Here is a 72,089-nt window from a genome sequence, read left to right on the forward strand (position 1 = left end):
GCATCTTCTCCATACAGAAATATCTGGGGCGGCAGCGTCGCCTAGTGGTTAGAGCATTGGACTAGTAACCGGAGGGTTGCAAGTTCAAACCCCCGAGCTGACAAGGTACAAATCTGTCGTTCTGCCCCTGAAAAGCAGTTAACCCACTGTTCCTAGGCCGTCATTGAAAATAAGAACTGACTTGCCTAGTTAAATAAAGGTAAAGTAAAAAATCTCCTGAAATTGGGAGTCCAAACTTGTCTCACAATCTGATACATCTTCTTATAACTCTGTGTCACTTTCTCTATCAATCTCGTCAATAATATCATGTAGATCTGTATACCTGGACTTTGCCTTTGATTTTCCAGATTTACTCGCTATAATTCTTTCAATAAAATAGCAGAAAATGATCTTGACTCAATACTGCTTCGCGCAAACAAAGTGTCTCCTTCGGGTAGAAATTTCGGGTAGTTTCTTTGCGATATGCTATTTCACTGGATGTTAGCCTATGCGGGACGCTAACATAGCCTAGAGAGGTTAAATAAACCTCTTGTAAAAAGAGAACATGGAAGAAGACACAGGAAAGGTACTGAAACACCCCTTTCTTCCCCATATCCCTTAATCCCCTTACATTGACTGTTACTACTGTAAAAAGGGCCATACAAAGGAAGGAACTAAACAAGATCACCCAGGGTCTCAATGTAGTCTCTCTCAGACAGGAGCCACCCCCATCCCAAAGCCATTCACCCCTTCCAGGTAACTGTTCGGCAGGGCTGGAAAAGGAGTCCACACAGGTTGGTACCTGTCCACAGACCTAGGATGCTTGCACAAGACTGGAAGAGCGGTCTCCCCCGGACAGTACCTGTGCACAGTCCATTGAAGCCTCTTCAGGATTGGTGTCCATCTCCGAGGTGCCTGTCCCAGGAAGCACAGGAACCAAACAGGACCCCTGGACCTGATCCCCAGACCCCCCCCATCGAGGCTTCAGAGACCGCCAGCGCAATAACCTTCAAAACAACTGGATCCTGGGTCTCAGCCCCCACATCTGACCGTTCATCCCCGGTATGAGGGTTCAGCACTGTAAACCGGTTGGAGATGGTCACCGATGGCCTCCTGTGCTTTCCACCGCCACCCGGTCAGTGACCCTCTTCTTCCTTTTCCCCTTGTACACTATCCCGGACTCTCTATTGTCCTAAGATACCTATCCAGTTGACCCGCTAGCCGAAGCCGACCTCATCTTTCACGAAATGATTCAGGTAGCCGAGTCGTCTGACCAGTCAGCAGCTCCATCTACTCAAGTCCCCTTCGGACCTCCTTTACTGCAGCTTCCCCTGGGGCTTTCGCCACCTCCGCTGCTGCCACTCAAATTTCATTAAGAACTCCTCTATTGGCCGGAGAGGAGAGCCCGCAGCACCTTCCTCGCGGCCATCACCGGCTGCCTCCGCATAGGTCCATTGTCTATTTGGGCAGTCTTTAAACAAGTGGCCCTGCTTCCCACAACCATTGCTGACTTGCGCCTTGACCTGGTTTCCCACAGTTTCTGCACTTCAGCAGGTTGCACCCCATGGCCAAATGACCAAAGCTACGGCAGTGTCTGAATTAAACAGGTAACCCCGGTCCGCTGCAATGGAGAAATAGGCTGGTGGGTGAACCAACTTATGGACTCCTTCCGGATCCCTGTTCAGTCCGACACGGAACTGTCTCCTCCCTGACCAGATCCCGTAGGTACCGTACCCCAGGACTTACTTTCCCAAACAGGCATAGGAAAGCCCCGAATCTGTCATCTCCCACATAGGGATTGTAAATGTGCACGGTGATGATCTTTAAATCCAACCGGCACAAGGGAAAAACCTGAATGTTTGAGAATGGCACACAGGCTGCCTTCTCTTTGCAGGTGAAATGGCTGGAAACGGGGGTCCCCATGAAGGGCGCTCCGCCCTTCTTTCAGTTTGAATGTTTCTTATTTTCTTCTCTCTTCCCTTCTTCTGCTAGCTTTTCACATAGCTTTGTGTATTTTTTCCCTTGACAATGGGAGAAAGGTGTTGCACCGTTCCCGGAGGTACTGCAATACCGGGTCGATGCGTGGAGCGGACGGAGCAAGCCCCATTCCGACTCCCTGTTCGAAAAATCCATTTAATATGTAGTCCCCCGATGGGGGACGTATCAGATATTAAACTGATAAGAACAGATTTTTTTTTATTTTTTAGAAAAAATAATGTATTACTCACAATGCCATTCATTTATACAACTCAAAATCATACTTTTACTTTTCTCAAATTATAGCATTTTTAATTAACAAATAACCCACAAACCAAAACAAAACCTCAGGGGAGCATCGTCCCTCCCCATCATACCTAACCAATACCTTTACCTATCTCCCCTTCCCTGATCTATCCCCTTACAACACTCAATCTAACACTCCCATCCCTAAACCCCCCTTCCACCTCTCCCGTGCCGCATGCTGCCCCCACTTCCTCTCCTCCCTCTTCATCCTCCCTCTTAAATCTCCTTCCACCCGCCTCACTATCCCTTCCACCCCCCAATCTCTCCCTCTCTTTACCAAATTCTGCCTGGCTTCTCACAGCCCCCGTTTAAAGAGACTCATGAGAAGCCAGAGCAGAAACCTATCCCTATCTGTTCCCCTCGCTCTCCCTACACCTCTCTCTAACCTAGCCCACGTCACCACAAAATCACCCCTTACCAAAACTATCAACACCTGTGCCCTAGCCCATACCACTCCGGCAAAGGCACAGTCCCAAAAGGCATGGCGCACAGTCTCCTCCCTGCCACAAGCAGATCTTGGACAGGTGGGGGATCGCGCCAAGCTATGCCGGTACATGATGGAACGTACCGGCAAGCACTTGTGGAGGCTCAACCAATTCAGGTCCTTGAGCCTGTTGTCCAGACCCCGCACCTGCACTCCCTCCCAGACCACCGCCGAGATGCCCGCTACAGGCGCCGGACTCCCTGCCTGTCTGACCTCCTCGTACAGGTGCCTGTGGTCTAAACCTACTCGGGCAAGCAGCCACGGCAGCTGTTCCGCCCGAGGACCCGTGTTAGACCACACCATTACGCTTCTCGCCTGATACGAGAAGAACACCCGCAGGAGGTAACCGGACGGGTGTTTCACTGGATGAGCAAGCTCCGTCAACAGAAAGGAAATGAAAATTGCGTCCAGCTTGAGGGGGAGATGTGGTACCCCCCTACCTCCCTCCCCGATGGGACAGAGCATGCGCGCCCTGGCGACCCACTCGTACCTGCCACCCCATATCAACTGAAACACAAGCCTCACTAGAGGCCTCCTCAGACAAGCCGGCAATGGGTAGATGTATGCCAAATACAAAAGAGATGGCAATACATCCACCTTTAGGACCAGGACCTTGCCTATAAAGGACAACGACCTAGCCTTCCACATTGCTAGCTTCTTCTGTACCACTGCGATACCCATGTTCCAGTTAAGCGTCGCTGAGCCAGAGGTCTCAAAATGGACCCCAAGAATCCTCAGGGCCCCCTCACAGAGAGACAACCCTCCGTGCACACCCGTCCTACCGCGCCATCTTCCGAAAAACTTAACGGAAGACTTTGCATGATTCAGAACTGCCCCCGACGCTCGGGTGAAATCCCCAATGATGGCAAGGGACCTTGTCAGGCACGAGTCCTTGCATAGCAGCAAGGAAGTGTCGTCAGCGTACTGCGTCATCTTAACACGCAGCCCACCGCTCCCAGGTATCAACAAGCCCTCCACCCCTGTGTCTGCCCTAATGGCAGCCCCCAGAGGCTCCATGTACAGAACGAAGAGGAGAGCCGAGAGTGGGCATCCCTGCCTGACCCCAGACGAGAGGTCAAAAACGTCACCTAAGTGACTATTTACACTAACTCGGCACCCCTCTCCGACATATAATGTACGGATCCATCCTATGAACTTCTCCCCAAATCCTAATCTACCTAACACCCTGAATAGAAAGGATCTATTCACGTGATCAAAGGCTTTCGCCTGATCTAGCGCTGCTACCATTAAAGGCAGCCCTCTATCTTCAACCCAGGCGATGGAGTCCCTGATCAACTGTAGGTTCCATCTAATAGAGCGGCCCTCTACCCCGCACGTCTGATCCTCATGGACGACGTAGGAAAGGGCTGTGCGCAACCGGTCTGCTAAAACCTTTGCAAGAATCTTGTAATCTACACACAGCATGGTCAACGGCCGCCAGTTGCCAATGTCAGTTGCTTCCCCCTTCTTATAAAGAAGTGACAGCACACCAACAGCCATTGATCCCCCCGGGACCCCCGTCTCAAGGATGGCCTTCAAGACTTCGAGGACCACTGGTCCAAGTATACCCCAAAACTTCAGATAAAATTCAGCCGGCAGCCCATCCATCCCAGGCACCTTCCCTTTCCCCATCCTCCTAAGAGCACTCTCAACCTCTCCTAGTGAGATCTGGGAATCCATCGCGTCTCTAATGTCCTCCGGCAGCCGCCTGGACAAGTGTTCTAAAAACACGTTTCCCTGCTCTACATTTATTTCCCTTTCCTTAAATAAACCTCGGAAATGATCAGTTGTCACCCTGACCATCTCCTCTGGTTTACTTACTACACTACCATCTTCTTCTCTAACGCTATGCATTACCTTCCTACTCTGCCTGGCCCTAACCGACTTAAAGAACATAGCGGAACAAGTCTCATTATGTTCTAAAAAGCCACTATGTGCACGCTCCAGGAAAGCTCGAGCCTTCTGCTCCTGCAGCTCCTGAGCTGCGCCTTCAGGGCTGTGGATCTCTCCCAGTCAATCGACCCGCCGAGGTTGCCTGCCTCGTACTCGAGTTCGAGCAACCTTTGGATATGATCCACCTCCCTCCTTTCCTCCCTTTTTTTCCTCTTACCATATCCTATAATAAAGGCCCTAATCCTTACCTTTACTAAATCCCACCAATCTAACATCCCCTCACACATGGTCCGGAGGCCTTCAAGCCCCTGAAACACTCCTGTAACGGCATTAACAAAAACTTGCTCATCCAGTAAATCCCGATCTAATTTCCAGTACCCCCTACCGAAGAGGCAGACTGGCGACCCCACCTGCAGTAGCACCCCGTCATGATCTGAAAAGAACACAGGCAACAGCCGCCCAGACAACTGACCCAAAGACCTGGATACAAAAATGTAGTCGAGCCTCCGCGCAACCCCCCTGGAGTTGCGCCATGTAGGACCGACCATTGCCGGAGCAGTGTGCAGGCCACCATCAACCAGACCATGGCAAGCCATTAGCCCGGTGATGGCGCCTGCACTACTATCCCCTCCTACCCCTAAATCTATGTTGAAATCACCCCCTATCACCAAGTGCCTGTTTGTAACACACAGGGGCACCAGACAGTCCACCATCTCCCTCCTGTCTGCCGCCACCTGTGGCCCATACACCCCAAATAACCTATATCTAATCTCCCTATACTTGACATCAATCCCAAAAACTCTACCCTGCATTACCACAAAAGTGCCCTCTAATTTAACCTCCTTATTCCCGAACAAAATCCCTACCCCCGTTGAGTGCACCCTCCTATGCCCCACAATGAATCACCCTTTACCCACTCCCTCCTAAACCTTTCAACATCCCCTCCATCCCTCAGGTGAACCTCCTGTAAGAAACAAAACTCAAAACCTACCCCCTCTAAAAAACTAAACACCGCCCTCCATTTAACATAGTCCCTTAACCCCCTAACATTTATACTAAGAAAAGAAACAGAAATATTAATTTTAAATTAAACCAATACAAAACCCCTTAATCCCAAAAACACCCAAATAAAGAGGAGGCTCACCCGATGATGCTCCATCTCCTCCAGCAGGGACGTCTTCCCCTCTTGTGACGCCCCCCTGTCTTCCTCCATCACCCCAATCCAGGATGCAGGAATGGTGTTAGCCACCCTGGTGCCCTGCATCCTGCCTTGGCCACCCAACTCCTCCATTTCTCCTGCCCCCCCGCTTGCTGGGCAGTAAAAAGGGGACTTTGTGTCCACAAAAATGGACTGCGATCCCCCAGGTTCCCACTCCAGCACCCCACTTGGGGGATCCAGTTCCCCTGGCGCCCCAGAATCCAAAGAGGCCAACAAGGTCCCGGAAGTTTCCCCCGCCTTAACCCCCTTTTCCCCCATCGGTCTCTTGGCCTCCCCCTCCCCTTTCTTGCCTTCCATATTGGGCGCCCTCTTCTTCCCCTTCCTCTTCGGTGTAGGCGGCAAAGGAGAGACACCGCACCTCCCCCCCGCCAGTTCCTCGACCATCCCCTCATCTCCTCCACCAGGGCACTCGACATGTCACTTTCCCCCCATTCCCTTACTACTTTTCCCTGTTCCACCTCTCCCTCTGTTCCTGTTGCCGCGCTGTCCTCCTCCTCGTCTCTCTCCTCTGTCGCCTTCTCCTGCCTCTCCACTCCATTTTCCCCTCCGCCTTCTGCCCCTCCTCTCCTTCTGTTCCATCCTTCTCGCTCCTTTTCCCTTCTTCTCTCCATGCTTCTTTCACACCCCCCTCCTTCCTTGTGGTCTTTTCTTCTGGGCCTGATCCTGTTTCTGGGCCCCCTCCTCCTCTTCTTCCCCCATCCCCCGCCCCTGCTCCCCCTCCAGCTGCAGACGCGTATGACCTTTGACGAGCCGGGCACTCCCGCCACAGGTGTGCTGACGAGCCACACCCGTGGCACGCCTTGGGCTCGTCACAGTCCTTCGCCTCGTGCTCAGCAGATCCACCAAATCTACACTTCCTTGTGCTGCACGAGGTGAGGACATGGCCGTAGGCCATACAGCGCCTGCAGAACGGGGGCTGACGTGCATAGTACAAAGTCCCCTGTCAGCCCCCAGGGAGAACATGGCCGGAGGATGAAGGTATCCACCCAGACCCCCCGGGTCTTCCCTGAGAAGGGCCTGGAATCCTCTCCTCCCATTCCAGAACCCCAGGGAGTCCCTGAGGAGCCTAGGGGAGGAGACCCTGTCCATAAATCTCCCCAAAAAGCCCTTACATCCTCGTCCTTTACGTGCGGGTTATATATATTGACTGTCACCAGCCTAAAATTGTTCTTTGCTAAACTTGTGACCTCATAAAAACTCAAAGGCCTCTTCCCTCCCACAGCTCTCGCCTTCTTCATGATCACATCATGCATCTCCTCCGTGTAAAAAGTCACGTCATAGGCCTTCTCCATCGGGTTACCCTGCAGACATAACACGTCCTTAACCTCCAGTTTCAGAATTCCGATCAGGATCGTCCTCCCAAACGTCTCTCTCCCGACTGGCTCCATCTCCTTATTGCTCCACGCAAACCTCACGGTATTCGCTAACCCGATCCCCGGGACTGATCTTTTAGGAATATTTTCTGCCATTTTTCACAAAAAAAGCTCTCTCAAAAAAGAAGCCTCTATTATAGGAAAAGGAAAATCCAAAACCTAAAAGGGCTGTGCGCAACCGATCCGCTAGGACCTTTGCAAGCAACTTGTCGTCTACACACAGCATGGTCAATGGCCGCCAGTTGCCAAGGTCAGTGGTGTCCCCCTTCTTGTAAAGAAGTGACAGAACACCGACGGCCATTGATCCCCCCGGGACCCCCGTCTCAAGGATGGCCTTCAAGGCTTCGAGGACCACCGGCCCGAGTTTCCCCCAAAACTTGAGGTAAAACTCGGCCGGCAGCCCATCCATCCTAGGTACCTTCCCTTTTCCCATCCTCCTGAGGGCGCTCTCAACCTCTTCAAGGGAGATCTGAGCCTCCATCGCTTCTCTAATGTCCTCCGGCAATCGCCGGGACAAGTGTTCTAAAAACACACTTCCCTGCTCTACATCTACATCCCTCTCCTTAAAGAAACCTCGGAAATGGTCAGTAGTCACTCTGACCATCTCCTCCGGCTCTTTAGCTACACTACCATTTTCTTCCCTAACGCCATTCATTACCTTCCTACTCTGTCTGGCCCTAACCGACTTAAAGAACATAGCGGAACAAGTCTCATTATGTTCTAGAAAGCCATTATGCGCACGCTCCAGGAAAGTTTGAGCATTCCGCTCCTGCAGCTCCCTGAGCTGCGCCTTCAGGGCTGAGAATCTCTCCCAGTCAATAGACCCGCCGAAGTTGCCTGCCTCGTACTCAAGTTCAATTCACCTTTGGATACGATCCACCTCCCTCCTTTCCTCCCTTTTTTTCCTCTTACAATATCCTATTATAAAGGCCCTAATCCTTACCTTAACTAAATCCCACCACTCTAACACCCCCTCGCACATGGACCGGAGGCCCTCAAGCTTCCGAAAGAAACCAAAAAAGGCGTCAACGAAAGCCTGCTCCTCCAGCACATCCCGATCTAATCTCCAGTACCCCCTACCGAAGAGGCAGACTGGCAACCCCACCTGCAGGAACACCCCGTCGTGGTCCGAAAAGAAAGCAGGCAACAGCCGTCCAGACAACTGGCCCAAAGACCTGGATACAAAAATATAGTCGCGCCTCCGCGCAACCCCCCTGGAGTTGCGCCATGTAGGACCGGCCATTGTCGGAGTAGTGTGCAGGCCACCATCAACCAGACCATGGCAAGCCATTAGCCCGGTGATAGCGCCTGCACTGCTATCCCCCATATCCCTAAATCTATGTTAAAATCACCTATCACCAAGTGCCTATTTGTAACACACAGGGGCGTCAGACAGTCCACCATCTCCCTCCTGTCTGCCGCCACCTGTGGTCCATACACCACCACTAACCTATACCTACTATCCCTAAAAGTGACATCTACCCCCAAAACCCTCCCCTGCATTACTACAAAAGTGCCCTCTACTTTCATCTCCCTATTACCAAACAAAATACCCACTCCCGTTGAATGAACCCCACCTATACCCCAAACTGATTCCCCCTTATCCCACTCCCTCTTAAACCTCACAATATCCCCTCCATCCCTCAGGTGAACCTCCTGTAAAAAACAAACATCAAAACCCACTCCTTCCAAAAAACTAAAAATCGCCCTCCTTTTAACAAAATCCCTTAATCCCCTTACATTTAAACTAAACAATTTAACAGAAATATTAATTATTAATTAAATATAACCCGTCTAAATAACTTAAAACCGCCCTTCTTTTAACCCTATCTCTCAACTCCCTTACATTTACACTAACAAAGGTAAATTTATCCATAATGAAAACATCAAAATACAACTACTAATAACAAAAAACAAAACAGGAGGCTCACCCGATGCTCCCCTGCTCCATCTCGTCCGACAGGGATGCAAAATTGCTCCCCTCGTCTGAAGAATACAGGTCCTCTACAGATGAGGCCCCCTGCTCGCACCCCACCAGAGACATCCTGTTTCCCCCCTCCTCTATGACACCCATTTCATCTATCCATGATCCTGGGAAAGGGTTAGGGTTGGGGGCGGAGGTTTCCGGCTCCCCTGAAACACCCTGCGACCCTCCATCCTCCGTAGGCAGAGATAGAGTGGAGGTCGTCATGTCCATCTCCACAAAGGGTAAAGGGAGAGATGCGTCCTGCGAGGACTGGGGGGTCACAGCAGCAGCGCTGTCCCCAGCCCCCATCACACGCTTGCCCGCCCCCTCCCCTACGTCCCCCACCTCACTCTTCCGCTTCTTCTTTTTCCCCACATAGGGACCCTGTTCAGGTTCCTGTGTCGCCCCCCCGACTGACGGTTCCTTCACACCGGAGTGTGAGGCCCACTCCCCTGCCCTTGACCCCAACACTGGAAGGTTTCCCACCATTTCAACAAGGGCCCCTAGCCCCTCCACTCCATCCAGTGATGATCCCATCTCCTCCATTCCACCCCCCGCCTTTTCCTCTGCCGGCTTCTGCATCGCTGGCGTCTCTAAAGGCACCTCCTTCCCGGCCCTGCCACCTGGACTGGGCGTTGGTGAGGTTGGTCTCTCCTGCTCCGTCCTCTCTGGGTCCTTCCTCTCCAGTTGCTCCCCCACAGAATCTCCTCCTTGCTTCCTTCCTGCCGCTGCCTCGGCATAAGACTGCCGACGGGACGGGCAGTCGCGGAACAGGTGCAGCCTACTTCCACACCCATGGCACTTCTTCGGCTCCCTACAGTCCTTTGCCTCATGCTCCCCCGATTTTCAGAAACGACATTTGCCCTTACTGCAGGCAGCCGTGACGTGCCCATACTCCCTACACTTCTTGCAAAAGGGGGGTTGACGGGTGTAGAACAGCATCCCCCTGTCTGAGCCCAGTGAAAAGACCGCCGGGGGATGGAGGAAGCCTTCGAACCCTTCTTTATCCGGCCTCAGCAGTACCTGGAACTGGCGGCGTCCATTCCAGAACCACAACGAGTCCTTCACGTACCTTGCCCCCGACGTCACATCGCAATACCGGCGCAGGAACGCTCCTATCGCACTGTCCGCCACATGCGGATTGTACATATGTACATTTATCGTCCTAAAGTTGGTCTTTGCCAGGCACGTTATTTCAGAAAATGACAAAGGCCTCTCCCCAGCCGCCGCTTTTGCTCTGTCCATCACCACATCGCACATTCCTTCTGTGTGAAGAGTCACGTCGTAAGCCTCTTCCATAGTGTTGCCTTGGAGACACATCACCTCTGGGATCTTCAGTTTCAGGGCCCCCATCAGCACAGTTCTCCCAAAAGTATCTCTTGGCATTTTTACTTCCTCGTCCTTCTTCCATGCAAACCGAATGGCGTTCTTCAGTCCGGCCCTCGGAACCGACCCTGTGCTCCCACTACCAGCCATATCTGTATGGCTGTAGTTTAATTTGTTTTAAGAAATTTTTAGCAAAATTCCACAAAAAATTCTTAGCGCCCACCGGCCTTCGACCTTCTGACTCAGCGGGCTTTGGGGCACCTCGGTACCAAGCTTGATCTGAGCCAAAAGGCCGAGAAGCGATAACCCACAAATGGAACCCTGCAACCGCCGGGCCCCCGGGGGTCTCGACAGAACTTAGCGGGTTGGCAAAAGCCGGCTCCTCCCTCCCCACCCACCGTTTCCCCGGCGACAGACAGGCAGGTGTTTTTTGGGAAAAATCACTATCCTGGCCCACCTCTGTCAATTTCTCTTGAAACAAGATAGCGGGCTCTGCAAGAAGCAAAGCCCCTCCAAAAATACGTTGAACTCGTAAGTGTTCCTCTCCACGGAAGTCTTTAGTAAAAGGCGAAAGGCTTGTGCGTAATGAAGAGAAAACAGAGTCTTATGCAAGTCAGAGGTCGGGGCCCGAGACACACTCTGTGCACTCTACGCCAGGTTCCCGCGGGTGCTCCCGGAACGCACTCTTCCAAGTTTTCGAGGGCTGTGGATAAAAAGGTCACAGACACAGAGACACAGCGACAGAGAGAGAGAGAGGGAGACAAACACACACACACACAATCCTGCCCCAATTTTTTTTTTAAATTTAATTTTTTTTTTTTTTTAAGTTAAATGGCGGGAAACGGGGGACCCCATTGAAGAGCGCTTCGCCTTTCTTTCAGTTTGAATGTTTCTTTCCTTCTCTTCTTCTGCTAGCTAGCTGTTTACATAGCTTTGTGAATGACTATTTTTCCTCGTCAACGGGAGAAAAGTGTTGCACCGTTCCCGGAGGTACTGCAATACCGGGTCGATGCGTGGAGCGGACGGAGCAAGCCCCATTTCCGACTCCCTGTTCGAAAAATCCATTTAATATGTAGTCCCCCGATGGGGGACGTATCAAATATTAAACTGATAAGAACAGATGATTCAAAGCTTTTATTCTAACTTTTCATACATTTACACGGTGAACATTTCACACTTCTTTTACCATGCCCATATCCAAACAAAACTTGTAACAAAAAACAACCCATCGTTTTTTTTAAAAACACTGAAAACCCTTTCTCTCTGGTAAGAGATAGGCAACCAATGCCCGCCCCCAAACTTTTCCAGGGGGCTGCTGCAAACCAACAAAAATCACAAGCCATCAATAAACATAAGCATTCCAAATCCCACAAAACCTACCATCCTACCTTCTAAACCCTACCTACCTGACAAGCCCCAACCCCCCTTTCCACCGCTCTAATGTGGCCCCACTTCCTCTCCTTATCCTCCCCCTCAAATCTCCCTCCACTCTCCTCACTATTCCCTCCACCCCAATGTCTGCCCCTGACTTAACCAGCCCCTGCCTGGCATCCCAGAGCCCTTTCTTAAAAAGACTGATAAGCAACCACAACAGAAAACGGTCCCTACCTACCCCCCTGCTCTCCCTACCCCTCTCTCCACCCTCGCCCATGTTAAAACAAAACCTCCCTTCACTCTCCCTAGCAAACCCTGAGCCCTGGCCCACACTACTCCTGCGAAAGGACAGTCCCAGTACATGTGGCGTATCGTCTCCTCCCCACCACAAGCTGGTCTCGGGCACTGGGGGGACCGTGCCAAGCTATGCCGGTACATGATGGATCGTACCGGCAGGCACTTGTGGAGACTTAACCAATATAGATCCCTAAGACGATTGTCTAGGCCCTGCGCCTGTATGGTCTCCCAGACCACAGCAGGGGTACCCACCACAGGGGGCGCACAAACGGTCCGTCTGACCTCCTCGTACAGGCGTCTGTGGTCCAAACCTACTCGGGCGACTTCAACCTCGGGATGTGCACGCAGCCACTTCGCCGCATGGCTGAAGTGCCACGGCAGCTGTTCGGCCCGAGGACCCGTGTTGGACCACACCATTATGCTTCTCGCCATTATGCTTCTCGCCTGGTACGAGAAGAACACCCGCAGGAAGTAACCGGAGGGATGAATCACCGGATTAGCGAGCTCATTCAACAAAAACTAAACAAAAATCGAGTCCAACTTGAGTGGGAAGTGTGGAACTCCCCTCCCACCCTCCCCGATGGTTGAGATCATGCGAGCCCTGGCGACATACTCGTACCTGCCCCCCCACATGAACTGAAACACGAGCCTTACTAGCCCCCTCATGCTCGCTGGCAATGGATAGATGTATGACAAGTACAGAAGGGAAGGCAGTCCATCCACCTTCAGGATCAGAACCTTGCCCAAGAAAGACAAGGATCTGGCCTTCCACATTGCCAGCTTCCTCTGAACCACAGCAACCCTCATGTTCCAGTTCAGTGTCGCGGAGCCGGAGGTCTCAAAGTGGACCCCAAGAATCCTCAGGGCCCCATTACAGAGAGATAGCCCTCCAGGCACGTCCGTCCTACCCTGCCATCTGCCGAAATACTTAACAGACGACTTGGCGAGGTTAAGGACCGTCCCCGACGCGCGGGTAAAGTCTCCAATTATGGCCAGAGACATTAGCAGGCACGATTTCTTGCACAAAAGCAAGGTGGTGTCATCGGCGTATTGTGTCACCTTAACACGCAAACCGCCGCTACCAGGGACCAGCAAGCCCTCCACCCCTGCGTCAGCCCTAATGGCAGCCGCCCAGGGCTCCATATAGAGCACGAAAAGGAGTGCCGAGAGCGGGCATCCCTGCCTAACCCCTGAGGAAAGGCTAAACACGTCGCCCAGATGGCTGTTTATGCTCACCCGGCACCCCGCTCCCACATACAAAATCTTGATCCACTCTATAAAGCGATCACTAAACCCTAACCTACCTAACAACCCTACTGACGCGATCAAAAGCATTGGCCTGATCAAGCGCTGCTACCATCAGAGGTAGACTTCTATCCTCAACCCAGGCGATGGAGTCCATTATCAGTTGGAGGTTCCACCTAATGGAACGGCCTTCCACACGTTTGATCCTCATGGACAACGGAGGGAAGGGCTGTGCGCACACGGTCTGCCATGACCTTAGCTAGTATCTTATAATCTACGCACAGCATGGTCAACGGCCGCCAGTTGCTAAGGTCGGCGGTGTGTCCCTTCTTGTAGAGGAGGGACAGCACGCCTACAGCCATTGACCTGCCCGGGACTCCAGTCTCGAGAACGGCCGTCAGGACTTCTAGGACCACTGGTCCAAGCATACCCCAAAACTTGAGGTAAAACTCAGCTGGCAGCCCATCCTTCCCTTTCCCCATCCTCTTGAGGGCACTCTCCACCTCCTCTAGTGTTATCGGGGCATCCATCGCCTTTCTAATGTCCTCCGGCACACGCCGGGACAAGTGTTCTAAGAACACGGTACCCTGTTCTTCTTCTACTACCCTCTCCTGGAAAAAACCCCGGAAATGGTCAGTTGCCACCCTGACCATCTGCTCCGGCTCCCTAACTACCCTACCCTGTCCATCCCTCACCCCATAAAAAACCTGTCTTACCTGCTTTTCCCTAACTGATTTAAAAAACACTGCAGAGCAGGTCTCATTCTGCGCACGCTGCAGGAAGGCATGGGCCTTCCGCTCATGCACCTCCCTGAGTTGAGCCTTGAGGCTGGTAGCACGCTCAACGTCCATCGAAGCACCGAGGTTGCCTGCCTCGTACTCGAGATCGAGTAAACGTTGGAGCTGCTCCACCTCCCTTCTCTCCTCTCTCCCCTTCCTCTTACAAAAACCAATAATATATACCCTAATTCTTACCTTAACTACCTCCCACCATTCCAAAACTCCTCCGCACATAGGCCGGAGACCCTCCAGCCCCCGAAAAAAAAACAGAGAAAGCATCGACAAAAGCCCGCTCCTCCAGGATGTCCCGGTCGAGCTTCCAGTACCCCCTACCGAAAAGGCAGACAGGCGCCTTGACCCGAAGGAGGACCCCGTCGTGATCTGAGAAAAACACAGGCAGCAGACGCCCAGACAAAAGCCCCAAGGATTTGGGTAGAAATACATAGTCCAGCCTCCGCACGACCCCCCGGGAGTTAAGCCACGTGGGACCCGCCAGCGCCGGAGTAGTGTTAAGGCCCCCATCCACCAATGGCCATAAGTCCGGTGATGGCCCCTACACTACCATCTCCCACCCCTCCTAAATCTACATTAAAATCCCCTCCCACTACCAAAACTCAGACTCTCTACCATCTCCCTTCTCTCTGGCACCGTCTGTGGCCCGTATACCCCTATAATCCTAAATCTAAAATCCCCTAACGCTATGTCCACCCCCAAAACCCTCCCCTGCATCGCAACGTACGTGCCCTCCACCCTCACCTCCCGTGTCCCAAACAAAATCCCAACCCCTGATGAGTGGACACCCCCACACTCCACACAGACTTCCCTTTTACCCACTCTTTTTTTTAAACTGCTCTACGTCCCCCCCATCCCTTAAATGTACCTCCTGCAAGAAACAAAAGGTAAAACATATGTTTGATAAACAACTAAAAACAACAGTTCTCTTTACAGTGTCCCTTAGACCCCAAACATTCATAGTCATTATTTGAATCTCCGCCATGGTTGCACACTTAAAACTAAAAGTCAACCAGGTGCATGGTTCAAGTACTCACTCTGGGTAAAGGTCCTCGTCGAAATTGGACGCTGGACCAGCCGCCTCCGAGGCCCCCCCAACTTTCCCACCTCCCATACCGCCCTCCTGAGAACCCCAAGATGCAGGTAAGGGGTTGGGGATGGGGGGTCCCGGCGTCCCAGAACTAGCCTGAGACACCCCATCCCCATCTGGCAGAAACAGCTTGTCCATCTTGTCCCTCTGGAAGAGCCGGAGAGATGGACCCCGTGAGGACAGGGGAGACGTACATCCATGGACAAGGGCTCGTGACCCCCTTCCTCTGAGGCCTCCCCATCCACTGCATCCCCCTTCTGAGAAGCCCAAGATGCAGGGAAGGGGTTGGGGTTGTGGATGGGGGGGTCCCGGCTTCCCAGAAAAAGCCTGAGACACCCCATCTCCATCGGGCATACACAGCGCAGAGGCCACCATATCTATGTCCATCGGGATTAGTGGGAGAGATGATACCCGCGGTGACCGGGGGGCCACATCTGTGGCACTGTCCCCAATCGCTCTCACGCCCCCACCCCTCCCAGCCCACTCTGGCCCTCTCCCAGCTCGAAGGAAAGCCTCTTCTTCTTTTTCTTCCTCCGGGCCTCACCCGAGTCCACAAACAGCCCTGACTCCTGCAGGGCCTGCTTGTCTGTGGTGGCGTCCCTCTTCATTTTTGGAGTGGCAGGTAAGGGTGAGATGGACCCCCATTCCGCCGTCCCCGTTTGTGGGACTTGGAGCTCCTCCACCAGCTCCCTCATTTCCCCCACTAGGGCCCCGAATGCCTCTTCATCTATATACACTTCGTCGAGAGATGAGCCCAACTCTCCCGTTGCTCCACCAACCTCTCCCTGCGGCCTACTGATGGATTGGGTACCCGTTGACATCTGGGTCTCCGGGACCACCTCCAACTCCACCAAGGCCCTCTCATACATAAGGGAAGATTTCGGCAGTACCTGTATGGTTAGTGAGAAAGTCCATATTGCAAATGTACGGTCCCTTACTAGACGTCCGAAATCGTTTGTAAAATTTGCGGACGGCGTCGGGGCCGGACCTACCAGGAAGTCATCAAATGAACTTTGTCTGACATTCGGTTTCCGTTTTACAAAAATAATAATATTTAGGTCATTTTTCCGCCGTCCCGGAAATTCCCACGAGGGCATAAGCAATCATATTGCTATTGGACAAAACATCACGATTCACGACGGGGCCTTATCTCGAAAACTGAAAATATTTAGAAGCCGAAACTCGGTGAGCGTAGGGGCGGCATAATGGGCAGTTGGCCCCGAACAAGATGGCGTCTAGGCCTCAACGGTTTTTGAGTTATGGCCATTTATCTGGGATTAAAGGTCCAAAATGAAAATAGAGAAATTATTTTTCCACTTCACGTCAAAGTCAAGGAGCCTCCAGTGTCAATAAAAAAAGAACCAGCCATTTATCTATCGTCATTTAAGAGAAATCGTACAACGACACCTAGGTGATGTTCACGGAAAGGTGTTTTTTTTTCAACGGTTACAGATCCAGTTGCAGGGTGTTCTTACGAATCTTTTTAAAGTGTGCTGCGGAGCTCTGCGAGATTTCTGTGATTTTCTATGATTTTCTGAAATAACACACACTCACTAAACCCTCCGTAAATAACTCAGTTCTTAACGTAAATACTTCAAACTCAGGATTCTGTAAAGGCATACCCAAATCATGATATGAGTTTATTTATAGCTTCCTGTGCCAACCGGAAGTGCCTTAAATGGTGTCACAGTGGCAGTTTCCAAGGGTTAAAAGGTCAGATATTTTCAAAACTTCATATGTGTGATTAGGCAACCCCCATAAACTGTAAGTCAGTCATTTCTCCCAACAGATGTCAAAGAAAAGCTCTCTCTCACACACACACACAGAAACACAAACACAGCAAGGATGGAGTGACAAAGTGCGGTGCTTAAAGACACACAAAGCCTAAAAAGTGGGTTTGGTGTCAATTGGTATCAGTTTGGTGTCAGAATGACATCTAATTGACTGATGGACACTGACTTGCTAGTTGACTTTTGTACATTAGCAATATGTTTAAACGGAGAGGGACCATCACCAAAATGGCATTCTGAAATCAACACAAAAAATGGCATCACCATAGTCTCCAGACTGTGCCGAGTTCAACGAGACGCCCCGCTTGACCGTAGCTCGCTCTGAGTGCAGTGACCTTGAAAAAAAAGCAGAACCAAAATGAAGCCTAGCCCTCAATGTCATTTGCTTTTGGGTGACAGTGAGAGAACCTTTAGGGTGAGAAGCACAATTCGACCTCAGGTACGTTCCTAAGGTCCTTCCGATCCGTGCAAGCCTAACCTTGACCGTGTGGCATTAACCCTTAATAGTTAAAAGGTGTTTACTTCAAACAGTTTGCATTGACTTGTCTCCCCATAGGAATACATTGCCTGCACCCCTAAATTCAACCTGAAGCCTATATGGGTTATGAATGCCGTATGAACCTGTCTTTTGTAACAGTCCATCAGGCCAGTATGAGGTCTACCTGTGTTGATTCTGAGCTTCCTGGATCAACCGGAAGTGGTTAAAATCACCCTAAAAGTGTTTTTCCATACCCTGCCTGCAGTTTGATAGACATAGTGCATTCAACCCTGTGTAAATCAGTCAGTTCTTAACGTAAAGACTTTGTCAAAGAAAAGCTCTCTCTCACACACACACACAGAAACACAAACACAGCAAGGATGGAGTGACAAAGTGCGGTGCTTAAAGACACACAAAGCCTAAAAAGTGGGTTTGGTGTCAATTGGTATCAGTTTGTTGTCAGAATGATATCTAATTGACTGATGGACGGTGACTTGCTGGTGACTCTTGTCCATTTGCAATATGTTTAAACAGTGAGGTACCATCACCAAAAGTGACATTCTGAAATCAACCCTAACGAGCCATTGAGATGAACCAGAATCACTGCCCAGCCATCCTGTGTTCATCAGACCAGTCAATTTTGCATTTTTGAGCATGTCAAATTTCATATGGTAAATGCCCATTGAAACATATTGCAAATGCACGTGCACTTGCAATATGATTCTATAGTGAAAAAACATCACCTAATGGACATGTTAAAATCACCCTAAAGTGTTTTTCCATACCCTGCCTCAGTTTGATAGACTGGCAAAATCAACACAACGAGTGATGGAAATGTACAACTATCACTGCTCGGCCATCCTGTGTTCATCAGACCAGTCAATTTTGCATTCCTGCAGGATTTTTATAGCATGACAAAATCGTGATGGTACATGCCCATTGAACCATATTGCAAATGCACAGTGACTTTGCAAAAGTGAGAAAACATAAACAAATGGACATGATGAAATCAACACAACGAGTGATGGAAAGGTACAACTATCACTGCTCGGCCATCCTGTGTTCATCAGACCAGTCAATTTAACATTTTTGAGCATGTCAAATTTCATATGGTAATTGTCCATTGAACCATATTGCAAATGCACGTGCACTTGCAATATGATTCTATAGTGAAAAAAAATCACCTAATGGACATGATGAAATCAACACAACGAGTGATGGAAATGTACAACTATCACTGCTCGGCCATCCTGTGTTCATCAGACCAGTCAATTTTGCATTTTTCATATGGCATTTGGCCCCAAAAAAAGTGAATTTTGACTTTGACTTCCTATGAAATCATATTGTAAATGGACAAATCATATTCCTTATGCACAAGTAAAAAGAAAAATATATATATATGATATTAAAATACAACTAAAGTATGTTGATACAGTTCTTATACGTGTGTAATTAACACAAAATTTGAAAGAATTTTGAAAAACGGTCCAGAAAGCACTTTTTAAGGGTGTGTGAAGTTTTTTACAAAATTTTGACATTTTTGACTTTTGACTTTTGACTTCCTATGAAATCATATTGAAATTGGACAAAACATATTACTTATGCGCATGTAAAAAAAAAAATAAAAAAAATTATGATAATAAAATTGGACAAAAGTATATTCATACAGTTCTTACACATGTGTAATTGACAAAAAAATCGAAAGAATTTCGAAAAACGGTCCAGAAAGCACTTTTTTAAGGGGTGATAAGTTTTTTACAAAAAATTTATTTTTTCAAAATTTTGCTTTTGGACGTTGACTTGGCATGTAAAAAAATAAATAAAAATTATGATAATAAATTGGACAAAAGTATATTCATACAGTTCTTACACATGTGTAATTGACATCGAAAAAGAAAAAGCACCAGTCAATATGAAAAACCAATATGAAAAATTCATTTTTCACGGTGGAGCGGATTCGCCACCTGTTGAATTTTTAAAGTGTTACAACTGGCAATAGCCATATGGCATTTGCAATATGCTTTGCATGAATCAACGCCGAATTGGGTGGTATTGGACAATGTGTATATGGTTTGGCCACTGCCAATAACTTGCCATTCATTTTTGTCCAATACAGGGGGGTCTTCCCTTACCTCCAAAACGACTTTGCCTCCGACATTTGGGGCGGTCAAGGACCTGGCTTGCTCCTCCAGTTCCCCACTCACCATCTTTCTTGCTGCCTCTTCTGGCCTGTGACCTAGGTACCCTTCTCCAGGCCTCCCCTTCTCCTCCGCCTTTTCTTCCGTCTATTCTTCCCCCAGCAGCCGCTGCCGCATATGTTTGTTGCCTCGCCGGGCACTCGCGAAACAGGTGCTGTTTACTGCCACATCCATGACATTCTTTTGGTGCCGTACAATTTTTGGTTATGTTCCTCCGACATGCAAAGCCTGCATTTTACCAGCCCACATGAGGCTGTTCCATGCCGTACTCCCTGCATTTCCTGCAGAAAGGTGGCTGACGTGCATAGAACAGCATGCCTCTATCCGCCCCTACTGTAAAGACCACAGGGGGATGCAAAAAGCCCTCAAACCCACCCGGATCTTCCCTTAGGAGCACCTGGAATTGGCGGCGGCCATTCCAGAAGCCCAGCGAGTCCTTTACGTACCTGGCTCCCGATGTTACATCGCAGTAGCAACTCAAAAAAGGCCGCCACCGTCATATCCGTCACGTGTGGATTATACATATGTATATTGACTGTTCTGAAATTCCTTCTTGCCAGGCACACGATGTTGAAAAAGGACAAAGGTCTTTCCCCCTTTGCCTCCTTTACCTTCTCCATTACTCCATCACTCTTACTTTCAGTGTAGAAAGTTACATCGTACGCTTCTCCCATTAAGTTCCCCTGCAGGCACATCACATCTGGGACCTTCAGAGATAGCGCCCCCATCAACACGGTCCTGGCGAAGGTGTCCCTCGGCATCCTTACTTCTCCTTCTTGCTTCCATGCGAACCTTATCGTGTTCTTTAATCCGGCCCTCGGAACCGACCCGGTGTTCCCACTACCCGCCATATCTTTATGGCTGTAGTCAAATTTGTTTTAAGAAATTTTTGGGAAAAATTCCAGAAACTCTCAACGCCCTCAGTCCTTCGACCTTCTGGCTCAGCGGGCTCTGGGGCACCACAGTACCAAGCATGATCTGAGCCAAAAGGTAGAGAAGCGATAACCCACAAATGGAACCCTGCAACCGCCGGGCGCCCGGGGGTCTCGACAGAACTTAGCGGGTTGGCAAAAGCCGGCTCCTCCCTACCCATCCACCCACCGTTTCCCCGGCGACAGACAGGCAGGTGTTTTTGGGAAAAAGTCGCTAATGTGTCTTTAAGTCACTATCCTGGCCCACCTCTGTCAATTTCTCTTGAAACAAGATAGCGGGCTCTGCAAGAAGCAAAGCCCCTCCAAAAATACATTGAACTCGTAAGTGTTCCTCTCCACGGAAGTCTTTAGTAAAAGGCGAAAGGCTTGTGCGTAATGAAGAGAAACCAGAGTCGTATGGAAGTCAGAGGTCGGGGCCCGAGACACACTCTGTGCACTCTATGCCGGGTGCCCGCGGGTGCTCCCGGAACCCACTCTTCCTTCAAGTTTTTGAGGGCTGTGGATAAAAAGGTCACAGACACAGAGACACAGAGAGAGAGAGAGAGACAAACACACACAAACAAACACACACACACACACACACACACAATCCTGGCCCAATTTTAATTTTTTTTTTTTTTTAAATGTTAAATGGCGGGAAACGGGGGACCCCATTGAAGAGCGCTTCGCCTTTCTTTCAGTTTGAATGTTTCTTTCCTTCTCTTCTTCTGCTAGCTAGCTGTTTACATAGCTTTGTGAATTACTATTTTTCCTTGACAACGGGAGAAAAGTGTTGCACCGTTCCCGGAGGTACTGCAATACCGGGTCGATGCGTGGAGCGGACGGAGCAAGCCCCATTTCCGACTCCCTGTTCGAAAAATCCATTTAATATGTAGTCCCCCGATGGGGGACGTATCAGATATTAAACTGATAAGAACAGATTTTTTATTTTTTTGAAAAATTAATTTATTACGTTCAATACCATTCATTCTTTACAAAAACATATTTCTCATTCAAAATCAAACAATGGTATTTTTACAAACAACCCCAAAACAAAAACCTCAGGGGAGCATCTTCCCTCCCCCTCATCCTACAAAAGACCTTTCCCTATCATACTCTATCCTCTTACTAATCTAAATCACACCCAGCCCTAAACCCCCCTTCCACCTCTCCCGGGCAGCATGCTGCCCCCACTTCCTCTCCTCCCTCTTCATCCTCCCTCTCAAATCTCCTTCCACCCTCCTCACTATTCCTTCCACTCCCCTATCTCTCCCTGTCTTGACAAAGTTCTGCCTGGCTTCCCAAAGCCCCTGTTTAAAGAGACTTATGAGAAGCCAGAGCAGAAACCTATCCCTAGCCGTACCTCTCGCTCTCCCTACACCTCTCTCTAACCTTGCCCACGTTAACACAAAATCACCTCTTACCAATCCCAACAACACCCGTGCCCTAGCCCATACTACTCCGGCAAAGGCACAGTCCCAAAAAACATGACGCACAGTCTCCTCCCTGCCACAAGTGGATCTTGGACAGGTGGGGGATCGCGCCAAGCTATGCCGGTACATGATGGATCGTACCGGCAAGCACTTGTGGAGGCTCAACCAATTCAGGTCCTTGAGCCTGTTGTCCAGGCCCCGCGCCTGCACTCCCTCCCAGACCACTTCCGAGATGCCCGCTACAGGCGCAGGACTCCCTGCCTGCCTGACCTCCTCGTACAGGTGTCTGTGGTCTAAACCTACTCGGGCAACTTCAACCTCGGGGTGCGCACGCAGCCACTTGGCCGCATGACCAAAGTGCCACGGCAGCTGTTCCGCCCGAGGACCCGTGTTAGACCACACCATTACGCTTCTCGCCTGATACGAGAAGAACACCCGCAGGAGGTATCCGGACGGGTGTATCACTGGATGAGCAAGCTCCGTCAACAAGAACGAAACAAAAATTGCATCCAGTTTGAGGGGGAAATGTGGTATCCCCCTACCTCCCTCCCCGATGGGACAGAGCATGCGAGCCCTGGCGACCCACTCGTACCTGCCACCCCACATGAACTGAAACACGAGCCTCACTAGAGGCCTCCTCAGACAAGCAGGCAATGGGTAGATGTACGCCAAGTACAAAAGAGATGGCAATACATCCACCTTTAGGACCAGGACCTTGCCCATAAACGACAAAGACCTAGCCTTCCACATTGCCAGCTTCCTCTGTACCACTGCGATACCCATGTTCCAGTTCAGCGTCGCTGAGCCAGAGGTCTCAAAATGGACCCCGAGAATCCTCAGGGCCCCCTCACAGAGAGATAACCCCCCGGGCACATCCGTCCTGCCGCGCCATCTTCCGAAAAATTTAACGGAAGACTTTGCGTGGTTCAGAACCGCTCCCGACGCTCGGGTGAAGTCCCCAATAATGGCAAGGGACCTTGTCAGGCACGAGTCCTTGCAAAGCAGCAAGGAAGTGTCATCGGCGTACTGCGTCAACTTGACGCGCAAACCACCGCTTCCAGGGATCAACAAGCCCTCCACCCCTGTGTCTGCCCTAATGGCAGCCCCCAGAGGCTCCATGTACAGAACGAAGAGGAGAGCCGAGAGTGGGCATCCCTGCCTGACCCCAGACGAGAGGTCAAAAACGTCACCTAAGTGACTGTTCACACTTACTCGGCACCCCGCTCCGACATACAAAGTACGGATCCATCCTATGTACTTCTCCCCTAATCCTAACCTACCTAATACCCTGAATAGAAAAGATCTATTCACGCGATCAAAGGCTTTCGCCTGATCTAGCGCTGCTACCATTAAAGGCAGCCCTCTATCTTCAACCCAGGCGATGGAGTCCCTGATTAACTGAAGGTTCCATCGAATAGAGCGGCCCTCTACCCCGCACGTCTGGTCCTCATGGACGACGTAGGGAAGGGCTGTGCGCAAACGGTCCGCCAGGACCTTTGCAAGCAACTTGTAATCAACACACAGCATGGTCAATGGCCGCCAGTTGCCAAGGTCTGTTGCTTCCCCCTTCTTGTACAGAAGTGACAGCACTCCAACAGCCATTGATCCCCCTGGGACCCCCGTCTCAAGGATGGCCTTCAAGACTTCGAGGACCACTGGTCCAAGTATACCCCAAAACTTGAGGTAAAACTCAGCCGGCAGCCCATCCATCCCAGGCACCTTCCCTTTACCCATCCTCCTAAGAGCGCTCTCAACCTCCTCTAGTGAGATCTGGGCCTCCATCACGTCTCTAATGTCCTCCGGCAAACGCCGGGACAAGTGTTCTAGAAACACGTTTCCCTGCTCTACATCTATCTCCCTTTCCTTAAATAAACCTTGGAAATGCTCAGTTGTCACCCTGACCATCTCCTCTGGTTTACTTACTACACTACCATCCTCTTTTCTAACGCCAATCATTACCTTTCTACTCTGCCTTGCCCTAACCGACTTAAAGAACATAGCGGAACAAGTCTCATTATGTTCTAGAAAGCCACTATGCGCACGCTCCAGGAAAGCTCGAGCTTTCTGCTCCTGCAGCTCCCTGAGCTGCGCCTTTAGGGCTGCTGATCTCTCCCAGTCAATTGACCCGCCGAGGTTGCCTGCCTCGTACTCAAGTTCAATTAACCTTTGGAGATGATCAACCTCCCTCCTTTCCTCCCTCTTTTTCCTTTTACAATACCCTATTATAAAAGCCCTAATCCTCACTTTCACTAAATCCCACCACTCTAACACCCCCTCGCACATAGACCGAAGGCCTTCAAGCCTTCGAAAGAAACAAAAAAATGTGTCGACGAAAGCCTGCTCCTCCAGTACAACCCGGTCTAACTTCCAGTACCCCCTACCGAAGAGGCAGACTGGCGACCCCACCTGCAGGAACACCCCGTCGTGATCCGAGAAGAAAACAGGCACCAGTCGCCCAGACAACTGACCCAAAGACCTGGATAGAAAAACGTAGTCGAGCCTCCGCGCAACCCCCCTGGAGTTGCGCCATGTAGGACCGACCATTGCCGGAGTAGTGTGCAGTCCGCCATCAACCAGACCATGGCAAGCCATTAGCCCGGTGATGGCACCTGCACTACTATCACCACCTACCCCTAAATCTATATTAAAATCCCCTCCTATCACCAAGTGCCTGTTTGTAACACACAGGGGCGCCAGACAGTCCACCATCTCCCTCCTGTCTGCCGCCACCTGTGGCCCATACACCCCAATTAATCTATACCTAGCTTCTCTACACACTACATCTATCCCCAATACTCTACCCTGCATTATGACAAATGTGCTCTCTACCTTAACCTGTCTATTCCCACACAAAATTCCTACTCCTGTTGAGTGCACCCCTCCTATGCCCCAAAAGGATTCCCCCTTATCCCACTCTCTCCTAAATCTAACCACATCCCCACCATCCCTCAGGTGAACCTCCTGTAAAAAACAGAAATCAAAACCCACCCCTTCTAGAAAACTAAAAACCGCCCTCCTTTTAACAAAATCCCTCAACCCTCTAACATTTAAACTAAAAAAAGAAACAGAATTATTCATTTAATCTATAATACCTCTCAAAACCCAAAACCCAAAGAAAAAACAGGAGACTCACCCGATGCTCCCCTGTTCCATCCCCACCGGCAGGGACGTCCCTCCTCCTCCTGACGCCCCCCCGTCCTCCTCCATCTCTTGAACCCAGGATGCAGGCATGGTGTTGGGTATTGGAGTGCTCTGCATCCTGGGCTCTCCACCAACACTCTCCCCATAGGCTGCCTGGCTGAGAATAGGGGACCCCATCTCCTCAAACAGGAGCAGGGATCCCCCCTCAGCCAAACAGCCCGGGTCCTCAACCTGGCTTTCACCCCCCACCAGCAGATCCGGGGCCGAGGAGAAGAGCGAAGCCAAACTCATTCTCCTCAACCCCATTCTTTTAGCCCCCCCCCCCCTCCCTCCTCCCTAACTGCCGGGTCCTGCTTCCTCTTCTTCTTCTCCTTCTTCCCCTTCTTCTCCTTCTCCTTTTTGGTGTAGGAGGTAGCGGGGAGACACCACCCCTCTTCTCCGCTAACCCCTCCACCATCTCCCTCAACTCCTCTATCCCCAAATCGCTATCTCCCCACCCCCCCCTCCTCCCCAGGTCCCCAGTCACCCCCTCCCCCCACCGCCCCAGTCACCCCCTCCCCCCACAGGTCCTGCCTCATGCACCCCCCCACAGATTCTGCCACAAGCACCCCTCCCCCCACAGGTCCTGCCACAGGCACCTCCCCCCACAGGTCCTGCCACAGGCACCCCTCCCCCCACAGGTCCTGCCACAGGCACCCCCACCCCTCCCACAGGTCCTGCCACAGGCACCCCCTCCCCCCACAGGTCCTGCCACAGGCACCCCTCCCCCCAGGTCCTGCCACAGAGCACCCCCACCCCTCCCACAGGTCCTGCCACAGACACCCCCCCCCCCTCCCCCGACACCCCTCCCCCACCATTCCTCCCCGTTCTTCCACTCCCTTTTCTTCTTTCTTCTTTTCCTCTCCTCTTTTTCTTTCTTCCGCCGTTGCTCTTTTCTCCTCCTCTTTCTTTTTGCCCTCCGGGCCGGGTCCTGATGCCTTAAAAGGCCTTCCGTCCCCCCCTCTTCTTCCCCCATCCCCCGCTCCTGCTCCCCCTCCGGCTGCAGACGCGTATGACCTCTGGCGAGCCGGGCACTCACGCCACAGGTGCTGCGTGGATCCACACCCGTGGCAGGCCTTCGGCTCGCCGCAATCCCTGGCCTCGTGCCCCCCAGATCCACAAAATCTGCACTTCCTAGTGCTGCACGAGGCCAGGATGTGTCCATAGGCCATACAGCGCCTGCAGAACGGGGGCTGACGCGCATAATACAATGTCCCCCTGTCAGCCCCCAGGGAGAACATTGCCGGGGGATGGAGGTACCCTCCCAGTCCTTTTGCATCTTCTCTTAAGAGCACTTGGAAAGCTCTTCTCCCGGTCCAAAATCCCAACGAGTCCTTTAGGGGCCTTCCTGAGGAGACATTATCCATATATCTCCCCAGAAAGGCCCTCACCTCTTCATCTGTAACGTAGGGGTTGTACATGTTCACAGTTACGACTCTGAAGTTATTCTTCGCCAAACTTTTTGTCTCGTAATTGCACATCGGTCTTTTGTCTTCCACTTCTTTCACCTTCTTAAGGATTTCATCATGTTTCGACTCCGTGTAAAAAGCGACGTCATAAACTCCCTCCAATGCATTGCCTTGGAGGCAAAAGACATCCTTTACCGTCAGTTTTAGCACCCCAATCAAAATGGATCTTCCAAAGACTTCACGTCCAAAAGGCTCCATCCCTTTCTCCTTCCATGTGAACCTTAGAGTATTTGCCAGCCCTACTCCTGGGACTGACCTATTTGTTGAATTATGCGCCATCTCCGCAAGGACGATGACGCACTCAACCCCTCTCTAAACACTTTCTCTTCCAAAAATAAGGGAAGAAGAATAAGCAAAACAAAAAAAAAAAATAAAATAAATTTTAGCAAAGGCCAAAAACAACAACGACGACGACGACCTAAACCCAATAGACGTCTTAATACCAAGACTTTTACCGCTCTCCTGGGACGACCTTCTGGCTAGGCGAGCTGTGGGACACCTGGGTGTCAAGCTTGATCCTAGCCAAAAGGCCGAGAAGCGATAACCCACAAATGGAACCCTGCAACCGCCGGGCCCCCGGGGGCCTCGACAGAACTTAGCGGGTTGGCAAAAGCCGGCTCCTCCCTACCTACCCACCCTACCTACCCACCTTTTTCCCCAGCGACAGACAGACAGACAGGCAGGTGTTTTTTGGAAAAAGTCGCTAATGTGTCTTTACCTCACTATCCTGGCCCACTTCTGTCAATTTCTCTTGAAACAAGATAGCGGGCTCTGCAAGAAGCAAAGCACCTCCAAAAATATGTTGAACTCGTAAGTATTCCTCTCCACGGAAGTCTTTAGTAAAAGGCGAAAGGCTTGTGCGTAATGAAGAGAAACCAGAGTCGTATGCAAGTCAGAGGTCGGGGCCCGAGACGCCCTCTGTGCACTCTAGGCCGGGTGCCCGCGGGTGCTTGCTCCCGCCCGGAACCCACTCTTCCAAGTTTTCGAGGGCTGTGGATAAAGAGAAGGTCAGAGACAGAGACACAGCAGAGACACACAGAGAGAGAGAGAGAGAGAGAGAGAGAGAGAGAGAGAGAGAGAGACACACACACACACACACACAATCCTGGCCCAATTTTTTTTTTTTTTTTTTTTTTTTACGAAAATGGCGGGAAACGGGGACCCCATTGAAGAGCGCTTCGCCTTTCTTTCAGTTACAATGTTTCTTTCCTTCTCTTCTTATGCTAGCTAGCTAGCTAGCTGTTTACATTGCTTTGTGAATGAGTAAGTCGTTTTTTTCCTTGACAACGGGAGAAAAGTGTTGCACCGTTCCCGGAGGTACTGCAATACCGGGTCGATGCGTGGAGCGGACGGAGCAAGCCCCATTTCCGACTCCCTGTTCGAAAAATCCATTTAATATGTAGTCCCCCGATGGGGGACGTATCAGATATTAAACTGATAAGAACAGATTTTTTTTTTTTTTTGAAAAATAATTTATTACAATCAATGCCCTTCATTAATACAAACCAAATCATAGTTTTCAATCAAAACCAAATAATGGCATTTCTTTAACACTTATAACCAAAAACCAAAAACTCAGGGGAGCATCATCCCTCCCCGTCATACCTAACCAATACCTTTCCCTCTCTCCCCATCCCTAATCTATCCCCTTATAAATCTCCTCTAACACTCCCAGCCCTAAACCCCCTTCCACCTCTCCCGTGCCGCATGCTGCCCCCACTTTCTCTCCTCCCTCTTCATCCTCCCCCTCACATCACCTTCCACCCTCCTCACTATCCCTTCCACCCCCCAATCTTTCCCTGCCTTTACCAATTCCTGCCTGGCTTCCCACAGCCCCCGTTTAAAGAGGCTCATGAGAAGCCAGAGCAGAAACCTGTCCCTATCTGTTCCCTTCGCTCTCCCTACGCCTCTCTCTAACCTAGCCCACGTCAGCAAAAAATCGCTCCTAACCAAACCTAGCAGCACCCGTGCCCTAGCCCAGACTAGTCCGGCAAAGGCACAGTCCCAGAAGGCATGGCGCACAGTCTCCTCCCTGCCACAAGCAGATCTTGGACAGGTGGGGGATCGCGACAAACTATGCCGGTACATAATGGCACGTACCGGCAAGCACTTATGGAGGCCCAACCAATTCAGGTCCTTGAGCCTGTTGTCCAGGCCCCGCGCCTGCACTCCCTCCCAGACCACTGACGAGATGCCCGCTACAGGCGCAGGACTCCCTGCCTGCCTGACCTCTTCGTACAGGTGCCTGTGGTCTAAACCTACTCGGGCAACTTCAACCTCGGGGTGCGCACGCAGCCACTTGGCCGCATGGCCAAAGTGCCACGGCAGCTGTTCCGCCCGAGGACCCGTGTTAGACCACACCATTACGCTTCTCGCTTGGTACGAGAAGAACACCCGCAGGAGGTAACCGGACGGGTGTATCACTGGATGAGCCAGTTCTGTCAACACAAAAGACACAAAAATTGTGTCCAGCTTGAGGGGGATGTTAGGTACCCCCCTACCTCCCTCCCCGATGGGACAGAGCATGCGCGCCCTGGCGACCCACTCGTACCTGCCACCCCACATGAACTGAAACACGAGCCTCACTAGAGGCCTCCTCAGACAAGCCGGCAATGGGTAGATGTATGCCAAATACAAAAGAGATGGCAATACATCCACCTTTAGGACCAGGACCTTACCTATAAAAGACAAAGACCTAGCCTTCCACATTGCTAGCTTCTTCTGTACCACTGCAATACCCATGTTCCAGTTCAGCGTCGCTGAGCCGGAGGTCTCAAAATGAACCCCGAGAATCCTCAGGGCCCCTTCACAGAGAGATAACCCCCCGGGCACATCCGTCCTACCGCGCCATCTTCCGAAAAACTTAACGGAAGACTTTGCGTGATTCAGAACCGCCCCCGACGCTAGAGTGAAATCCCCAATAATGGCAAGGGACCTAGTCAGGCACGAGTCCTTACATAACAGCAAGGAAGTGTCGTCGGCGTACTGCGTCATCTTAACACGCAGCCCACCGCTCCCAGGGATCAACAAGCCCTCCACCCCTGTGTCTGCCCTAATGGCAGCCCCCAGAGGCTCCATGTACAGGACAAAGAGGAGTGCCGAGAGTGGGCATCCCTGCCTGACCCCAGACGAGAGGTCAAAAACGTCACCTAAGTGACTATTTACACTAACTCGACACCCCGCTCCGACATATAATGTACGGATCCATCCTATGAACTTCTCCCCAAAACCTAATCTACCTAACACCCTGAATAGAAAAGATCTATTCACGCGATCAAAGGCTTTCGCCTGATCTAGCGCTGCTACCATTAAAGGCAGCCCTCTATCTTCAACCCAGGCGATGGAGTCCCTGATCAACTGTAGGTTCCATCTTATAGAGCGGCCCTCTACCCCCCCCGCACGTCTGATCCTCATGGACGACGTAGGGAAGGGCTGTGCGCAACCGGTCTGCTAAAACCTTTGCAAGAATCTTGTAATCTACGCACAGCATGGTCAACGGCCGCCAGTTGCCAAGGTCAGTTGCTTCCCCCTTCTTATAAAGAAGTGACAGCACACCGACAGCCATTGATCCCCCGGGACCCCCGTCTCAAGGATGGCCTTCAAGACTTCGAGGACCACCGGTCCAAGTATACCCCAAAACTTGAGGTAAAACTCAGCCGGCAGCCCATCCATCCCAGGCACCTTCCCTTTACCCATCCTCCTAAGAGCGCTCTCAACCTCTTCTAGTGAGATCTGGGCCTCCATCACGTCTCTAATGTCCTCCGGCAAACGCCGGGACAAGTGTTCTAGAAACACGTTTCCCTGCTCTACGTCTATCTCCCTTTCCTTAAATAAACCTCGGAAATGATCAGTTGTCACCCTGACCATCTCCTCTGGTTTACTTACTACACTACCATTTTCTTTTCTAACGCCAAGCATTACCTTTCTACTCTGCCTTGCCCTAACCGACTTAAAGAACATAGCGGAACAAGTCTCATTATGCTCTAGAAAGCCACTATGCGCACGCTCCAGGAAAGCTCGAGCTTTCTGCTCCTGCAGCTCCCTGAGCTGCGCCTTTAGGGCTGCTGATCTCTCCCAGTCAATTGACCCGCCGAGGTTGCCTGCCTCGTACTCAAGTTCAATTAACCTTTGGAGATGATCCACCTCCCTCCTTTCCTCCCTTTTTTCCTTTCTACAATATCCTATTATAAAAGCCCTTATCCTCACCTTAACTAAATCCCACCACTCTAACACCCCCTCGCACATAGACCGGAGGCCGTCAAGCCTTCGAAAGAAACAAAAAAATGCGTCAACGAAAGCCTGCTCCTCCAGTACAACCCGGTCTAACTTCCAGTACCCCCTACCGAAGAGGCAGACTGGCGACCCCACCTGCAGGAACACCCCGTCGTGATCCGAGAAGAAAACAGGCACCAGTCGCCCAGACAACTGACCCAAAGACCTGGATAGAAAAACGTAGTCGAGCCTCCGCGCAACCCCCCTGGAGTTGCGCCATGTAGGACCGACCATTGCCGGAGTAGTGTGCAGACCACCATCAACCAGACCATGGCAAGCCATTAGCCCGGTGATGGCACCTGCACTACTATCACCACCTACCCCTAAATCTATATTAAAATCCCCTCCTATCACCAAGTGCCTGTTTGTAACACACAGGGGCGCCAGACAGTCCACCATCTCCCTCCTGTCTGCCGCCACCTGTGGTCCATACACCCCAATTAACCTATATCTAACTTCTCTATACTTCACATCTATCCCCAATACTCTACCCTGCATTACAACAAAAGTGCTCTCTACCTTAATCTCTCTATTCCCACACAAAATCCCTACTCCTGTTGAGTGCACCCCTCCTATGCTCCAAAAAGATTCCCCCTTATCCCACTCCCTCCTAAATCTACGCACATCCCCACCATCCCTCAGGTGAACCTCCTGTAAAAAACAAAAATCAAACCCCACACCCTCTAAGAAATTAAACACCACCCTCCTTTTAAATACCTCCCTCAACCCCCTTACATTTAAACTAAATAATTTGACAGACATATTCATTTAACATTTAAAAAAACAAAAACCTCAACAAATAAACCCAAAAACAAAACAAAAACAGGAGACTCACCCGATGCTCCCCTGGTCCATCTCCATCCGGCAGGGACGTCCCTCTCCTCCTGACGTCCCCCGTCCTCCTCCATTCCTCCAACCCAGGATGCAGGATCGGTGTTGGGTTAGGTGCCCTGCACCCCGGGCTCCCCACCAGCTTCCTCCCTGTAATCCTCCATGGCTGGCTAGGGGCCCCATCTCCTCAAAGAGGATTTGGGATCCCCCAGCCAAACAGCCCGGATCCTCTCCCTGTAATCCACCCTCCCCCCGTGCTGAGGATCGCCGTAAACAGAGCTGACAGGGAACTCCTCCTTATCCCCATCACTCTTTTGCCCCCCTCCCCCCCTTCCCCCCCCCCCCTGTCCCTGCCTCGTCCTTCCCCCTCTTCCCTTCTTCATCTTTTATGTTTTTTATAATAATAGGTGGAAAAGGTTCAAGGGGCTCCGGGAGACCATCACCTCCCATCCCCTCCTCCCCATCTCCCTCATCTCCTCCCCTCCCATGTCAGACCGCAGTCACCCCCCCCCTCCCGCACCCCCTCCCCTCCACCCCCTCCCCCCAGGTCCTGCCACAGGCACCCCCTCCCCCCACAGGCCCTGCCACAGGCACCCCCAACCCCCCCCAGGTCCTGCCCAGGCACCCCCTCCCCTCCCACCTCCACCCCTCCCTCCGTCCCCGTCCTGTCCCCCATCTTCCCTCTTCCACTCCCTTCTCCGTTCATTCTTTGTCCTTCCTTCTTCTTCTCCTCTTCATTTCCCTTCTTTTCTTCTTCCCGCCTCTTTCCTCTTGCCTCTTGCTTCTTCCCTTCCTCTTCCTGCTTCTTCTTTTCCCCTGTGCCATCTGTATAATCCGCACGCGTCCTTTCTTTCCTCCCCCCATCCCCCGCTCCCCCCCCAGCTGCAGACGCGTATGACCTGTGACGAGCCGGGCAATCACGCCACAGGTGTGCTCTCGAGCCACACCCGTGGCAAGCCTTGGGCTCGTCACAATCCCTGGCCTCGTGCTCTCCCGACCCACAGAATCGACACTTCATGGTGTTGCACGAGGCCAGGGTATGGCCGTAGGCCATACAACGCCTGCAGAACGGGGGCTGACGTGCGTAGTAAAGCGTTCCCCTGTCAGCCCCCAGGGAGAACATCGCCGGAGGATGGAGGTAGCCATCCTCACTCTTCTGGGACTCCCTGAGTAACGCCTGGAAACCTCTTTTCCCGTTCCAAAAACCCAGGGAGTCCCTGAGGTACCTCGCTGAGGAGACATTGTCCATATATCCCCCCAGAAAGGCCCTCACATCTTCATCCTTCACGTGCAGATTATACATGGTTACGGTGACCACCCTGAACTTGTTCTTGGCCAGGCTGGTCACCGCATAATGGCACAGGGGTCTTTCTTTCCCAACTTCTTTCACCTTCCTCATTACTTCAGCATGCTTCTCTTCTTTATGCAGTGTCACTTCATATGCTCCCTCCATGGGGTTCGCTTGAAGACACATCACATCCTTCACCTCAAGCTTCAGTGTTCCCATGAGAACAGCTCTTCCAAAGGTCTCTCTCCCGAAACTCTCCGTATCCTTATCCCTCCAAGCGAAACGCACAGTATTTGCCAAACCAATTCCTGGCATCCTCTTATTGGAAGGTATTTGTGCCATTTCCGTCCAGGACAATGACAAAAAATCTCCTTCAAACAAAAAAATACAAAAAAGACAAAATTATTTTCCAAAATTTTTAAAAACAAAAAAAACACACTTACCGCTCTCCTGGTTCGACCTTTTGACTCAGCGGGCTTTGGGGCACCTGGGTACCAAGCTTGATCTGAGCCAAAAGGCCGAGAAGCGATAACCCACAAATGGAACCCTGCAACCGCCGGGCCCCCGGGGGCCTCGACAGAACTTAGCGGGTTGGCAAAAGCCGGCTCCTCCCTACCTACCCACCCATACCTACCTACCTTTTTCCCCAGCGACAGACAGACAGACAGACAGACGTTTTGTGGAAATAGGTGTTTTTTGGAAAAAGTCGCTAATGTGTCTTTACCTCACTATCCTGGCCCACTTCTGTCAATTTCTCTTGAAACAAGATAGCGGGCTCTGCAAGAAGCAAAGCACCTCCAAAAATATGTTGAACTCGTAAGTATTCCTCTCCACGGAAGTCTTTAGTAAAAGGCGAAAGGCTTGTGCGTAATGAAGAGAAACCAGAGTCGTATGCAAGTCAGAGGTCGGGGCCCGAGACGCACTCTGTGCACTCTAGGCCGGGTGCCCGCGGGTGCTCCCGCCCGGAACCCACTCTTCCAAGTTTTCGAGGGCTGTGGATAAAGAGAAGGTCAGAGACAGAGACACAGCGAGACAGAGAGAGAGAGAGAGAGAGAGAGAGAGAGAGACACAGACACACACACACACACACACACAATCCTGGCCCAATTTTTTTTTTTTTTTTTTTTTTTTTTTTTACGAAAATGGCGGGAAACGGGGACCCCATTGAAGAGCGCTTCGCCTTTCTTTCAGTTACAATGTTTCTTTCCTTCTCTTCTTATGCTAGCTAGCTAGCTAGCTGTTTACATTGCTTTGTGAATGAGTAAGTAGTTTTCCTTGACAACGGGAGAAAAGTGTTGCACCGTTCCCGGAGGTACTGCAATACCGGGTCGATGCGTGGAGCGGACGGAGCAAGCCCCATTTCCGACTCCCTGTTCGAAAAATCCATTTAATATGTAGTCCCCCGATGGGGGACGTATCAGATATTAAACTGATAAGAACAGATTTTTTATATTTATTTTTTATAAAATATCTTTATTTACCCACAAAAACCAAACAATATTAATCCAAAATTAATTCAACTTAAACTATACAATTACAACAAAACACAAAAAACATCCAAAACTAATAACCTATGACCAAATCCAAAAACACAATCAAAAATCTTCCGTAACTTAACTCTCCACTATCAATAACATACACATGGTCATTCCAAAAAAACTAAACTATCCATATCCAAAAACAAATTACCATTAACCTACAAATTCTCCAACCCCCTATGTAACACCAATATCTCACCCAGTGCTCACCTTCTCTATCCCATCTAACTGTGACCCTACTTTATCCCCATCTCCCACCATCCCACTTCCTCTGAACACAGCAACACCACCCGACATCTGCCCCCCACTCAAGTCCATCCCCCCCTCCTCCGGACTCCGAACCGGGGACATTGTATCCCCAAATAAAAAGTCCGACTCCCCCTCCATAATCCAGTTTCTCGCCATCTCTGGGAGATCAAGCTCGCCTAGGGGTTTAAAAGAAGATGGAGTCGGAGCCCACGAGGGCCCCGCCACCTCCCCATCCCCCGTTCTCCCCCCCCCTTCTTTCCAATCCTCCTCCTCACCACCTTCTTTACCCTTTTGCTCGGTGGATCCGGAAAGCAAATAACGGGGCCCGTCACCCTCTTCACTCTTTCCTTCTCCTTTTCCTTTTCCTTTTCCTTCTCTACCATCTCCCCACCATCGCTCTCAAATCCTCCACCCTTGCCCTCACCACATCACTATCCTTCAGATTCTTCATGTGCCTTCGCCCTTCCCTTCTCACCATCCCTCCCTCTCCTCTACCAGTGTTCTCCTTCGTTCTCTCCTTCTACTTCCCCACCTCTCCTCCATTCCGGCCGCCTCTCCTTCTGGTTCCATCTCCACAACCTTCTCAGTCTCCTTCCTCTCCCCTGTTGTCTTCTCTGGACTCTCCACTCTCACCGTCTCCTCACTCTCCTCCATCCTCGATCGCAGTCTTCTTCTTCTTCTTTTTCTTTTCCTTTTCACCTTCAACCTCCTTCCCAACCTCTATTCCGGCTCCTCCTCCTTCCGTCCCGGCTGCCTCTTCTTCCATCCCGTCCTCTTTCTCTGTCCCAGCTCTCTTCTCCTCTTTTTCTCCTCCTCCCTCCGACTCCTTCTCCTTCTGTTCAGCCCTTCCGCCACTTTCTTTCGGCTCTTCTCTTCCTCCATCCTCCGCTCTCCCCCCAGCTGCAGACGAGTATGACCTCCGCCGAGCCGGGCAATCCCGCCACAGGTGTGCTTCCGAGCCACACCCGTGGCATTTCTTCGGCTCGGTGCAGTCCCTCGCCTCGTGCTCAGTCGATCCACAGTATCTGCACCTCCTCGTGCTGCACGAGGCGAGTGTGTGGCCGTAGGCCATACATCGCCTGCAGAACGGAGGCTGACGGGCATAGTGTAACGTCCCCCTGTCAGCCCCCAGGGAGAACAACGCTGGAGGATGGAGGTAGCCATCTATCCCCTTCGGGTCCTCTCTGAGGAGGACCTGAAAACATCTCCTCCCATTCCAAAAACCCATGGAATCTTTCTGGTATCTTGCTGAGGAGATGCTATCTAGGTACCTCCCCAGAAAGGCCCTCACCTCGCCGTCCGTTACATGTGGGTTGTACATTATAACCGTCACAACCCTTAGATTACTCCTCGCCAGGCCTGTGACGATGTAGTGGCACATCGGACTTTCAGTCTCCAAATCTCTCGCCTTCCGCATCATCTCTTCATACTTCTTTTCTGTTTTTTTCACATTTAGGTGCCCTTTCCAAAGAATTATCCTGAAGGCACAAACTTCTTTCACTTCAGCTTCAGCTGTCCCAACAGGAGTTCCTTCCGAAAATGCCCCCTGAACGGTTCCTAAGTCCTTTTCCTTCCATGCAAAACTTATGGTATTCGCAAGTCCAATGCCCAAGGAACCGACTTTTTCTCAGCATATTCTGCATCTCCACCATATAAATGACACCTTGATTAGCTTTCTTCTGGAAAAACTTTTCACTAGACCCAGAAAACCCTCCCCAAAAACCCCTTCCGCCCTCCTAGTCCCTTCGATGGGGGACCTTTTGGCTCAGCGGGCTTTAAGGCAGCACAGTACCAAGCTTGAATCTGAGCCAAAAGGCCGAGAAGCGATAACCCACAAATGGAACCCTGCAACCGCCGGGCCCCCGGGGGCCTCGACAGAACTTAGCGGGTTGGCAAAAGCCGGCTCCTCCCTACCTACCCACCCATACCTACCTACCTTTTTCCCCAGCGACAGACAGACAGACAGACAGACAGACGTTTTGTGGAAATAGGTGTTTTTTGGAAAAAGTCGCTAATGTGTCTTTACCTCACTATCCTGGCCCACTTCTGTCAATTTCTCTTGAAACAAGATAGCGGGCTCTGCAAGAAGCAAAGCACCTCCAAAAATATGTTGAACTCGTAAGTATTCCTCTCCACGGAAGTCTTTAGTAAAAGGCGAAAGGCTTGTGCGTAATGAAGAGAAACCAGAGTCGTATGCAAGTCAGAGGTCGGGGCCCGAGACGCACTCTGTGCACTCTAGGCCGGGTGCCCGGGGTGCTCCCGCCCGGAACCCACTCTTCCAAGTTTTCGAGGGCTGTGGATAAAGAGAAAGAGACAGGACACAGAGACAGAGACACAGAGAGAGAGACAGAGAGAGAGAGAGAGAGAGAGAGAGAGAGAGACAGACACACACACACACACACACACACACAATCCTGGCCCAATTTTTTTTTTTTTTTTTTTTTTTTACGAAAATGGCGGGAAACGGGGACCCCATTGAAGAGCGCTTCGCCTTTCTTTCAGTTACAATGTTTCTTTCCTTCTCTTCTTATGCTAGCTAGCTAGCTAGCTGTTTACATTGCTTTGTGAATGAGTAAGTAGTTTTCCTTGACAACGGGAGAAAAGTGTTGCACCGTTCCCGGAGGTACTGCAATACCGGGTCGATGCGTGGAGCGGACGGAGCAAGCCCCATTTCCGACTCCCTGTTCGAAAAATCCATTTAATATGTAGTCCCCCGATGGGGGACGTATCAGATATTAAACTGATAAGAACAGATTTTTTTTTACAAAAAATAATTTATTTACCATCAATACCATTCATTCATTTACAAAATCATAATCCTAATTCTCATTCATTCTTAACTCACTCTATTTACAACACCCAAAAAACAAACACCAAACAAAAACAAACCTCAGGGGAGCATCGTCCCTCCCCGTATACCTAACCAATACCTAACCCTTCCCTATCTTCCCTTCCCTAATCTATCCCCTTATAAATCTCCCTCTAACACTCCCAGCCCTAAACCCCCCTTCCACCTCTCCCGTGCCGCATGCTGCCCCCACTTTCTCTCCTCCCTCTTCATCCTCCCCCTCACATCACCTTCCACCCTCCTCACTATCCCTTCCACCCCCCAATCTTTCCCTGTCTTTACCAATTCCTGCCTGGCTTCCCACAGCCCCCGTTTAAAGAGGCTCATGAGAAGCCAGAGCAGAAACCTGTCCCTATTGGTTCCCCTCGCTCTCCCTACTCCTCTCTCTAACCTAGCCCACGTCACGACAAAGTCGCTCCTAACCAAACCTATCAGCACCCGTGCCCTAGCCCAGACTAGTCCGGCAAAGGCACAGTCCCAGAAGGCATGGCGCACAGTCTCCTCCCTGCCACAAGCAGATCTTGGACAGGTGGGGGATCGCGACAAACTATGCCGGTACATAATAGCACGTACCGGCAAGCACTTATGGAGGCCCAACCAATTCAGGTCTTTGAGCCTGTTGTCCAGGCCCCGGGCCTGCACTCCCTCCCAGACCACTGACGAGATGCCCGCTACAGGCGCAGGACTCCCTGCCTGCCTGACCTCTTCGTACAGGTGCCTGTGATCTAAACCTACTCGGGCAACTTCAACCTCGGGTGCGCACGCAGCCACTTGGCCGCATGGCCAAAGTGCCACGGCAGCTGTTCCGCCCGAGGACCCGCGTTAGACCACACCATTACGCTTCTCGCCTGATACGAGAAGAACACCCGCAGGAGGTAACCGGACGGGTGTATAACCGGACGAGCAAGCTCCGTCAACAGGAAAGAAACAAAAATGGCGTCTAGCTTGAGGGGGAGATGTGGTACCCCCCTACCTCCCTCCCGATGGGACAGAGCATGCGCGCCCTGGCGACCCACTCGTACCTGCCACCCCACATGAACTGAAACACGAGCCTCACTAGAGACCTTTCTCAGACAAGCCGGCAATGGGTAGATGTACGCCAAGTACAAAAGAGATGGCAATACATCCACCTTTAGGACCAGGACCTTACCTATAAAAGACAAAGACCTAGCCTTCCACATTGCTAGCTTCCTCTGTACCACTGCAATACCCATGTTCCAGTTCAGCGTCGCTGAGCCGGAGGTCTCAAAATGGACCCCGAGAATCCTCAGGGCCCCTTCACAGAGAGATAACCCCCCCGGGCACATCCGTCCTACCGCGCCATCTTCCGAAAAACTTAACGGAAGACTTTGCGTGATTCAGAACCGCCCCCGACGCTCGGGTGAAATCCCCAATGATGGCAAGGGACCTTGTCAAGCACGAGTCCTTGCATAGCAGCAAGGAAGTGTCGTCGGCGTACTGCGTCATCTTAACACGCAGCCCGCCGCTTCCAGGGATCAACAAACCCTCCACCCCTGTGTCTGCCCTAATGGCAGCCCCCAGAGGCTCCATGTACAGAACGAAGAGGAGAGCCGAGAGTGGGCATCCCTGCCTGACCCCAGACGAGAGGTCAAAAACATCACCTAAGTGACTGTTTACACTTACTCGGCACCCCGCTCCGACATATAAAGTACGGATCCATCCTATGTACTTCTCCCCAAAACCTAACCTACCTAATACCCTGAATAGAAAGGATCTATTCACGCGATCAAAAGCTTTCGCCTGATCTAGCGCCGCTACCATTAAAGGCAGCCCTCTATCTTCAACCCAGGCGATGGAGTCCCTGATCAACTGTAGGTTCCATCGAATAGAGCGACCCTCAACCCCACACGTCTGATCCTCATGAACGACGTAGGGAAGGGCTGTGCGCAACCGATCCGCTAAGACCTTTGCAAGTAGCTTGTAATCTACGCACAGCATGGTCAACGGCCGCCAGTTGCTAAGGTCAGTTACTTCCCCCTTCTTATAAAGAAGTGACAGCACACCGACAGCCATTGATCCCCCCGGGACCCCTGTCTCAAGGATGGCCTTCAAGACTTCGAGGACCACCGGTCCAAGTATACCCCAAAACTTGAGGTAAAACTCAGCCGGCAGCCCATCCATCCCAGGCACCTTCCCTTTACCCATCCTCCTAAGAGCGCTCTCAACCTCTTCTAGTGAGATCTGGGCCTCCATCACGTCTCTAATGTCCTCCGGCAAACGCCGGGACAAGTGTTCTAGAAACACGTTTCCCTGCTCTACATCTATCTCCCTTTCCTTAAATAAACCTCGGAAATGATCAGTTGTCACCCTGACCATCTCCTCTGGTTTACTTACTACACTACCATCCTCTTTTCTAACGCCAAGCATTACCTTTCTACTCTGCCTTGCCCTAACCGACTTAAAGAACATAGCGGAACAAGTCTCATTATGTTCTAGAAAGCCACTATGCGCACGCTCCAGGAAAGCTCGAGCTTTCTGCTCCTGCAGCTCCCTGAGCTGCGCCTTTAGGGCTGCTGATCTCTCCCAGTCAATTGACCCGCCGAGGTTGCCTGCCTCGTACTCAAGTTCAATTAGCCTTTGGAGGTGATCAACCTCCCTCCTTTCCTCCCTCTTTTTCCTTTTACAATACCCTATTATAAAAGCCCTAATCCTCACCTTCACTAAATCCCACCACTCTAACACCCCCTCGCACATAGACCGAAGGCCTTCAAGCCTTCGAAAGAAACAAAAAAATGCGTCGACGAAAGCCTGCTCCTCCAGTACAACCCGGTCTAACTTCCAGTACCCCCTACCGAAGAGGCAGACTGGCGACCCCACCTGCAGGAACACCCCGTCGTGATCCGAGAAGAAAACAGGCACCAGTCGCCCAGACAACTGACCCAAAGACCTGGATAGAAAAACGTAGTCGAGCCTCCGCGCAACCCCCCTGGAGTTGCGCCATGTAGGACCGACCATTGCCGGAGTAGTGTGCAGACCACCATCAACCAGACCATGGCAAGCCATTAGCCCGGTGATGGCACCTGCACTACTATCACCACCTACCCCTAAATCTATATTAAAATCCCCTCCTATCACCAAGTGCCTGTTTGTAACACACAGGGGCGCCAGACAGTCCACCATCTCCCTCCTGTCTGCCGCCACCTGTGGTCCATACACCCCAATTAACCTATATCTAGCTTCTCTATACTTAACGTCTATCCCCAATACTCTACCCTGCATTATAACAAAAGTGTTCTCAACCTTGACCTCTCTATGCCCACACAAAATCCCTACTCCTGTTGAGTGCACCCCTCCTATGCCCCAAAAAGACTCCCCCTTATCCCACTCCCTTCTAAATCTACTTACATCCCCACCATCCCTCAGGTGAACCTCCTGTAAAAAACAAAAATCAAACCCCACACCCTCTAAAAAACTAAACACCGCCCTCCTTTTAACACAATCCCTCAACCCCCTTACATTTAAACTAAATAATTTGACAGACATATTCATTTAACATTTAACAACAAAAACCTCAACAAATAAACCCAAACAAAACAAAAACAGGAGACTCACCCAATGCTCCCCTGGTCAATCTCCACCGGCGGGGACGTCCTCTCCTCTCCTGACGTCCCCCCGTCCTCCTCCATTCCTCCAGCCCAGGATGCAGGATCGGTGTTAGGGTTAGGTGTACCCTGCACCCCGGGCTCCCCACCAGCTTCCTCCCTGTAATCCTCCATAAGGAGGCTAGGGGCCTCCATCTCCTCTAAGAGGATTTGGGGGCCCCCAGCCACACAGCCCCGATCCTCTCCCTGTAATCCACCCTCCCCCCCGTGCTGAGGAATCGCCGTAAACAGAGCTGACAGGGAACTCCTCCTATCCCCATTCTTTTGCCCCCCCCCCCCTTCTTCCCCCCCCCCTCTCTTCCTTCTTCCCCTCTTCTCCCTGTCTGTCACCCCTCTCCTCCGCCCCCTCTTCCCTGTCTTCATCTTATTATCCCCACTTTTTTATAATAATAGGTGGAAAAGGTTCAAGGGGCTCAAGTCCTGCCACAGGGAGACAGCACCTCCCATCTCCTGCCCGCCATCTCCCTCATCACAGGCACCCCCTCCACCAGCATGTCAGACACGCAGTCCCCCACTCCCGCCTCCCCTCCACCCCTCCCCAGGTCCTGCCGCAGGCACCCCCCCCTCCCACCTCCACCCCTCCCTCCGTCCCCGTCACTGTCCCCGTTCCTCTTCTTCCACTGTCCTTCTCGTTCCTTCATCTTCTTCTTCTCCTCTTCTTTTCCCTTCTTTTCTTCTTCCCGCCTCTTTCCTCTTGCCTCTTGCTTCTTCTCCTCCTCTTCCTGCTTCTTTTTTTCCCCTGTGCCATCCGTACAATCCGCACGCGTCCTTTCTTTCCTCCCCCATCCCCGCTCCCCCAGCTGCAGACGCGTATGACCTGTGACGAGCCGGGCAATCACGCCACAGGTGTGCTCTCGAGCCACACCCGTGGCAAGCCTTGGGCTCGTCACAATCCCTGGCCTCGTGCTCCCCCGACCCACAGAATCGACACTTCATGTTGTTGCACGAGGCCAGGGTATGACCATAGGCCATACAACGCCTGCAGAACGGGGGCTGACGTGCATAGTAAAGGGTTCCCCTGTCAGCCCCCAGGGAGAACATCGCCGGAGGATGGAGGTAGCCATCCTCACTCTTCTGGGACTCCCTGAGTAACGCCTGGAAACCTCTTTTCCCGTTCCAAAAACCCAGGGAGTCCCTGAGGTACCTCGCTGAGGAGACATTGTCCATATATCCCCCCAGAAAGGCCCTCACATCTTCATCCTTCACGTGCAGATTATACATGGTTACGGTGACCACCCTGAAGTTGTTCTTGGCCAGGCTGGTCATAACATCGTTCAGCAAGATCTGAATCTCAAGCCTGCAAGAAATCAGGTGGTTCAACATACTGAGATGACGAGAGGCTTCAGACCATGCCCATTGGACCATCTTTAGGATTCTTTCTCACTTAACACCAATCTTATTAGGAATGTAACTTTGTGCAGAAGATGTTACTATAGTGTTATTTAGAAGAAAAAAAGTGTACTTTGTCAGGCGCCAAAAGGATGATGGCATGTCTCCCTGCTCCAGTGAGCTCTGCTGGCAGGTCTTGCTCACTGTTGGAGGAACGGGAGCCAAATTAGAGGAAAAATATCTATGGTTGTTCAGCAATGAAACATTCATGGCACAATGGGGATTGTCCTTCCCTGTGAAAAGAATAACAGCTGGGGTTTACTTTCTCACTATTAGATGATGTAATACAATCTTTAAACCCATCAGAAGTGTAGTGCTTACCTCCATGAAAATATTGGTCCATGTTATTTATGGCTGCATTGTCCCAATGTTGACCACTAGTTCCAACTTGTGATGAGAAGGTCTTGATGAAACGATCAAGTCGAACGAACATTTTGTTAGAAATTTCAGAGATAGCATTAACAATTGTACATGAGACAGTGCTTCCAGATATTGAGGTATCTTCCTTCTGAGGTATGTAAAAAAAAAAAAATCTGGTGTGTGAGTACTCACATGAAAGGTATCCATGATTCTAGATTAGGCCAATCATGTATGTGATTACCATCCTATGGGTCAGCAATGGAATGATTGCTACACAGCTTTCAGGAGACTTTATGTCTTGGGCCTGGATAAATCATTGAAATACAAGTAATATTGTGAATTTCTGATAAATAATTGCCATTGTAATTTGGAATATTCCATCAGTTATTTGTTTTGACAGTCACTGGCGGCGCTGGGCAGACGGGTAGCTCAGACGGCGCTGGGCAGGCGGGACGCACTGTAGGCCTGATGCGTGGTGCTGGCACTGGTGGTACTGGGCCGAGGACACGCACAGGAAGCCTGGTGCGGGGAGCTGCCACCGGAGGGCTGGTGTGTGGAGGTGGCACTGGATGGACCGGACCGTGAAGGCGTACTGGAGATCTTGATAGCAGGGCTGGCACTAACCGCCCTGGATGGATCTTCACCCTAGCCCGGCAGATGTGGGAAGCTGGGATGTAGCGCACCGGGCTAAGCACGCGTACTGGGGACACCGTGCAAACCACTGCATAACACGGTGCCTGACCAGCACCACGCTCGCCACGGTTAGCACTGCTAAGAGCACTGTAGTGCTGAGATGGCACAGGACGTGCAAGGCTAGGGAGATGCACAGGAGGCCTGGTGCGTGAGGCTGGCACAGTCTTCACCAGACAACTAGCACGCACCTCAGGACGAGTATGGAGAGCTGACCCAGGTGTCATCAAATCCTCGACACGCTCCGTCGGGCGAATTCCGTGTCTCATGCACCAACACAGCAACTCCCTCATATCTCTCTCCTCCAATCTCCCCATTAACTCCTTCACCATCTCTGCTTCGCTCACCTCCAACACTGGCTCTGGTTTCCTCCTTGGCTCCTTACGATAAACAGGGGGAGTTGGCTCAGGTTTGACTCCTGACTGCCACACTCTCCCTGTGCCCTCCCCCAAGACATTTTTGGGGCTGACTCTCGGGCTTCCCTCTGCGTCGCCAACCCCCTCTGCGTCGTGAAACACGTTTTTTTTAAGGAAGAGAAGGAAGGTTGCAGACGTTCGCAATCATGCAAGAACGTAAGCTATTAACTAAACTGTTAACCAATATTTTAGCTAAAATTGTATTTGTTGTATTGGCAAGCAATGCATGTTCCCGTTGTCTTTATTTGTAATTAATGTTAGCTCACCTGTCTTTCGGTGGAATCCAACATGCATTGACAACATCCGAAACCTGCATTGTGTCAGATATACTGCATCATGAGATTGAAATGGGTAGGCATATCCAAACAATTCATTAATGTGCAATTGTTTCTTTGCATGTTTTTACCTTATACTTATTTACTGCTTGCTAATGATTAGCATGCTAGCTAGTGGTTAGCGTGCTAGTTTAGCATAAATGGTTATCATGTCTTTGATATGTCTTTGATTCAGAATACATGATTGTGGTTAACCCAATGTTACATTAATTGGAAAATAATATTGCTAGTGTAACTTTAATTGGCTTACAAGCTAGCTAGAAAAGCCCGTTCCTTTTCATCTGTTTTGTCAAGTCATAAGCATGCATGTGTGCTGAAATATTGAAATACATCCCCTCATTAAGTTATTTTATTTAAGTTTTAGCAGTTTTTTTTAATCGCCCTTTCTTACCCAAAGAGAAATAAGTTGCTAGTTATTTTGGCTTTGCATGTAAAAGAGTGAAACACCACAACAGGAATAAGGATTGTGGAAAGTGTCAAATTTGGTAGGACTGTGCCAATTAACATGCCTTGCTTTAGCCATATCACTCCTACTGTTTCTCGTTTAGTCCATCCATAAAAGCAGATCAGCTTTGGTTGCATCCAGGAACTTGCATAATGTGCTTATGTTATGTATATACTTGCTTTTTTACCTTGAAAGCCGCCTTAAAAAAGGAAATTGTAATAGATGTTTGTAGGACCTCTATCAGTCAATGATAACAGTCATTGGTGTTCCGCAGCCCATCCCCATTGTTGTATGCCGAGCAATCTTGTCATTCTTTTAAGTCTCAACCATTCTTTTGGTAACTTGTCTTCCTTTACAATGGCACTGCAGAGGCTAAGAAGACGCATGGAAACTCTAAAAGATGCATCATTTGAAAAGGAAATTATAAATCCCGAAGCTCAGGTTTGTCAGTTGTTTAGAATGAGGATACTGGGGATAGTTGAATCATATTCAATTGCCTAATTTGCACGACTAATTTCATTTTATTGTATCCTTAGATGTCAGACACCGAGGCTGCCAGTACCTCTGGGTCGATAGTCAATGTGTTGGATGATGCACCGCCGTTGATCAGAACAGACAGTGTATACGTAAGTTAGTGTCATTCAACACCAGCACACTGTAAGTTCTTGTAAGTTCTTATGAATCAGCTTTGTAAATCAAAGACATGCAAGTCTGATCTTTCATCCCATATTCATTGTATTATAACAAAATGTAAAGTAGAGGAGCACAGAGCCATAACTAATCAAAATGTGCCAGTGTCCAAATACTTTGTTATCTGTCTTAGTTATCCAAGATACTTTTTTCTGCAATACAGTTGACCAAAGCTATGTTTGGATACAAGACTGATGACTCAATAACCAGTATTGACAACAGTGTAGATGGTTATGTCCCAGGATCATCAGAGGAAGGCAATTTCTATGAAGAAAATCTGACAGGTATGACATGGACCTATTCTTAATTACAATGTCCTGTTTGAAAATGACATGTTTTCCAGGAGAGATGTCAGTGATTTGGGCCAAACAGCCAATGAGGGGACAGAGGAGAGGCTCACACGGTAAGCATGTTTCCTGCTGCCTTCAGTCAGTGCATTTTCACTCTGTAGTGTCAACTTATGACTGTGCTGGTCCAGATCAATTCTGTCTTCATCAGTTAGTGTATTTCCAACCATGCCAGCACAGAACGGTTCAGTTTGGATTGTACAGAAGCTAAGTCGTTAGATCTGGAACTAGTGTGTCAGGATAGATGATAACACCGAAGGATTACCACGCTTTACATTGTTTTACCTGGGGAGGGAACTAGTTTTTTAATTTTTTTAATTTAACCTTTATTTTACTAGGCAAGTCAGTTAAGAACAAATTCTTATTTTCAATGACGGCCTAGGAACAGTGGGTTAACTGCCTGTTCAGGGGCAGAACGACAGATTTGTACTTTGTCAGCTCGGGGATTCAAACTTGCAACCTTTCGGTTACTAGTCCAACGCTCTAACCACTAGGCTACTCTGCCGCCCCTATTGTCGACCGATACCTTTTTGTTCCTTTGGCACCTTTGGAAAGAGATGACATTATGAATGACTACATTAAATAAAGGTTGACTACAATACAGTACTTGAACATCTCTCTGTATTAACTCTACAATGTTACAGCTGTATCTGCAGAGAGTGTGTTGAGGTTAAACTAACAATCCCAACTAAATAACTACATAGATAAGGATGTGAGAGAAGAATGTGCAATGCTGACATCAAGTGTGTCAGGATAGATGATAACACAGAAGGATTACCACGCTTTACATTGTTTTACCTGGGGAGGGATCTAGTGTGTCAGGATAGATGATAACACAGAAGGATTACCACACTTTACATTGTTTTACCTAGGGGAGGGAACTTAATTGAATAAGTATTGCTTTTATTAGAAGGTTTACATTGCAAACAATTTGATGGGCTTAGATTCCATACAGATTGAGTCTGACTTGATGTCAGCATTGCACATTCTTCTCTCACATCCTTATCTATGTAGTTATTTAGTTGGGATTGTTAGTTTAACCTCAACACACTCTCTGCAGAGCGTCTGCTAAATGACATAAATGTAAATGTTAAATGTTAATACAGAGAGATGTTCAAGTACTGTATTGTAGTCAACCTTTATTTAATGTAGTCATTCATAATGTCATCTCTTTCCAAAGGTGCCAAAGGAACAAAAAGGTATCGGTCGACAATAGAGGTGGATGCAGTTGAAGATTCCTTAAAGAATTTTATCTGAATGGGAAAAACACATGGAAAACAAGACTGTGAGAAATGCATTGCTGCTTCTCCCCAAGCGCTAGTAAACAGGGACTGGAGAGCAGTAAAGTTCTATGTACACAACAGAATAGTTGCAGATCAGAGAAAATATGTGTATGAGATGCTTCTGGCTATTTTGGTGTACCTCTGACAATTTAATGGGACTTACTTGACTTAAGCTCATAGGCAGTTGACAAATGTCCTCCATCTCACTCTGTTCGGGGAAGTTTTTCCAGGTGGGTTGTTCACTTTTGGAGTGACTAAGGTCTCAAGAATATAAAGCCTGCTGACCTTGAATGATACAGAAAAAGAAATTTTTTCTGAACTATTAATCTGTTACTTGGATATATTGAATCCATTATTGAAATGGTTGTTACAGTTTAAATACTTTACAGAAGAACTACACTACAGCCGTTGAGTGGAGGCATTCTCTCGATGGCTGAGTGGCTGCTGCCAACATACAGACTCAATCTCTAGCCACTTTAATAATTAATAATTCAATGTAATAAATGTATCACTAATCACTTAAACAATGCCACTTTACATAATGTTTACATACCCTATATTACTCATCTCATATGTATATACTGCACTCTATACCATCTACTGCATCTTGCCTATGCCGTTCGGCCATCACTCATCCATATATTTATATGTACATATTCTTAATAATTCCTTTACACTTGTGTGTATAAGGTAGTTGTTGTGAAATCGTTACATTACTTGTTAGATATTACTGCACGGTCGGAACTAGAAGCACAAGCAATTCGCTATGTGTATGTGACAATAACATTTGATTTGATTTGCAATGTGCGGTCTCAAGTAGTTGGTAAAATTACAAGTGAACTTGTTTCAAGAAGTCAGCAACTTTAGGTGATTTCCTCATAACAGATTTTTTTTCTAATTCATGAGCGTAATTTCTGTGCTTCTATGATGTCTGGAAAGCATGGTCCTCAAAAGGTATGTATTTATGAAGAGTCCTAAATTTGTTAGAAATACATGACTGTGTGTGCATATTTGGTGTATTCGAGTGGTCCATGCATGCATGTGTGTGTGTGTGTGTGTGTACAGTATTGATCTGAGCTGTGATGCAGGCCGAGGGGACATTGACCCTGGCTGTGAAAGACAGACCACACAAACCTTTAGTTTTCATGACATAGCCAGTAGAATTCCGCTGGATCTGTTCAATAGGCAGTTACAGTATGTTTATGTCAGATGGCATATCATGGTTATAAAGGTTATATGCATATTAATTGTGCAATATATAGTACACGAGGTCACAAGTCAGTATACCATTGAGATAGTGTTACCAATTCTTTCATCCCCATTATTAGTGAATTTCCCTCAGCTACTCTTAAAGTCAAAGGGTAAACCAGTTCTCTTATTTATAGCTTACGAATGCATCATATTCATTTCCATATGTACTGCATAGACTGTATTGTTTGCCTGACACGCTGTGTGTGCATGTTTGTGTGTGTGTTGGGGGGGATTCAGGATTGTTGTCTTGCAGTAAGCTACACTTAACAGCAGCTTTGAACGACTAGGGAATCGAAATATTTCAAAAATGTTCCATTTTGTCTCCTAAAATGTCATCAGGCCACATCAATTGGCCACATTTGCAGCCAAGGCCTTTGGTGTCCTGCTGCTATACTTTTGGGGCTGTTTTTCTCTCAATGTTTTCACTCAATCATGCTTGAAACTGAACTGTTGAATGGGTATCAGCTGTAGTAGCCCTGTGTTACCTAGGACTTTTTAATAAATGTGCTTTTCCTCTCGTGGGTCCATATCGGTCTATGCGTGGGTCCCATACCAGGGTTGGGGTCAATTTGAATTAGGTAATTCAGGAAGTGATTAGAATTGACATTCAAAAAGCTTCTCTGTTTAATTTTGTTGACAAGTAGTTGAACATAGATGCATTTTTCAATTATTGAATTGGAATGTGTTAATTTAATTAGAATTCCTGAATTTACCCAACTCTGTCCCATGTACTTTTATTTTGGTATTAGCTTCTTATAGCATCAGCTGTTACTTCAAATATCTATTGTATGTTGTTTTGTCATGTCTATATGCTTGGACTGCAGTTGAAGTCTTTAACTACTATTTCGCTAAGGATGTTTTTAAGTGTAGGCCTATGAGATGTTGTCAGTTAATGTGCGAAGCAGAGCATTCACAAGCCTCTGTCACTATGGAGGGAAGCTAGCTGTGGCTAGCCTAGCAGCTAACATGAACCTGCTTGCTAGGCTTGGGCGGCATACTGGGGTATTTGGAAATAGTCACGGGATGGTTTTTCAATACCATTTAAACTATTTATTTGAAGTGTTTTAATTGATTTTAATATTTGTAGGTACTTTTTAAGTAAATATTTGCAGTCAGCTTGTGCAATACGTTAGGAGATAAAGATTGCGTTCTTCATTTCACCTGTCACGTTATTTTTCATTATGAAGCTTACCAGTGGTGTTTGTTTACAAACACAGAACGACAAGAGACAGGAGCCTTGTGAGTCACTCACTGTTGTGCAGCAGGTGATCTAGTTACAGTATGGAATTCACAACTAAATGTTTGCCAGCTAGATCTCTTATAACTATAAAGTTAACTGTCAAAATGTGCTAAATGCTCTGCAGTTGGGCATTTGGTTTGCTAATTTGGTAGCTAGTTTCTAGCTAAGTGGTTACATTCTTGCAAAATAAAGCTTCTCTTGGTAACAGCAGATAATCCCTTCCTGGATCAAGAGCCTTGCTGTCGAATATTTGTTTTGTGCATACAGAAAACAGAGTAGAAATTATGAGTTACTTGTATAACTTTGTGAGCTGGGCTGTCTGTCCTGCAAATAGTTTGTCAGAGACTGGATAAAATGTTTGCAATGCACTTGTTAGCATTTCGCTTGCATTCACTATGGAATTTTACATGTAATTGTTAACATGGCTAACTCTTGGATTACAGAGGCTCAGTGGGGTTGGAAAACAGCGCCCCTTGTGTTCAGTGCCTGTATTACCGAATATCCTGGGGTGTCACGAGGTCGGTATGACAATCTGGAGACTGCCCAAGCCTACTTGATTGCTAATGCTAATTGAACAAATCAGTCCTGCTCAATCGATCCTATTTATTTGTATGGAAATTTTCTTTTTTTTCTCTGCTGCTACTCTTGTTTTACAGAAACACGTTTGAGTGGGTTTTCTACAGTCTGGCGTATGTTGACACAATATGGAGAATGCATAGGCTGCAAACCAGCACGACTATCGCGCATCAACTATAGACGAGTTTCACTCACTACTGCAGTTTGGAGTTAGGTTGATGTTAGAGGCTACTGGAGGATGTTATGGGGCTTACTTGAACTCTTGAAGGGAACATGAACCTTTATACTCCTGCAAATTGTGACTAATATCCCCAATCAAATTCTACGAGATGGGTTTTTGAATGCAGTACTGTATTTTCATTGAAATGGCAGATATTTTCTGATTTCACACAAAAATGTATGTCATTATTTTACTATTTTGTTTCAAATGGTCCCTCTGGCATGCATATTTATGTATGATTTAATACATGTGTTTGAATCCCACTCCCTTGATATTTTGAAGTTCATTTTAGTCCTCCTTGCATGTTTTGTTCCATACCTTTGCCTTGGAGAAAACAACTATAGCCCTCCAAGTCTAATACGCTGTACACAACAGCAGCCTACAGTGTTAACTTATTGAGAATGTATATCATTGCATTTAACATTCAAACCTCTTTTGAACTCTTCAGATCTTAACCGGATCAAACTGGAATGTTAATATATTACCCTAAGTCAAACTGGTTTTGGTGTCTTAGACACAAAAGGTTGTTTTCTCCTCATAGTAAAAACACTGTTTCATGGTTCGGATTAAAAACACTGGGTATTTGTTTTGAAGAACTTTGTGTTTTTTTGGGTGGGGGGGGAGCAATACTTAGCTCTACTGCTGTCTGTGTAGAGGCCTAGTTAGAATTGTATTGCAATGACAGGTGAAGTGCTTGTTGAAATCATGCTGCCTTGCTGCTCATTCCTTAAAGTACTATTACCAACGAATACCTGTTTGTCTGAAGCCATAGCTGTTCTTAACCTGTTCAACTCTGACGCCCTCTGGTGACATTTTATAAACGATGCATAATATTGTATACTGCCCTCATAAAGTACATTTCGGTCCTTACAGAAACATGCTTAGGGAAAGAGGAATACCTAGTCAGTTGTACAACTGAATGCATTCAACTAAAATGTGTCTTACGCATTTAACCCAACCACTCTGAATCAGAGATGTGCGGGTTCTGCCTTAATCGACATTCACATCATCGGCGCCCAAGGAACAGTGGTTTACCTCCCTTGCTTAGGGGCAGAACGACAGTTAATAAAGTACTGTTAGAAAGCTAAGAACTGTGGGATTCTGATAAGCGTCAGAAACAATGTGACTATTACAGAGCCTGAGATACGGGGGAGGTCCCAATTGTCAGTTGTTGGGAAATAAGAGATTTGAAAGTCTAGGTTCGACATAAAATATGTAACCAATTACTCGCTGTAAACATGTGCACATTTCCATAGGAACATAGCCATTTTAAAAGCGTGGGGTTTGTGCAACGTTTTTCGTTTTACAGGATATACACGAGAAGAAAGCTGAAGTCTACCTATCCATTGATGTAAATATTCCCCTGTCTGATTCCCAGTTCGTCCACTAGTTAGCAGTAGGAGATCACATGAGTTCTCTTGGCCACTTGAAACCAGTTGCGTCTGGATCCTGTCATTTCCTAATGAGCTGCCCCCAGGTGGTGAGGGTAGGCAACAATTTGTAACTCGACCCTGGACTTCCTGACAGGCCGCCCCCAGGTGGTGAGGGTAGGCCATATGATATCCGCCATGCTGACCCTCAACACGGGGACCCCTCAGGGGTGCCTGCTTAGTCCCTTCCTGTACTCCATGTTTACCTGCGGCTCCAACACAATCATTAAGTTTGCCAATGACACGATTGTGGTAGGGCCTGATCACCAACGACGATGAGACAGCCTATAGGGAGGAAGTCATAGACTTCAAAGAGTGTTTACTATTTTTTCTGGAGGGCCACAATGTGTAGTAATCTTTGGCCAAACCAGGCACACTAGAGTCTATGGAGCGATATGATATTGAATCTGAAATTCCGTTTATGTTGGCACTAATATCACTCCATAACATTCTAGCTATATGTCTTGGTTAATGCCTGGTTGGAAAAAGACTGTAGCTCCTAAAGACATGATGGGCCACCACTTGGGTAGAAGCACTATATGGTCCTGTAGCCTACTTTGTCACATGTAAACAAGTTTAGGATGCCAAATGTTACCAAACATCCTACGCTTCCACTTGTCCCAGTCAAACTTATCTTGACCTTTATCAACCCTACTGCATATTCCCTTTAGCTTTCATTTCAATTTCATTTTATTGTACTTTGTTTGGGATGGCACAAGACACTTTTTTTAAAAAAGTGTATATTTTTGATCTAGTGTTAATTTTTTGTACTATGATTTTCTCATAACAATGGAATTTTACTTCTCTATTGCTCAATACTGTATGCTATGTGGAACCACTGACAGAATAGGGGAGTATCTGTGGCCACATGATAAAACATTTCACCGCCAGTGGGTAGGGGGGCAGCTATTTGTCCAGTTACTTCCACACCTCTGGCCAGGCCAACTACACAGGCAAGTGTGCGCTTTCCACATGATTTAGAGCTACCTCAACTCAGTGCATTCGAGCCAGTTTCACCTAATCCTTCGAAGGAGGATGTGTCTATGGATTTCCTTGCGGGCATTGTTAAGCAGATAGGTGAAAATATTGCCTCTTGTTTGGAATCAAAGGCTATGGGAGATAGGGTGGGACAGAAGGTTGATAATGTTGGTGTTACCAAGCTTGGGGCCAGCTCTAGTCTAAATGTAGTGGTGAAAAATTATGTCAGGGAACCAGTGTGTTTCAGGGGGTATGGTTCCGAGGAATGCACATAGCGGTGCATGAGTGGGAGGAGACCATGTTAGTGTACATGCAGAAGAAGGGCTATGGTGGGCAGGAGAGGTCAGATGAAGTTTTGAGTAAGCTGACAGGGAGGGCACGTGACGTGGTAAGAGTAAGCCAACGCAGTAACCCAGTTGACTTAAGCCAGGGCCCTAGACCGGTTTTTGACATTCTGAAGCATCACTTTACCGACACAATCAACTCTGACATGCCCCTAGCTGATGTTTATTCTACATTGCCAATGGAAGGGGAGACTCCATTTGATTACTGGATCACACTGAACAGGGCCATAGAGGTGGCAGAGGACTGTTTGAAGAGGCAGAACAAGGAGCTAAACAATCCATCAGGTGTTTTGACTGTCATGTTCATCAAGCACTGTCCGAACCCAGAGCTGTCATTGATATTCATGTGCAAACCATTGCATGAGTGGACGGCTGCGGAGGTCCATGGCAGGCTGGAGGAGTACCAGAGGAAGTGTAAGGCTCCACGTCCCTTGCGGCTGGCCCCACTGGTCACCACACTGACGCAGGAAGTAATTAGGCCAGTGTCGGCTGTTGTAAACCCCTTGCCCGGAACCCTTGCAGCAACCCACAAATGGCTCATCCGAGGCATTGGATCGTGTGATGGGCATGCTTGAACGGGTCTTGTAGCAGAGGCCACAGCAACCTGTAGGCGGCTATGATAATCGTTTCCAGAGGCCCAGGAGAAGGGAGAACCGGTCTTTGCAATGCAAAGTGTGTGGGGATGCGAATCACAGCACAATGGATCATTGTTATTCTAACCACCTCTGCTTCCTCTGTTATGCAGCTGGGAATGTCCTCTCACTTCATTGGTAACTCCCGTCGCTCCATCAAACAGCAACACGACACAGTGGCAGGAAAACTAGCTGGCCCGCACGGGGTGGAGGGAAGTGCTGGGCCTTGTGAGGTGCCCCAATCCGATAGTGTTGTAGATTTAGAGTCAATATATTCAAGTGTTTGTGATGAAGTCAAGTCAAACGAAAAAGTAATTATGCAAAATACACAGAGAGTGCTCCACAACAATGAACTCTTCTATACTAGTGTGTTACTGGGGGATGTTATAGAGGTTCGCGCTATGATTGACAGCGGTTCTATGCCATGCAACAGAGCTCAACAGTGGTGCCACGCCTTGAGAAAGCAGGGGTGCTCAAGAGTGGCTCCCTCAGTCCGACTGAAGTGGTGTTAGTTGGCTGCGTGGGGTTGAAGACCAAGTCTGTAGGTGTGGGTGAATTGAATGTCTGTGTATGGCAGCAGTGTCTCTGTCCCTGTTCTAGTAGTGGATGGCCAACGTGATGAGCTCATCCTAGGCAGCAACGTGATAAAACACCTCATCAGGGAGCTGAAGACGACCGGTGACTTCTGGGAGAAGATGTAATCATCTGAACACAATGGAGATGACAAACTGCTCCGTCTGCTGGCTAATGTAGATAGATGGAAAGGGACAGAAGTGCCGGAAAGAGTGGGCACGGTAAGGCTGAAGCGGGCGGTCACACTGGAGCCCATGCAGGAACATTTAGTCTGGGGCCGGTTCTTGTACGCCTCAAAATGTATCCGCGGGCAGTGCTGTCTTATTGAGCCTACGGGGGCACTCTCAAGACCGAAAAACATTCTAGTGGGGAGAACAGTAGTGACATTGTGGAGTGATGGCTGGGTCCCTGTCAAAGTTATCAATCCCTCACCAAAGCCAGTAACAGTGAGACGCAATGCCAAGATAGCGGCCGTTTTTCCTTGCATGGCATTAAAGGACTTTGACACGGACTATATAGATGGGCCCACTGTCGAACCGGTCCCCCTGGTGCAGCAGATACACAAAATGGATGACAATCAAGACTTTGACAATGGTAGTGGAGATAGCTTGACCATTGACTGTGCGGTTTGACGGCACTGAGTGACAAGTGAGGTGTTGCACGAGTTAGGGCTAGGTGACATTGACATACCTCACCAAGCTGATGCTCTGGCGGCCCTGGGTGGCAATGCCTTCTTCTCTAGAATGGATTTGACCTCAGGCTATTACAATGTGGAGGTGCATGAAGAGAACAAGAAGTTTACAGCCTTCACTTCTCATTTTGGAATTATATGAATATAACCGTCTTCCACAAAGACTATGCAACAGCCCAGCTACATCCATGAGGATTATGTTGAGCATTTTTGAGGATCAACATTTTTCTAGCCTTCTATGCTACCTGGACGATGTGCTGGTTTTTGCCCCGACTCAAGAACTTGGATTGCAACGCTTGGAGTCAGTTTTTGAGCGTCTCAAGGCCCATAATCTGAAACTGTCTCCAAAGAAATGCCATTTCATGAAGAGGTCAGTGCGGTTCTTGGAGCATGTCAGTGAAGGAGGTGTGGCCACAGACCCAGAAAAAGTGAAGGCTATTGCAGGGATGACAGAAGGATCTCATGGAGGATAACACGGACGTGCCCTCCCAGGGGAAGATTCGGTCCTTTCTCGGAATGATAGTCTATTACCAGCAGTTCATTGAGGGGTGCTCCACCATCGCTAAGCCACTGTATGGGCTGACAACTGGAACGAAGGCACCATGCCATGGGAAAGGCAAGAGGAAAAGAGGAATACATAGGAAACTCACAGCAGCAGACTGGACTGGTGAGTGCAAACAGGCCTTTAGTCAGTTAAAACAAGCTCTCCTCGATCAGGTCATGCTAGCCCACCCTGATTTTAGTAGATCTTTCTTGCTGTCTGTAGACGCATCTAGTAATGGATTAGGTGTTGTCCTCTCCCAAGTGCCAGGTGATGGATCTGCAGCCAGGCCCGTAGCATTCGCTAGCAAATCTCTTACTTATGCACAGTCAAAGTATCCTGCCCATAGGTTTACGCTGGGCCGTCTGTGGGAAGTTTAGTCATTGGCTAAGGGGCAAGCCTTTTACTGTATGGACAGACAACAACCCATTAACGTACATCCTGTCCAAGCCCAAATAGACGCTGTGAACAGAGATGGGTTGCTAAACTCGGTCCATTCGAGTTTGAGAAAAAGTACATCCCCGGTCCCAAAAATGTCATTGCTGATGCACTCAGTAGACAGCCATTTGTGCAACCGAGCGCTCTCCACCGTATCACAAGGGTTTCATACAAGGCCTTGCTGGAAGAAGCTGCGGGAGTACATGCTGAGAAGGTGCAAGATGTGTTCCGCTGGTCGAACCACCCATTCAACCTCGAAAGCTGCTCACCGTCAATTGAGGCAGATGCCTGTGAAATTGTCAGGGACTGCCAAACTACCTCCTATCCTTCTCCTGGTTCTCTGTCAAAGGAAGGGGTGTCCGCAGTCCTGAGGTCGCTGGTCTACAGAACTGTGCGCTGCTACTGCCTCAGCTCACTCAGTCGCTGGCGCCATCTGAGATGTCAGATGTGAGAGTGCTGTCCCGTGACGACCTGATATCAAAGCAGCGCCAGGATGATGCACTCGCCAGAGTTGTCTTCTACGTGGACAGGGGCCGTAGACCTTCTAGGAGGGAACGTGGCCATGAACCAATCAAGGCTCTGCGGATTCTGAAGACCTGGGAGAAGCTCACTCTGAAAATGGCTGTACTATATCGCGTTAACAAAAGTTGTACTTGACAAGACAGAGGTTCTTCTGGCATGGTCTGGAGTCGGATGTGAGAGAGTATGTCAAGACCTGCAAGAGGTGTGTGTTCAGTAAGGCCCCCGAGCCAGAGGCCAGAGCTCCACTGGAGAACATCATCACGACTGAGCCCCTCAAGTTGGTGTGTGTGGACTTCTGATCTGCTGAAGACTCCAACAAGTCCTTGGATGTTCTGGTCGTCACTGATCATTTTACTAAGATGGCCCATGCCTTCTTTTGTCCGAACCAATCAGCTAAAGCAGTGGCCCTTCAGCTGTGGAACAACATCTTCTGTGTGTATGGTTTTCCTCGTTGTATCCACTCTGACCAAGAGGCCAACTTTGAAAGTAAATTGATTGCTGAGTTGTTGAGTGCTGCAGGAGTCGCACACAACTCCCTACCATCCGATGGGGAACGAGGTTCAATAGAACGCTGGGAAACATGATCAGGGCTTTACCTACGAGAGCGAAGCACAGGTGGCCATGGAAGCTGAAGTCGTTAACCTTCGCCTACAACTGTACAGTCCATGAAACCACGGGCCACGCCCCTTTCCAGTTGATGTTTGGGAGAACCCCACGTCTGCCTGTCGACATGATGTTTGGTACGGCGCTACAAGACTCAGATGTTGTAGACTATGACGAGTACATCAAGTCCCTGACGAGAGACCTGAGGGAGGCCATGGAGATGGTACAGGTGTTGGCAACCAAACAGCTGAAGAGGCATGCGGGCCTCTACAACAGGAAGATAAGAGGAGCTCCAGTGGAGATCGGTGATCGGGTGCTACTGGCGAATAAGGGTGAACGTGGAAAGAGGAAGCTGGCGGATCGCTGGGAGAACAACCTCAAAATTGTTACAGAGAAGAATAGTGACATCCACATTTTCAAGATACAGAACATGTCGACTGGACAGGAGAAAACGGTCCACCGTAATCTGATAATGCATGTAAACGTTTTGCCTCTCCCTGACACTGCCTTAGAGGATGGGGGACAATGGTTTATTGAGTAGTATGAAGGAAATGTTAGGTAATATACCTTTTTTTAATAGAGAAGTGTTTGAGGCTTGGGGGTAGTTTTTACCAAATATTTATTATGAATGTACCGTTTTTAGAAAATATTTTAAATCAGCCGATATTTTTAAATTCAAAGATAGTGTAATAAAATAACGTTTTGTAAATATTTTATGAGGTCTGGGATGAGGCAGATAGGTGACAAAACATATGAGGTAATTCCTGCGTTCCTTCCATTTCAGGCAATATATGATAATGTGGTTGAAGTAGATGAAGAGATAAGTAAAACTACTGTGGAGAATATGTACAAGAAAATATTAGGATGTATTCCTGGGGAGTGGGTGATTTTAATAAATAAAGAGGTGGTCAAAAGATCTAGGGGTTTACCGGTTTTATATTATGAAAGTATCTATAGAATGTGAAGACAATGATTTTAAATTGAAACATAATAGGATTTTTACAAATGTGGTTTTGCATCAAATAAATAGGAATATTAAAAGACAATGTGATATTTGTGGTACGGGGGTGGAACTTTTTCCACTAGTTTTTAAAAGGGCTTTTAGTAAAACATTGGGGAGAAGAGATTTTTACTGGGGTTGAGAGGGGGAGGTTGTTTCTTTTTGGTTTAAATGGGAAAAGTAAAGTTGTAAATTTTAATTTGGTGAATTTTGTACTAAGTCATGCTAGATATGCGATAAGATTAAGAAGAAATTTAGGTCATTATGAAGGGAAAATTCTGAGTGTGGAGTTTTTTTTTAGGAGTATTTTAGAGAAAGGTATAGAGATAATATATAGATACGGTGGAGGAAATTTTGAAAAACTGTTTGTGTGGGGGAGTACTTTTATTGAAATTCTGTCAAATGGAAAACTTGTATTTAATTATTAATTGGTTTTAGTGGATAATTGTATTAATTGTTTTTCTTTACTTTTTACAACTTTTTTTCTGATTTTGTAAAGGGTGAATTGTTGATCCTTTATTGTTGCCTGAATGTTATAAATATTGTGTTTTTTTAAATATAATAAAATATATATATTTTTAAATATTTTTAAAAATGCGCCCGATCTCGGGAGCTAAGCAGGGTCAGGCCTGGTTAGTACTTGGATGGGAGACCGCCTGGGAATACCAGGTGCTGTAAGCGTTTTGCTCCAGCAGAGGGTTCTCTTGTGTCATGCGTGGAGCAACTGCCTTTTATTTATCACCCTAATAATGTTGTGTCTTTTTATTGGACTAAATGCAGTTTGTTAGTGCTTCCCTGCCCTGATCAAGTCTAATAATGGACAATGCGTTTCCCTCAATCTAGGCAGTGCATTCAGCATTTGTTTTTAGGCTAGGAGACTGTCAATGTCTGTGTTGTCCATTAGGGCCCTGTAAAATCCATTCAATGTTTTGCCTGATCCCCCCCACCCCCCCCAAAAAATTCTCCATTTACATTTCCCCGTTGACCATTTGTCCCTGTTTCTGCAGGTTTTCGCTGGATTGGATGTTCTATGTCCACGACAACTTTTAAAACCCTAGCAGGAAACCACGAAGACATATCAATTTTGGGGTGTAGTTAAAGGCAAGTGTGCGCCAGGAAGAGCATGACAGACGTAGGTTTACCATGTTGAGAAATAAGGTGATGAAAGAAATCAGACGGACCAAGGCAAACTTTTTTATTAACATAATTGGTGAAAAGGGAAATTCTAAACTGACCTGGGAGAAACTAAAAAAGTTAACAGGAAAGACCATAGTAACACTGCAAAAAGACTAGAAATCATGGTGAATAACAATCTAACACAGGATTCAGTCGAAATAGCAATAGCCTTCAATTCCTACTTTAGGAATTGGGTACTGACACAGAATCCCTCTACTGGTTTCTTGTGCTCAGTGCTAGTGAATGAAGCTCAACCAGTCTTCATCATAAGGGAGGTTTCTGAGTCAAAGGTGAACAAGGTGATTAGCTTACTAACGTACTCTAAAGCCAAATATGTGTTTAGGCTCGACTCTACTTTGCTTAAAAACTACAAAGAGTCACTCATTGGCCCCATTACTAATTTGGTCACCAACACATCTATTGGTCTTGGTCCTGCTAGAATCCTGACTAGAACCAAAACATTTGATCATATTACTCCAGTGCTAGCATCCCTACACTGGCTTCCTGTCAAGGCAAGGGATGATTTCAAGGTTTTACTGCTAACCTACAAAGCATTACATGGGCCTGCTCCTACCTATCTCTCTGATTTGGTCCTGCCGTACATACCTACACGTACGCTACGGTCACAAGATGCAGGCCTCCTAATTGTCCCTAGAATTTCTAAGCAAACAGCAAGAGGCAGGGCTTACTCCTATAGAGCTCCATTTTTATGGAATGGTCTGCCTACCCATGTGAGAGATGCAAACTCGGTCTCAACCTTTAAGTCTTTACTGAAGACTCATCTCTTCAGTAGGTCATATGATTGAGTGTAGTCTGGGTCAGGAGTGTGAAGGTGAACGGAAAGGCTCTGGAGCAACGAACCGCCCTTGTGGTCTTTGCTATGTAAATACATTTGATTTGATTGCCCACTTAAACAACAGCCCCTTCATATTACACTCCATGCAGTTTGGCTTCAGAGCGAAACACTCCACAGAAAAGGCCAACTGCTTTCTTCTGGAAAATGTGAAGTCCAAGATGGACAAAGGGGGCATTGTTGGGGCTGTGTTTCTGGACCTTGATACGGTTAACTATGAGATTTTCATCACAAAATTGTCCAAGTTCAACTTTTCCCCCGATGCCTTGAGATGGATGAAATCATACCTTGAAGGTAGAACTCAGTGTGTCAAAGTGAGCAATGAGCTGTCGTCCACTCTTAGCTATGATGAGGACGTGCCCCAAGGGTAAATACTGGGACCCCTCCTGTTCAGCCTGTACATTAATGATCTGCCTTCTGTCTGTACTGGGTCTGAAGTTCAAATGTATGCAGATGATAGAGTGATATATGTGCATGCAAAGAGCAAACACGCTGCCCAAGAACTCACTACGGTAATGGTCCAGGTTACAAAGTGGCTCAGTGACTCGTGCTGGCATCTCAATGTGAAAAAAACTGTTTGCATGTTCATCACAAAGAGGGCAATAGATGCTACTGAGCCAGATGTCTATGTCAGGGGAGAAGCTCCAGGTGGTATCTGATTTTAAGTACCGTGGCATCATACTTGATTCCAACCTCTTTTAAAAAGCATGTGAAAATGTAATTCAAATAGCCAAATTCAACCTGGCTAATTTCCGATTTATACGAAATTGGTTGACTACAGAGGTAGCAAAACTGTACTTCAAATCTATGATACTCCCCCACTTAACATACTGCTTGACTAGTTGGGCCCAAGCTTGCTGTACAACATTAAAACCTATTCAGTCTGTCTACAAACAGGCTCTCAAAGTGCTTGATAGGAAGACCAATAGCCATCATCACTGTTACATCCTCAGAAAGCATGAGCTCCCGAGTTGGGAAAATCTTGTGCAATACACCGACGCATGTCTTGTTTCAAGATCCTAAATGGCCTGGCTCCCCCTCCACTCAGTATTTTTGTTAAACAGAAAACCCAAACATATGGCAACAGATCCACAAGGTCTGCCATGAGAGGTGACTGTATAGTTCCCTTAAGGAAAAACACCTTTAGTAAATCCGTTTTCTCTGTGAGAGCTTCCCATATCTGGAATACACTGCCATCAGATACACATAACTGCACCATATATCACACTTTCACAAAATGCATGAAGACATGGCTAAAGGTCAATCAGATTTGTGAACATAAACCCTAGCTGTGTATTGCCGCTTTCCATGTTGTCTGGTGTCTGTAGCTTGTGAGGTTTTATCTTGCTGCTTTTTGTTCTGTTGCTCTGTCTGTATGCTATGTCTTGCTTGTCATATGTTGCTCTGCGTGTGCTCACTGCTCAATGATTGTCTATATTGTAATTGTTTTTAATAACCTGCCCAGGGACTGCGGTTGAAAATTAGCCGGCTGGCTAAAACCGGCACTTTTACTGAAACGTTGATTTAATGTGCACTGTCCCTGTGTAGAGGACTGCTAATTCCTATGTAGGTGACATTACACTACTATAGCTGAGACAACGTATTTTCATAAGTAAAACAGGTTGGGCCCCATACAGGATATTTCTCACACACACACTCACTCAAATCATCCAGAACACTGTCACAACAGGATACTCCTAGCCACAGGTGCTAGCCGGCAGTTCGGCCACAACTCCCCTGAAGATAGGGACGCACATACAGTACACACATAGCTGCCGAGGACACCCAGATAAGACACCCACAGATTGGCAGAAAGCCTAGACTTAGTGACTGAAGATAGCGCACACACCAGATCTCCTTTTCAGCTGAACATGGTGTGACGACCAAGAACAGGCATGGCAGGATTCTACGATGACGGACAGACAACAGAGCCAATGCCGGATGACTACACCCCAGCCTGATCCAATCCGAAGATCCGATCTCCTAGAAATCAACCTACTTTCTGTTCTGTATATGAAGCTTGTACCCACTGTTAGCAAGGGCCTTTTTGCTAGTCTCTGATGAGCTAACAGAGGGGCCCGTATATACGCCGTACCAGATATCTTCACTCTGAATAAACCTGTCGCTTGTCGTACAATCTACCACCTTGTCTGCATCGATCCTTGACCGACTCACCCTTTATCATATCCCATTATTAACAGAAATGGTAGCAGAGGATGGTTTAATAACGATCCATCAAAGTGAGTTGATTTGGGTGTGAGAAGGGCGAGAGGGTGAAAGGACGATTCACGGAGGACAGAGGTGAAGGAATTCGGGGGAGGACAACAATTCTGCTCAACTCGGTAAACTGATCACAAGGCGCACCACAAACAAGGTAAGCAAAACCTGTTAAATCAAACTTTGCATATTTTCGTATAGTCTTGTCTAAATTTTGATCAGTATTACCGAGTGAGTATGAATTCTTGTGTAAATTTATAATTTGCTGACAAGTTGAAAGTACAGTAAAGTGAATATATGTGGTGACAAACCGGTGACGACCGGGTGATCTAAATCATTGATGAGATATCAGTAGGGGTCAGCACAGTCTGATGGCTTTCAATGATGAGAGATCACTTAAAGGCCTAGGATAGTTCCGATAGGGGTCAGGAATAGAGATCAGTAGGGGATAGTTAACTACTATTCATTAAACCTGGCGCCGAGGGGACAAATTGTAATTTTGTCCTGTGGCCCGGTCTAGGCCAGTCTGATAAGAGATTCTCTGATAGGGGTCGGACATCGTGTAATAAACTCTGATAGGGGTCAGCTCGATATGGATCAGGAATAGAGATCAGTAGGGGATAGTTAACTACTATTCATTAAACCTGGCGCCGAGGGGGACAAATTGTAATTTTGTCCTGCGGTCCGGTCTAGGCCAGTCTGATAAGAGATTCGCTGATAAGGATCGGCTTTCAGGGGTCAGAGATATAACGTGTTGTTTTGTCTATTTGTAACTGTTTATATTAAAATGCAATGTGCTTGTAATTGTTTCCATTAAGATTGTTGGTGGTTAGATAGAGAGAGAGAGAGAGAATTCAATAAGGGTTATTTGATAAATCCGAAACTTCTATGTTGTATGTACCTATGACTTCTGTGTTAAATGTATAATCAGGAACAAAATGACTGATGTATAATTGAAATAAGATCTGAGCACAATATTCAATATCGAGACTAAATAGTCGAATTGATCTCTACAAACCCATGCGTTTTTTCTCAAACTGAATATACAAGGGAGCAGCTCTGAGATAAGGCAGAGTACGTGGCTCCAGGAATTCATCACGGGTATTTACCAGTATACTCAGATAGTCTGAATATATATTTCAATTGGTCAAAATATACATATATATTTACTAAAATATACAATACATGACAAATGGTGACCCCGACGTGGTCTGGTAAAAGGACATCGCTGGACATTGGTGTGCCAGCCGATTGGCCAGTACTGTCGTCGGACGGTGTGTCTCACAAATCCTGACCGGTCAAATAAAAAGGGTAAGCAGACACCTGTTGTGAAAAACTAAAGTTCTGCACATTGGAGTTATCCAAATTTAGTTTTGTGAGATACCTGTTTGATGTAAGTTACTAAATTTAAACTACAATGATGTGTGAGATTGGAAAATAGTTGAGAAAGTAATATCTCCATTGGCAACTGCAATTTTATTATTGATCAACCATACTTAATGGTGCATTGTGTATGGGATGTACTAGTATGCCTGGCTGGTAGGTGGTAACAGAGAACACTTACTGCATGTATGAATGATGGGTAACGGATGGCCACCAAAGCTTGAATGGATAGTCTGGGACTACATGCATGAGTGGTGGGTGACGAGTGATCACCAAAGTGCGAATAGAAAGCCATATGATGCGAACGTGATGTATTAGGCAGGGCCAAGTGTGAATGACGGATATTTAAATTGATTACTCTGACTTGAGACCGATTTAGCCTTCGGGAAAGGGTCTCTCTAAGGTCCTAACAAAGCATAGGTGTGTGTGAAGTACATGGGGTAGTGAAGAAAAGGTGATAATCCGGGGGACACTAGACTTCTTAATACCCTAGGGGACCCACAGTGCATAATTGAGTTCTTACTTTAGACATATTGGGGGCCGATTTAGCCATAGGGAAAGGGTACCACTTGGGTTTTAGTAAAGGCATGGGTTGTTGGCAGTATTGTAGTGTACATGGAATGTCGTTGGAAATGGAAAAGGTGTTGAGAGCGCTGAAGTCCACTCTAGGATTAAATAAAGGCAGAGAGGGCAAGGAGTGGAGGAGACGGGGTGAGAAGCTGTACAGAGAATGGACAGAAGGTGGGGCTATTGCATCTCCTACTGGTCTGCTTGCTGGGGAGAATGAAGATTTGTGTGTGTCTGGTGTAAATTGAAGTTTACGGGCGTAAATGAAGATTTGTGGAGCTGGTAACGGTGAGAATGTTGAAAAAGTCGCAGGCTTGCTGATGAGAGTTATATCATAGAATATTGGGGGGTGTGCATGACTGTTGGAAAAGGTGTTCAACTCTATTAACGTAAAATTCTGTGTGTAGAGTTATATTATGAGGTTTGAACTATACTAATATTGTGGAATTACATAATCAACATCTGAACATACTTACGTTAAACATTAATTGAGCCACTGAGTAATAGATAAGATATACACTAGGTACGGGGCGACGGGTGTGGTCGATGTAAGACGGGAGTGGTGTTCTAACCAAGTGCTGAGAAATAAGGTAGATTTTATTTTGTTCTTTTAATTAATTTACACAAGTACTTCCCGGTTATTGATTTTGATTTGATTGTTCAGATAACACCACTGAAATTAAACAGGAGGTTAAGGTATACTAACATTAGAATCTGTTTTCATTATGGGGAACAATGGAAGGCCCGCAGAGGGGATTGCAGCCTGAGGTTTTTATGTTAAAGGGACAGTGCACGTTTATCACAGTTGTTTGTGTGTCTAATGGCTGGGTATCTAAGAAGTATTTTTGGGGAGACAATTTGGAGAAACACGAATAAAACATGAAACATCGAGACGAATTATTTGAGTTTGAGGGGATTATCATAATTATTAGGTTTTGTTTTTGTAGTAAACGTTTGGGTTAAGGGGATTTCCACGTTCTCAGAGACATGGTATTTTACAGATAGGGGAAAAAGGCAGGCAAGAAGCATATCCAAGGCAAGTCTATTCTGTCTGGAAACCCCAAATGTGGCCTCAAGCTGTTCAGACATACCAGTGAGTGCATCACGGGAGTTGATTATAGTAGATATAATTAATCCATGCAGTCTGTCTAGCATCCACCATGGCTGGACCCATAGTAGGTAGTAAGTGCCAGAGTCCATCATTCCTACCCAAGGCCTGAAACTCATGAGGAACCCCCACTGGCACACCCAACAGGTTAGTGTTTATGTCAACTACATTCTCTGTCCATGGAGCGCTACGTCTATGTCTCCCATGGGATGGAATGTTTTCAGGTCCCTTGGATACAGAACCCAACAGCTGTTCAGCAGTAACATCAACAATGGTCAGTGGAATTATCAAACTGGTCAGAGCACACATACCTTGCCATTCTCCTCTAAGAATGGGTCTCAGCACTCTTTTGTCTCCACACATCCGCCAGACCACTTAGTTTGGTTTAGGCCTGTAACTGGCCAAGTGGAATTAATGGTTATGTTACTACTGCAATCAGCTTCAGGCAATCTCCCATAATCAATGCCATTACCTGTACCCGTGATGCAACTGCAATTCCCCCCCCCCCCCCCCATGCCTCAACACCCCAAATGGCCCCATGAGGAGGTACTGCAGGAAACACAAGGCTCAAAGAGGAACAGAGGGTTGAATTGGGCTTAACCTGGTAAAAACTTCTCAGAATACACAACCACCCCTCTCCTTCTCCTACAGCAAATGGGTGTGTAGCCAGAACAGGTCTAGCATGACTACAAATAATGCAGTCCTTTCCTCTCAGGGTTTTAGCTGTGTACCTCATATAAGACAGCCACAAATTGTCCCTACTATCAAAACCAGTCTCAGTTCCTAATTGATCAATAGCCGAATAGTCTCTAACATTAATTACCTGAATGGTATTTTTAACACAGTGGTGGTAGAGGAGTGTGTCCGGCTACCTCTGGTCTTGGCAGTACCTTAATAGAAAACACACCCATCATGTCTGTCCTCGTCCTTTGTAGTCCGAGGGTGTGAGTGCCTGCATCAGAGAGCTTAATAGTTTTGATGGTTAGTAGGATTTCATCACCTTTACAAAGTTCAACATTGCTCCCAGGTTTCCCCATATCATGGAAAACCTATCCACCCTTGTGGGATCCCCCATGCTATAAGGATACCCTCTTCTCCAATCCTAGAACTGTCCGAAGTCGGTTATCATGTAATCTCTACTCTAACTTCTTGTCTACATTTACATTTACATTTAAGTCATTTAGCAGACGCTCTTATCCAGAGCGACTTACAAATACCCAGATCTAGGGATCTCTTATGCTTACTTTGGAACAAAATACACATCACTTAGCCAGAGCCAGACACATCTTCACTTCTATGAACAAAAACAGGGGTGATAGGACAGGTAGGGTTACTTAATTCGAGAGTTGGCCCACGGAATTCTGTTAATTCCAGTTCTTCTCCCGAACTCTGTTTATAGTCCAACAGTGAAAAAGTGTCTTACCCTTCCGCCGTGCGATATGAATCTGGGTAGCTCTTTCAGCTAGCTGTCACCAGGGGTCTTCTATGGTCCCCAAGCCTTGAGTGAATTCACCTGTAGTTCACCTGTAATGCATAAAATCCTGGACATACAGGCTTGGTTAACAAACAATTTCTCATATGTTTTATCTGATTTTATCTTTAACTTCTATTCCCAATTGTTAGCTTACATATTTTTTTTTATTAGTTTCTTATCCAATAAGCCCCATCCTGTCCTAGACCACAATTTACCCATCCCCCTTTTGATACCTGACTCTGCCCAGGTATCAACCTTACCTACTCTAAATAATGACTTAGGTAAGATTAGTATATTATCCTTATGTCTGACATCATCATGAAGGAGCCCCTTTTAGTTTTCCACATGTCCAATTCTCCCTTGGGCGTCAATCCAGTACCAATTCCCTGTCAAGTTTCTTATCTACTTAAGAACTATCTGCGCTACTTATATATTTTCTTAAATATATATTTACCAATTTAAACCTTTTCTCTCATATCTCTCAAATACCACTAAGCTTCTAACTATTTGACTTTATCTAAAATCATGTCTATGAGTGTCAATCTCTAAAGTCCTTACATTTCCTTAATCAACCTAACAATAATCCTAAATCACAGATGTCCTATATACCTATTAAATGTAATACTATTTTTTTTTTTTTTTTTTAAACCCCTAATGGTAAAAAAAAAAAAATTCAAAACAAATGCTTATCGTATCAAAATCCTTCCTTCAAGGACCCTCAGTATTCTATCTGACAATAACATGAATTTAATATATGTTGCAGAGTGCAGAATAATTTATCTACAGTAATTTATCACCCCTAAGAACTGAAACTTATTTTTCTATGTAATTCCCTGCCCTATTGGCTTAATATATCTCCTATCCTAACCTCCTAACCTAAACTCCTTTATAATGAATTTACCTTAAAACTAGTAACTCAATATGACCACATTCATTATACCAATGACTCTCCCCTAAGGCTGATCAGACCTTAGAAGACAGTCATGATAAGGTCCATGAGTCAACCCACCCTTTTATAGTCAAATTCTATACTACATTAGACATATTAAAGAACCCTTTATCCTTAAAATCCAAATTCACTTGTGTAATTTAAAACTCATAAAATAAAAACTCATAAAGTTCCATATTTGAGCGTGTCTCTTTAAAATACCTTTACACCAAAACAAATAGTCCTAACAAATGTTTTATGTGTATATATTTGCAAACCTTAATGATTAATCAAAACTTCCAGGCCTTTCCAATTTGGTCGTTTATGGCCTCATTCTCCCCAAGATTATAATCCCAGATATTTAATAAAAATAACGTATTTTCCCTTGGCTCCTTCAACTCACATTTACATCTCAATAAAACAAAACACCATCTGCGTGTTCCTCAAGGAAAAACAACTTGCCCCTGTTACGTATGTCTACGTATCAAGGGAAATGTTCAAATAACCAAATTCAACCTCGCTAGTTTACCGAAACATGTACAATTATGTTTTACCATAGAGGTTGCTTTTCACCATTAATACCCTGACACCGTTCCACATAATGGAAACAGTGCTCAAATTCACTGGTGCTATTCAAACGATCAAACCAAGAATCAACAACCATCAGAATCCACCATCACGATGTTTTATGACTCAGACATCCAATCCCTCTCTCTCACCGCCCAATTACAGTCCAAATAAACGCCACAAATCAATGATACCCACCCAGCGAATCAGCTGCTAGTTTTTTAGCATCTTTCCTGACGATTTACATTTTTTTTTTTAAATGTACGAAATGTTTATCAACTTCTGAAAAGTGACTCAACATTAATGCCCGCACCTCCTTCTAAAGGACACTAACCATTTTCTCTGTCACCCCCAGTCAAGACATCATTTCCGTGGCGACGGAAACCTCGCGAGTGATGTCATCAACAAGCGCTCAATCTTGACTCATTTCGCAACGATTTTCAACTCATTGTAAATAATGGTTGGCTGTCTGCAACAACAGTATTTCGGGTTCGATAAACCAAACCTAATTTATCACATCTGTTGAATCCTGAATTAGAGTTTACAACATCAATCAACATCTCTCAATTCGCTAATCTTATAAAAACATTTCGATGGACACAAATCTATCGTAATTGTTCCCCCGTTATTATTCAGAATTAATTTGATTTAAGTTACTGTCTCGTCTTTGAATTAGCATTTTAATTACGACTCTTTTCCCAATAAATTATTTAGTGAACAGACATCGCCTTGCATCAAAATCTCCGTTCTTATATTAAGTTGAATGAATTAGTCTTTCAATTTGAACCAAACAAACTATTTAAAACGTTCAGTTTATATCTTATACCAATACTAGTGACTATAACTTTCTCTGCAAAACAATTAGTTTAATTAAAACCAAAAACTCAGCATATATAACTACTCTTTACACCTCAGCTGGGAACCGAACCCCGGCCTCCCACGTGGCAGGCGAGAACTCCACCACTGAACCACCAATGCTATGGAACTGAGATTCTCCGCAAATAGACCCAATTTACAGTTATCTGTATTTGTTACTCCGGCATCTGAACAACAGAAAATAGCACTAATTTAAACGCCCAAAGTTTTCCCTCAATTAGGATTCTCATTAATCTCGCTCCCTTCGTATCTGATCCTTCTTTCTTAAATACGTGAATTTTGTTCTTTTCTGCCTCTTTCTCTCTTAACCCACATTCCATTGTTTTCAGCTGAACTGCGGATGGCGGTTCCCCTCCTAAATGACCTTCCTGTGTCCATTTTAGCTTTAATCCCTCCCAAACTTTCTTCATGTGCTTCCATTGTTTCTTTCCCCCTGATCTATATTCTATTTTTTGTTCTAGGAACTCATTAAACCTCAGCTTTGGAGTATTGGGGGTCGCCATTGTGAATTTTTAATCGTGATTTTATTTAATTCAATCGGAATTTAATCGGAATTCTCTCCTTCTATCTGAATATAGTTAGCATATACTTCGCCCGACGTTGATTAATACCCACGATGTACTCGAAGAGACACTGCTGCACGTGCTCTGTCTTATCTCTGAGCTTTTCCTTGTATATTCAGTTCGAGAAAAACCATTGGGTTGGTATAGCTTTCGTGGAGCGCGCAACCAAGGGATCTATTCGACTATATAGTCGCAATATTAAATATTATATTCAGATCTTATTTCAATTATACATCAGTCATTTTGTTCCTGATTATACATTTTACACAGAAGTTATAGATACATACAACATGGAAGTTTACATACAACACAGAATTTTCGTATTTATCCAATAACCCTTCTTGAGTTCTCTCTCTCTCTCTCTGTCTCTCCAACCATCAACAATCTTAATGGAGACGATTACAACCACATTACATTTTAATATGAACAGTTACAAATACACGTTATCTCTCTGACCCCTATCAGCTTATCTTTATCATTGGACCTCTTATCAGACTGGACTTCGACCGCTACCAGTCGTTGGACAAAATTACAATTTTTCCCCTCGGCGCCAGGTTTAATGAATAGTAATTAGCTATCCCCTTACTGATATCTATCCCTAATCTCTATCGTGCTGACCCCTATCAGAATTAATACACATGTCCGACCCCTATCAAAATTATCTCTGACCCCTATCGGAACTAATAATTACACATGTCCGACCCCTATCAGAATTATCTTTGACCCCTATCGGAACTACAGGCCTCAAAAGTGATCCCTCATCATTGAAAGCTATCAGACTGCGCTGACCGGGTCACGGGACAAAATTACAATTTATCCCCTCGGCGCCAGATTTAATGAATAGTAATTAGCTATCCCCTTACTGATATCTCATCAATGATTTAATCACCCGGCCGTCGCCGGTTTGTACCACATATGTTCACTCTACTGTTCTTTGACTCGTCAGCAAATTATAAATTTACACAAGAATTCATACTTACTCGGAAATACTGATCAGAATTTAGACAGACTATACGACAATATGCAAAGTTTGATTTAACAGGTTTTGCTTACCTTGTTTATGGTGCACCTTTTAGATCAGTTTCCCGAGTTGAGCAGAATTATTGTCCTCCCCCGAATTTCTTTCACCCGTCTTTTTTGGAACCGTCCTTCCGTCACTCTCCTTCTCACACCCAATCAACTCACTTCGACCGGACCGTTATTAAACCATCCTCTGCTACCAAGTTCTGTTGATAAAAGGATATTAGAAGGGTGAGCCGGTTAAGGATCGATTCAGACCAGGTGTTAAAATTGTACGACAAGCGACAGTTTATTTCAGAGTGAGAATTTCTGGTACACGTAAATACGGCTCTTCCGTTAGTTCGTGTTGGAACAGCAGGCAGAGAGCGAGTAAACAGTCAGCACAGCCCTTATATACGTCACAGAAAGTAGGTTGACTCTAGGAAGATCGGATCTCCGGATTGGTTCAGCTGGTTGTAGTCTGTAGTCTTCCGCCATTGGCTCAGTTGTCTGTCCGTCATCGTAGAATCTTCTTCGGGCACACAGTGTTCGGTTAAAAGGGAGATTATGTGTGTAATGTGGGAGCTATCCTGTAGGGGACCCCACAGGCTTTACTGTGAAAATACGTTGCTATGTGTTGTCTCAGTTATAACAATGCAATAGCCATGTATTTAGCAGTAGATTGGTCTCCTGCATAATAGCAATTCTTTACAATAGTCTACTTGAATAACACAAATTCTTGTATCTTTCACAGCAAAGAAACACGGAGTTAGCGAGAGAGAGAGAGAGGAGGGGCAAAGCCAGGCACGGAGTTAGCGATGGGAGGGGCAAAGCTAGGCATAGGTAGGCACGGAGTTAGCGATGAAGAGAGATAGACAGGAGGGGCAAAGGCAGGCACGGAGTTAGCGATGGAGAGAGAGAGCGAGATGGGAGGGGCAAAGCCAGGCATAGATAGG

At 47.5% G+C, this 72,089-nt stretch overlaps 6 non-coding genes and 5 pseudogenes across 6 annotated transcripts; all 11 read right to left on the reverse strand.

Annotated features, from left to right (window-relative positions):
• Positions 1 to 2,016: 2,016 nt before the first annotated feature.
• Positions 2,017 to 2,200, reverse strand: LOC115124582 (U2 spliceosomal RNA). The gene has a single exon (XR_003862823.2). It is a non-coding gene; the product is annotated as a U2 spliceosomal RNA (small nuclear RNA).
• Positions 2,201 to 11,011: 8,811 nt separating this feature from the next.
• On the reverse strand, positions 11,012 to 11,128 carry LOC115124580 (U5 spliceosomal RNA). The gene has a single exon (XR_003862822.1). It is a non-coding gene; the product is annotated as a U5 spliceosomal RNA (small nuclear RNA).
• Positions 11,129 to 11,491: 363 nt separating this feature from the next.
• LOC115124567 (U2 spliceosomal RNA) lies at positions 11,492 to 11,658 on the reverse strand (annotated as a pseudogene).
• A 9,338-nt stretch (positions 11,659 to 20,996) lies between these two features.
• LOC135573851 (U5 spliceosomal RNA) lies at positions 20,997 to 21,113 on the reverse strand. The gene has a single exon (XR_010464978.1). It is a non-coding gene; the product is annotated as a U5 spliceosomal RNA (small nuclear RNA).
• Positions 21,114 to 21,485: 372 nt separating this feature from the next.
• On the reverse strand, positions 21,486 to 21,663 carry LOC135573838 (U2 spliceosomal RNA; annotated as a pseudogene).
• A 5,883-nt stretch (positions 21,664 to 27,546) lies between these two features.
• LOC135573852 (U5 spliceosomal RNA) lies at positions 27,547 to 27,663 on the reverse strand. The gene has a single exon (XR_010464979.1). It is a non-coding gene; the product is annotated as a U5 spliceosomal RNA (small nuclear RNA).
• A 411-nt stretch (positions 27,664 to 28,074) lies between these two features.
• LOC115125267 (U2 spliceosomal RNA) lies at positions 28,075 to 28,252 on the reverse strand (annotated as a pseudogene).
• Positions 28,253 to 33,943: 5,691 nt separating this feature from the next.
• LOC115124569 (U5 spliceosomal RNA) lies at positions 33,944 to 34,060 on the reverse strand. The gene has a single exon (XR_003862812.1). It is a non-coding gene; the product is annotated as a U5 spliceosomal RNA (small nuclear RNA).
• A 400-nt stretch (positions 34,061 to 34,460) lies between these two features.
• Positions 34,461 to 34,641, reverse strand: LOC115124566 (U2 spliceosomal RNA; annotated as a pseudogene).
• A 2,391-nt stretch (positions 34,642 to 37,032) lies between these two features.
• On the reverse strand, positions 37,033 to 37,149 carry LOC135573853 (U5 spliceosomal RNA). Its single transcript, XR_010464980.1, has one exon. It is a non-coding gene; the product is annotated as a U5 spliceosomal RNA (small nuclear RNA).
• A 409-nt stretch (positions 37,150 to 37,558) lies between these two features.
• Positions 37,559 to 37,732, reverse strand: LOC115124562 (U2 spliceosomal RNA; annotated as a pseudogene).
• Between the last annotated feature and the right edge of the window lie 34,357 nt (positions 37,733 to 72,089).

The sequence above is a fragment of the Oncorhynchus nerka genome, linkage group LG10 (assembly GCF_034236695.1).
Source record: "Oncorhynchus nerka isolate Pitt River linkage group LG10, Oner_Uvic_2.0, whole genome shotgun sequence".
NCBI classification, from domain to species: Eukaryota; Metazoa; Chordata; class Actinopteri; order Salmoniformes; family Salmonidae; genus Oncorhynchus; species Oncorhynchus nerka.